The 72,089-nt window shown below is 43.4% G+C and overlaps 2 protein-coding genes across 2 annotated transcripts; both read left to right on the top strand.

The window, feature by feature from the left end:
• Positions 1 to 20,555: 20,555 nt before the first annotated feature.
• On the top strand, positions 20,556 to 33,655 carry LOC147979614 (uncharacterized). The gene is made up of 3 exons (XM_087515283.1): positions 20,556 to 20,677; positions 23,984 to 24,995; positions 33,650 to 33,655. The coding sequence occupies exons 1-3, from the start codon at positions 20,556 to 20,558 to the stop codon at positions 33,653 to 33,655; spliced, it is 1,140 nt and encodes a 379-aa protein (XP_087371409.1).
• Positions 33,656 to 34,558: 903 nt separating this feature from the next.
• On the top strand, positions 34,559 to 39,372 carry MCM4 (Minichromosome maintenance (MCM2/3/5) family protein). Its single transcript, XM_048707454.2, has 18 exons — positions 34,559 to 34,703; positions 34,805 to 35,506; positions 35,601 to 35,729; positions 36,080 to 36,161; positions 36,258 to 36,390; positions 36,480 to 36,551; positions 36,662 to 36,784; positions 36,864 to 36,977; positions 37,055 to 37,267; positions 37,348 to 37,446; positions 37,526 to 37,686; positions 37,802 to 37,898; positions 38,040 to 38,201; positions 38,279 to 38,359; positions 38,524 to 38,602; positions 38,696 to 38,832; positions 38,931 to 38,981; positions 39,075 to 39,372. Exons 1-18 carry the CDS (start codon positions 34,664 to 34,666, stop codon positions 39,147 to 39,149), a joined length of 2,550 nt encoding a protein of 849 aa, XP_048563411.1. The 5' UTR covers positions 34,559 to 34,663; the 3' UTR covers positions 39,150 to 39,372.
• The last annotated feature ends 32,717 nt before the right edge of the window (positions 39,373 to 72,089 follow it).

Below are 72,089 nucleotides of genomic sequence, written 5' to 3'. Positions count from 1 at the left end.
TATGAAGATGTCGTTGTGTTGCTGCCGTATTTGAAGACCAAGGAAGAACTTCAGCTCACCCATCATCGACATCTGATATTGCTCTTGCATCATGTAACCAAACTCATCACTGTATTTCTGATTAGTGCAGCCGAAGATAATGTCATCCACATATATTTGGCACACAAATAGTTCACCATCATATGTCTTCGTGAAGAGTGTGGGATCCAGGGAACCAGGTTTGAAGCCTTTGCTCTTCAGGAAGTCCTTGAGTGTGTCATACCAAGCACGAGGGGCTTGTTTGAGGCCATACATTGCCTTGTTGAGCTTGTAAACCATGTCAGGATGTTTTGGATCTTCGAAACCAGGCGGTTGTGCAACATACACTTCTTCTTCAATCTTGCCATTGAGAAAGGTGCTCTTCACATCCATTTGATACAGAAGGATGTAATGATGATTTGCATAGGCTAGCAGTATGCGTATAGCTTCAAGCCTAGCCACAGGAGCAAATGTTTCATCGAAGTCAATTCCTTCAACTTGAGTGTATCCTTGAGCAACGAGACGAGCCTTGTTTCTGACAACTTGACCATGCTCATCTTGCTTGTTGCGATATATCCATTTAGTGCCTATGATATTGTGTTTACGAGAATCAGGACGCTTGACCAGTTCCCATACATTATTCAGCTCGAACTGTTGAAGCTCTTCTTGCATAGCTTGAATCCATTCAGGTTCCATGAAGGCTTCATCAACTTTCTTGGGTTCAGATATTGAGATGAATGCAAAGTGCCCACAGAAATTTGCTAGTTGTGTTGCCCTTGAACGAGTGAGTGGACCAGGTGCATTGATGCTATCAATTATCTTCTCAATCTATACTTCATTTGCAACACGAGGATGAACTGGATGAAGATTTTGCTCTTGCTGATCATTATCATCGTTTGAAGAATTGTCTTCAGGCTGAGCATTGTCTTCAGGTTGATTAGGTGCAGAGATGATAAGTTCCTCTTCAGGCTGTACTTCAGACGGTATGATTTCTCCAGTTCCCATAAGCTTCATGGATTCACTGGGTGGAATTTCATCTAGCACATTTGGCAGGTGCTCTCTTTGTGAGCCATTAGTCTCATCGAACCGCACATCCATAGTTTCAACCACTTTATAGTGAAATAGGTTGAAGACTCTGTAGGAGTGTGAATCCTTTCCGTAACCAAGCATAAAAGCTTCATGTGCTTTTGGTGCAAATTTTGAAGTGTGATGTGGATCCTTGATCCAGCACCTAGCACCAAATACTCTGAAGTAACTGACATTTGGCTTCTTACCAGTGAGGAGCTCATAGGAGGTTTTCTTCAGAAGCTTGTGAAGATAAACACGGTTGATGACATGGCATGCAGTATCAATAGCTTCAGGCCAGAACTTTCTTGGTGTCTTGTATTCATCGAGCATCGTCCGAGCCATCTCAATGAGTGTTCTATTCTTGCGTTCCACTATGCCATTCTGCTGCGGCGTGTACGGAGCTAAGAACTCATGAGTGATGCCCAATGTATCGAGATAAGTGTCGAGGGCGGTGTTCTTGAATTCAGTGTCATTGTCACTTCTGATGTGCTTGATCTTGACGCCATAGTTGTTCATGGCTTGATTGGCGAAGCGTCTGAAGACATCCTGCACTTCAGTCTTGTAGAGGATTATATGCACCCATGTATACCTTGAATAATCATCAACAATGACGAAGCCATAGAGACAAGCAGTAGTAGTAAGGGTAGAGTAGTGAGTAGGGCCGAAGAGGTCCATGTGTAGCAGTTCGAAGGGTTGAGTCGTTGTCATGATTGTCTTAAAGGGATGATTGGCCCTCATCATCTTTCCGGCTTCGCAGGCACCGCATAAGTGATCCTTCTTGAACTTGACGCCCTCGATGCCTATGACGTGCTTCTTCTTTGCAAGAGTATGCAAGTTCCTCATGCCAGCATGCCCTAGCCTCCGATGCCAGAGCCAGCATTCTGAAGCTTTTGCAAGAAGACATACGGCAAGTTGTGGTCCTGCTGAGAAATCTATCATGTACAAATCATCTTTCCGATACCCTTCAAAGATTAGAGACTTGTCAGATTCCATTAGAACAAGGCAACAATATTTTCCAAATATCACAATCATGCTCAAATCGCAAAGCATTGAGACAGACATTAAGTTGAAACCAAGGGATTCAACAAGCATCACTTTATCCATGTGCTGATACTTTGAGATTGTAACTCTACCCAGACCCAATGCCTTGCTTTTACCAGTATCAGGAAATGTGATGTGACTTTTGTCAGATGGACGTAGGGTTGAGTCCATGAGAATACTTCGTTTGCCAGTCATGTGATTAGTACATCCACTATCAATAATCCATTCTGAAGCAGCTGGTGTCATACCCTACAGTGCAGTTAGGGGGATAGTCTTCACGAAGAGCATTGTGAAGCATAAATATTTGACGAGCAAGAGGATTATTAAAGCTTAGATCGAGGTTAGGACTGATAGGACAAGTAGCAAGCGATTCATGAACAAAATACATAATAAGACCATTTCGGCATTTGATCTTGCGCCCTACAAGATGTTTTAGGTCCCCAGCAATAGCTTCAGACGCATTTGATTTTCGGCTGGAGACCTTTCCCTGCAAAAGAGAGTTAAGCTTTCTTAGCCACCCACATCTTCAAGGGTGGCTTCGAAGCAATGAGTCTAAGTGCAGCATCTGAGAACTTTGGCTTTGGAGCCCTAGCAAATAGTCTTGTAGGTGGAGAATAGTACTCATAAGAATAATCCGAGTAGTTCTGGGTCTTATGAACATGGCAGTTTGATTAAACACGCTCATATTCATAGGCCTGAGTATGGTTTCCCTGCAAAACATTTGTGTTAGTGCGACTCAGGTGAGTCCTCTGTCTGTATGAAGCCTTTGGACCATATGAAGCCTGTGGTCTGGGGTTTGTCTTCTTCCCTTGTGGTGTCATGACGACATTCACAGGAAGATTCTCCAAACACCTTTCCGGCACCCAGACTTTCTTCATAGGTGGCCCATTCCTGCAGTTAATACCAATATACCTGGCAAACACTTCACCATTCTGATTCTTAAACAGTTTATAGTTTGTATCAAAGGATTCATCAATGACGATGGTATTAGCACAAGTGAAGCCAGATAGGGTGGATGGATCCACTGAAGGTTCCTTTGCAGCAACCCATGTGGTTTTGGGGTACTGCTCAGGTTTCCAGTAAGAGCCATCAACATTCATTTTCCTTTCGAACCCAACACCCTCTTTCCTAGGGTTTCGGTTCAGAATCTGCCTTTTGAGGACATCACATAGTGTCTGATGCCCTTTGAGACTTCTGTACATCCCTGTTTCAAGCAATGTCTTCAACCTAGCATTTTCATCAGCAATAGAGGGGTTAGTTACCACATCAACAGTTGAAGATATTGCAACAGTAGCAGCAGTAGAACATTTAGCAACAGAAGTAGCGTTATCACGCTCAAGGCATTTAAGACATGGTGGTTCAAATCCTTCTTGAGCGGGACTGATATGTTGAGCGTGAAGTAACTCATTTTCCTTTTGAAGATCTTCATGAGCCGCTCTCAATTTCTCAAGTTCTTGCTTCCTTTGAAGATAATCATAGGAGAGCTTTTCATGAGTTGTTGAGAGCGTTTCATGACGACTTTCAAGTTCCTCATACTTAATATGAAGATTTTTTATGTCTTCAATTAAGGACTGAGATCGAGTCATTTCAGCGTCCAACGGGTCATCGCTTTTGTCTAACAGTTTTTGAATATGTTCCATAGCTTTCTGTTGTTCAGTTGCAATTTTAGCAAGTGTTTTGTAGCTGGGTTTGGAATCACAATCAGAGTCATCTTCACTGGATGTTTGATAGTGAGTATTGCGTGAGTTTACCTTGGCACCGCGTGCCATGAAGCAATAGGTGGGAGCGGAGTTGTCCTTGTCATTAGCATCGGCGTCGGTGACGAAGTTATTGTCTTCAGTGTTGAAGATGGACTTGGCAACGTAGGCTGTAGCCAGACTTGCAACGCCAGAATCGGACTCCTCCTCAGACTCCACCTCCACCTCTTCAGAAGCAGACTCCTCCTCTGAATCCATTTCCTTGCCAACAAATGCACGAGCCTTCCCAGATGAGCTCTTCTTGTGTGATGAAGACTTTGAGGAAGACTTGGAAGAAGACTTTGAGTATTTCTTCTTCTTCTTGTCGTCAGAATCATATTCCTTGCGCTTCTTCTTCTTCTTGTTCTCATTGTACCACTGCGGACACTCAGAGATGTAGTGACCAGGTTTCTTGCACTTGTGGCATGTTCTCTTCTTGTAGTCATGAGCAGAAGCTTCATCATTCCTTGAGCTGGATCGTGAAGACTTTCTAAAGCCTTTCTTATTGGTGAATTTTTGGAACTTCTTCATAAGCATAGCAAGCTCCTTTGCAATGTCTTCGGAATCATCAGAACTGTAGTCAGATTCTTCTTCAGATGAGGAAATAGCTTTTGCCTTCAAGGCACGAGTTCGGCCATAGTTGGGACCGTAGATATCTCTTTTCTCAGAAAGCTGAAACGCATGTGTGTTGAGCCTTTCAAGTATGTCAGACGGATCGAGTGTCTTGAAGTCAAGGCGTTCTTGAATCATCAGGGCTAGGGTGTCAAACAAGCTGTCAAGTGATCTTAGGAGTGTCTTGACGATTTCACGCTTGGTGATCTCAGTAGCGCCGAGAGCTTGAAGCTCATTTGTGATGTCAGTGAGGCGATCAAACGTGAGCTGAACATTCTCATTGTCGTTTCTCTTGAAGCGATTGAAGAGGTTGCGAAGGACACTGATCCTTTGATCTCTCTGGGTTGAGACGCCTTCGTTGACCTTGGAGAGCCAGTCCCAGACTAGCTTAGATGTTTCTAGAGCACTCACACGGCCATACTTCCCTTTGGTCAGATGACCACAGATGATGTTCTTGGCAGTGGAATCCAGTTGAACAAACTTCTTGACATCAGCAGCGGTGACACCTCCACTAGCCTTAGGAACGCCATTCTTGACGACATACCAGAGGTCGACATCAATGGCTTCAAGATGCATGCGCATCTTATTCTTCCAGTAGGGATATTCAGTTCCATCGAAGACGGGGCATGCAGCAGAGACATTGATTATCCCTACAGTCGACATAGCTAAAACTCCAGGTGGTTAAACCGAATCACATAGAACAAGGGAGTACCTTGCTCTGATACCAATTGAAAGTGCTAGTTATCGACTAGAGGGGGGTGAATAGGCGATTTTTATGAAAGTCTTCAAAACATGAAAGTTTCGAAGATAGTCGATAGAAATGAACCTATTAACATGCAGCGGAAGGTAGACTACACTAGACAAGCCATAGTCAAGTATTCAATGAAGTGAAAGCACAAAGACTAATAGCAGCTAGACAGTATGGATCAGGATGGAAGACAGTATGAAGCCAATCAAAACAAGCAGTCACACAGTAAAGACAAATGGATAATGCAAACATGCAATGACTTCACAAGGACCAACTATAAATAAAGAGATGGGAAGGATAGAACCAGTTGCTCATTGAAGACAATGATTTGCTGGACCAGTTCCAGTTGTTGTGACAACTGTACATCTGGTTAGGGAGGCTGAGATTTAACTCAGAAGACCGTGTCTTCACCTTATTCCCCTTCAGCTAAGGACACCCAGTCCTCGCCCAATCACTCTGGTAAGTCTTCAAGGTAGACTTCTAAACTTTCACAGACTTCGTTCACCGGCGATCCACAATGACTCTTGGATGCTCAAAACGCGACGCCTAACCGGCTGGAGGATTCACAGTCCTCAAGTGTAACAAGTCTTCAGATCACACAGACAGGAAAACTTCAGTGATGCCTAACACTCTTTGGCTCTGGTTGTTTAGGGCTTTGTCCTCGCAAGGATTTCTCTCTCAAAGGCTTCGAGGTGGGTTGCTCTCAAATGACAAAAGCCGTGCACTAACTCTGAGCAGCCAACCAATTTATGGTGTAGGGGGTGGGCTATTTATAGCCACTAGGCAACCCGACCTGATTTGTCCGGAATGACCCTGGGTCACTAAGGAACTGACACGTGTTCCAACGGTCAGATTTCAAACACACGCGTCAACTTTACTTGGGCTACAAGTAAAGCTGACTCATCCAACTCTGGATAAGATTTGCTCTCATTGCCTTCGCTCGAAGACATAGGATTTTGGTTAAGCATCACTTCAGTCACTCTGACTTTGTTCACTCGGACCCCACTTAACAGTACGGTGGTTCCTATGACTCAACAAAGAAGAAAAAGAAACAATGAAACAACTAAGTTTGCGTGCTCCATAGTCTTCACGCGATGTCTTCTCTTGTCATAGTCTTCAATGTGAATATCTTCACATACCACCTTTGTCTTCAATGTCTTCATACATTTTTAGGGGTCATCTCCGGTAGGAAAATCGAATCAATGAGGGACTACTACCTGTGTTATCCTGCAATTCTCACAAACACATTAGTCCCTCAACCAGGTTTGTCATCAATACTCCAAAACCAACTAGGGGTGGCACTAGATGCACTTACAGAGCTGAAGTTCTTCCTTGGTATTCAAATCCGTCAGCAAAGCAACGGCATCTTCATATCTCAAGAGAAATACCTCAAAGATTGCCTGAAGAAGTTTGGAATGCAAGACTGCAAGGGATACACGACGCCAATGACAACCAAAAGTCATCTGGGCCCCGACGACAATGGTAAAGAGTTCGATCAAAAGGTATACCGCTCCATGATTGGTTCTTTACTCTATTTATGTGCATCTAGGCCAGATATCATGCTTACCGTTTGCATGTGTGCCCGATTCCAAGAGGCACCAAAGGAATCGCGTCACTTAGCTGTGAAGCAAATTCTTCAATATTTGGCTTACACCCCAACACTAGGATTATGGTATCGAAAGGGCTCAGAGTTTGATCTAGTTGGATTCTCAGATGCTGATTATGTTGGTGACAAGGTTGATCACAAATCTACATCAGGCACATGTCACTTTCTTGGACGATCTCTTGTCTGTTGGTCTTCAAAGAAGCAGAACTGTGTGTCTCTCTCCACTTCTGAATCTAAATACACTGCTACTGGATCTTGCTGTGCTCAGCTTCTATGGATTAAGCAAACTCTCAGGGACTATAGCATCCATCTGAAGCAAGTGCCACTCTACTGCGACAATGAAAGCGCCATCAAGATTTCCAACAACCAAGTTCAGCATTCGAAGACAAAGCACATTCAAATCCGTCATCACTTTCTCAGAGATCATGTCATGAAGGAAGATATCGATATCATTCACGTCAACACGGAAGAGCAATTGGCAGATATCTTCACAAAGCCCTTGGATTAGAAAAGGTTCTGCAAGTTGCGGTGTGAGCTAAATATCTTAGAATCCTCAAATGTCCTATGATTGGACACACATCCTAACGCTTATGCATGTTGATGACTAAGATGTGCAACACACGAAGTAACGTATATCTTCAATCAATGAAAACATACACTCTAAGTGTGAATACACTAATGCGGAATTTGACTTCGGAGCGCCACGATAATTGTGTCTGGGTCTAATACTTCCTATACGGTGGGTAACGCCACCACCAAACTCTTGTTTGAAGTGTTTTTATTGGCGTCACATTTGCATAGTCTTCGCATTTGGTTTGTCTTCAACACTGATTTGGTGTCATGTTTATCTTCACATGGTTGAGTTGGTCTGGTATATATATACATATATACGTGTTCTGTCCTCTACAGCATTCACTTATAGCTATGTCTTCATGATTGAATTTTTTCCTGAACTAAGTGAATGTGATTGGACCCTAACCTCTTATATGCTTCTACCTCAAACACTATCTGTCCAAATCATATGCATTCTATAGAAACCTGTCATTTGTCTTCTCTGAGTCCTTGTCAGCTGAAGACAAAGAGACAAACGTTTAAATCTGTTTTTAATGCCATATCCTTTCTGCCTGAATACCGGAGAAGCCGGAACGACCACCCGACAATCTAGGCATGCGTGGGAACATGGAACAACTTCCAATGAGTTGCATGCATGCCATGTGTCCTTCAGATGTGAACCGCTAGGGGCACCTGCGTAATAACGTTGTGCCATCCCTGTCCTTATAAATACACACCTCACCGCGGTCATTATCTCTTCTTCCACCTCTTCTCCCCGCACCAAAACCCTAGCGCCTCCGCTAGCTTGCGTTGACGCCGGAGACAAAGCGCTTAGCTGTCGCGACATCTTTGACGTCGTCCTCACACCAGCCGTGGACCTCGTCCTCTCCGCCGCCGCCTTAGGTGTCTCCCATTGCCAAGTTAGGGTGCGGGAGATTGAACTGCTCGGCCTCTCTCTCCATCTCGTCTAGTAGTTTGTCAAGCGGTAAGTAAAACTTACTTTTTACTGCCTTTTTGATCCGTCAGATCCATCCACTTCAACCAAAAGTGGTTTCTAATCTTCCAAATTTGGATCTATCTTGTTCTTACTTTTTACTGCCTTTTTGATCTGTCAGATCCATCCACTTCAACCAAAAGTGGTTTCTAATCTTCCAAATCTGGATCTATCTTGTTCTGCATCTCATATCATGCCAAGTATATTCACTTATGCTTCACAACTAGTTAGATTCCTCACTAGTACTTATTCATGGATTTGTACAAATCTGGAACCGACTCTCTTCAAATAAGTGAATGTCTTTGCACTATGAGGTCAATGTCTTCAAACCGATTTATCTTCGAAATCTTCTGAGAATGCATATGACCTCTTCCCCTTCCCTCGCACCTTAATGCTGTCACAGGTACATGTCTGTGGGAGAATCCCTTGGTTCTCATAGTCTGCATTCATTTGCAGAGTTTTTGCGGTGTCACATCAACTCTCCTAAAGCCAGTTCCTATCTGACCAGCAAGAGGAAGCCATTTACAGTCTTGAAGCCGTTCAGCCTAAATCCAATGGCCACTGACAAGTCTGTAAGGAAGGGCGGCAGGCAGCGCCATGGGAATACAGCTAAGGATCTACCTCCGGATCTCTTTGAAATGTACAAGTCAGATCCTGAAGAAACCTATGGCGAGCGCAAGACCCGAATCCAAGGGATTCGAAGATACTGGGCTGAAGAATGGTTCAAGTATAGATTTGTGACTATTGAATATGCTGAAAAGAATTCTATCAAGCATCCATGGGGAGATATTTTGTACCAAAATCTGCAGCCCAAGTCCAAGCCCGAAGCCATTTCTCAAGGTTTCTATCCGTGCATGGTCCAAGGGCCACAGCCAGAAAACGCCGACCCACATCTTTGTTATGGTGTCGTGACGACAATCTCTTCAAGCGCAACTATCAGTTTGCAAAAGAATCAGCTAAGAAGAACAAGAAGGAGCTTGGACTCAATTTCAACCCTGGTCCGTCAGCTCCAAGGGCTGATGGCACCCGCGATGCCAATCCCAATGAAATCGGCCCCTTCTACAACCTCGAAGGCCTCATCACTCACATTGTTGTACAGGGGGCTACGGTGGATCACTCAGCTGACGATGCATATTCTGATGAAGCGCCAACTCCACCTCAGTCGCAGAAGCAGCAGAAATCAAAGGCTTCAAAGCCCTCTGCCGCACCGAAAGTTTCGCGTGCGAAGCCATTGGCAACTGCACCTCCTGAAATTAGTGTGCAATCTAAAGATCTTTCTCGTGTCTCCAAGAAGACAGAGAAGCCCAAGAAGAAGAAGCCCATGAAGATTTTTGGGCATGAACTTACACCTGCTGCCGTTCTACAGAACGAAGATGAAACCATTGATATGTCCAGCGATGGCGATCTTGGTGATGATGCCCTTGAGCTTCTGATCAAGAGCAAGAAAGAGGCGGAGATCTTCAACGATTTGCCCCTCTTTGATGTGAATATTCTGAACCACTTCATCAACGAATGGTTTGATGACCCGAGCCTCAGCATTGATGATCTTCAGCTACCAGTTGACATCAGCGTCACCTTCCATGGAGCCATTGCTAATGAGTTGGCCTTGGCTCAGAAGATTGTCGAGCTGAAGAACAAAATTGATTTTGAGAAGGCACAGTTCAAGAAGAACATGGCAAAGCTTAGCGTGGCAGAGGTTCAAAACTTCAAGAAAATGTTGCATGAGCTTAAAGAACTATTTCACAAGAAATGTGAAGAAGCAAAAGGTTCAAGAGAGTGGATGAAATACTTCGCCGAGAAATGTGTTCAAGCACACAATGAGGCAGAGAAGCGCAAGGCATTGGGGCGTCCTGGTATTGACCCCAGAATGGCTGCCAAACAGAAGAAGAAGCATGTTGTGGCCCAAGGTGAAGCATCAAGGCAGGAGGCACCTCGCATTGTTTTCCCTGCCAGCATGACATGCGCGAAGCCTAAGGTCCCCACAGCAGCTTCAGAACTCAAGAAGACAAGGGCAGCTGGAGCCGAAGCCAGGAAGCGCAAGCACAAGGATGCTTCTGATGATGCCCCATCCAAGAAGAAGCAGAAGACTAAGTCTTCAAATAAAGAGCGTATTGTTGCTGCCTCTGAGCCTCTTGTTGTCGAGCCAATTTCTGTTGCCCGTCCTGCCTCCACGAGCCAAGAGCGTCGTCTAGTGATTCACGAGCCTGCTACCACAGAGGCCCCTGAAGATGAATAAGTACAAGATGTTGACCCCACCACGGCTAAAGACATTGGTCATGAAGACAATGTAGAAGATGATGAAGTCCTTCCTCAAATGAGCACCAACCGGTATCATCGCATGTTCTCACGAACAGCGAACTCATCATCATTGGTCATCCTTTGACGCCAAATGCTCAGGATGATTCGTGGGTTGATCGCCCCTCAAGTCGATAACTAGCACTTTCAATATGGGACCTTTTCCTTCCTCTAATGGGTATACACATATTCTGGTTGTTGTTGATTATGTCACTAAGTGGGTAGTAGCTATTCCAACTAGTAGTGTTGATCATAACACCTCCATTAAAATGCTTAAAGAAGTTATTTTCCCAATGTTTGGAGTCCCTAGATATATAATGACTGATGGTGGTTCACACTTTATTCATGGTGCTTTCCGTAAAATGCTTGCTAAATATGATGTTAACCATAGAATTGCATCACCCTATCATCCTCAATCTAGTGGTCAAGTTAAACTTAGTAATAGAGAAATAAAATTAATATTATGAAATACTGTCAATAGGCCCCGAAAGAATTGGTCTAAGAAATTAGATGACGCACTTTGGGCCTACAGAACAGCTTATAAAAATCCTATGGGTATGTCTCCATACAAAATGGTTTATGGAAAAGCTTGTCATTTGCCTCTTGAGTTAGAACATAAAGCATATTGGGCAATCAAAGAACTCAATTATAACTTCAAACTTGCCGGTGAAAAGAGGTTATTTGATATTAGCTCACTGGATGAATGGAGAACCCAAGCTTATGAAAATGCCCAACTATTTAAAGAAAAAGTTAAAAGATGGCATGATAAAAAATCCAAAAGCGGGAATTCAAAGTTGGTGAACATGTTCTATTGTTCAACTCTCATTTTAGATTTTTTGCAAGAAACCTTCTTTCCAAATGGGAAGGACCATATATCATCAAAGAAGTTTATTGTTCTGGAGCTATCAAGATTAATAATGCCGAAGGTACTAACCCGAAGGTGATCAATGGACAAAGAATTAAACACTATATCTCAGGTACGCCTATTAATGTTGAAACCAATATTATCCAAACCATGACACCGGAGGAACACATAAAAGAAACCTTCTAGAACACTCCAGAACCCTGAAAAGGAAGAGGTAGGTGATACGATAAGTAAACGTACTCCAAAAAATCCGCAAAAATATTTTCTGTCGGTTTTGGAATATTAGAAAAAATAGGAAAATAAGAAAAAACCAGGAAGGCAACCAAGGTGACCATGATACACCAGGGCGCGCCTGCCCTCACTGGTGCGCCCTAATGGGTGGTGGGCCCCTCGGGCACCTTCCCGACTCCGTTTTCCTTCCGTTTGCTTGTTTCCCATGATAAAAAATATTTATATACTCCCTAGACGTATTGCCATGTTGTTGTTTCTTGCTATTTTTTTTGACAGATTTAGATCACCATGGCCGCACCAAGCTCCTCCAAGGACAAGTTCTTCAAGAGGGTAATCAACCCTTGATACGTCTCCAATGTATCTATAATTTTTTAATGTTCCATGCTATTATATTATCAATCTTGGATGTTTTATATACATTTGTATGCTATTTTATATGATTTTTGGGACTAACCTATTAACCAAGAACCTAGTGCCAGTTTCTATTTTTCCTTGTTTTTGAGTTTTACAGAAAAGGAATACCAAAAGGAGTCCAATTGACGTGCCAATTTTTGATGATTTTTTATGGACCAAAAGAAGCCTTGAGAGTAAATGAGTTGGGCCAGAAGAGTCCCGGGCCATCCACGAGGGTGGAGGGCGCGCCCTACCCCCTGGGCGCGTCCCCCTATCTCGTGGATGACTCGGAGACCCCCCTGACATGAGACCGATGCCAAAAATTCCTATAAATACATAAACTCCCAAAAAGAAACCTAGATCGGGAGTTCCGCCGCCGCAAGCCTCTGTAGCCACCAAAAACCAATCGGGACCCTGTTTCGGCACCCTGCCGGAGGGGGGATCCATCAGCGGTGGCCATCTTCATCATCCTGGCGCTCTCCATGACGAGGAGGGAGTAGTTCACCCTCGGGGCTTGCTACCTCTTGAGCACTACGTTGGTTTTCCCTTGAAGAGGAAAGGGTGATGCAGCAAAGTAGCATAAGTATTTCCCTCGGTTTTTGAGAACCAAGGTATCAATCCAGTAGGAGGCCACACGCAAGTCCCTCGTACCTACACAAACAAATAAGAACCTCGCAACCAATGCGATAAAGGGGTTGTCAATCCCTTCACGGTCACTTACGAGAGTGAGATCTGATAGAGATGATAAGATAATATTTTTGATATTTTTATGATAAAGAGTAAAAGTAAAGATTGCAAAATAAAAGGTAATAGAAATAGCTTGTTGATGGAAGATTAATATAATGGAGAATAGACCCGGGGGCCATAGGTTTCACTAGTGGCTTCTCTCAAGATAGCATAAGTATTACGGTGGGTGAACGAATTACTGTCGAGCAATTGATAGAAAAGCGAATAATCATGAGAATATCTAGGCATGATCATGTATATAGGCATCACGTCCGTGACAAGTAGACCGACTCCTGCCTGCATCTACTACTATTACTCCACACATCGACCGCTATCCAGCATGCATCTAGAGTATTAAGTTCATAAGAACAGAGTGACGCATTAGGCAAGATGACATGATGTGGAGGGATAAACTCAAGCAATATGATATAAACCCCATCTTTTTATCCTCGATGGCAACAATACAATACGTGTTGTTTCCCTTTCTGTCACCGGGATCGAGCATCGCAAGTTTAACCCAAAGCTAAGCACTTCTCCCATTGCAAGAAAGATCAATCTAGTAGGCTAAACCAAACTGATAATTTGAAGAGACTTGCAAAGATAAACCAATCATACATAAAAGATTTCAGAGAAGAATCAAATATTGTTCATAGATAGACTTTATCATAAACCCACAATTCATCGGATCTCGACAAACACACCGCAAAAAGAGTTACATCGAATAGATCTCCAAGAAGATCGAGGAGAACTTTGTATTGAGATCCAAAGAGAGAAAAGAAGCCATCTAGCTAATAACTATGGACTCGATGGTCTGAAGTAAACTACTCACACATCACTGGAGAGGCCATGGATTTGATGTAGAGGCCCTCCGTGATCGATGCCCCCTCCGGTGGAGCTCCAGATAAGGCCCCAAGATGGGATCTCTCGGGTGCAGAAGGTTGCGGCGGTGGAAATAGGGTTTCGTGGTGCTCCTCGATGTTTTGGGGGTATATATATATATAGGAGGAAGAAGTAGGTCGGTTGAGCCACGAGGGGGGAGGGCGCGCCCAGAGGGGTAGGCGCGCCCCCTGCCTCGTGGACTCCTCGTTTGTTTCTTGACGTCCACTCCAAGTCCTTTGGATCACGTTTGTTCCAAAAATAACTCTCCCGATGGTTTCATTCTGTTTGGGTTCCGTTTGATATTATTAGTTACCTTGCTGTTTTTGCTCACTTTTATTATTAGTTACCGTGTTGTTTTTATATTTTCAGATTACAAAAACCTATATCTACCATCCATATTGCACTTGTATCACCATCTCTTCGCCGAACTAGTGCACCTATAAAATTTACCATCGTATTGGGTGTGTTGGGGACACAAGAGACTCTTTGTTATTTGGTTGTAGGGTTGTTTGAGAGAGACCATCTTCATCCTACACCTCCCACAGATTGATAAACCTTAGGTCATCCACTTGAGGGAAATTTGCTACTGTCCTACAAACCTCTGCACTTGGAGGCCCAACAACATCTACAAGAAGAAGGTTGTGTAGTAGACATCAAGCTCTTTTCTGGCGTCGTTGCCGAGGAGGTTATCGCTTGAAGGTATATCTTTAGATCTTGCAATCGAATCTTTTAGTTTCTTGTTTTATCACTAGTTTAGTTTATAAAAGAAAACTACCAAAAATGGAATTAAGGTTTCCTCATATGCTTCATCTTTTTGATGTCTTTCGTGAAAATAAGGATTCCGATAATTGTGCCAAAGTGTTAGAAGAAGAATGTATTAAAATGTTTGGCACTAAATCTTTTGATGATGAGCATGATTGCAATGTTGTTAGTATGAGTTCCTTGAATATCCATGATGCTAATGATATGCAAAGCCACAAGTTTGGGGATACTATGTTTGAAGAAGATGATATTTTTTGTCCCCCAAGTTTTGATGAGCAAATTTATTATGATGAAAGCATCCCTCCTATCTATGATGATTATTGTGATGACATGTATGCTATAAAGAATAATGATATCCATGAAACTTGTCAGCATGATTTTAACTTTCAATTGGATTATGCCTCACATGATAGTTATTTTGTTGAGTTTGCTCCCACTATTATGAATGAGAAGAATTTTGCTTATGTGGAGAGTAGTAAATTTTCTATGCTTGTGGATCATGAAAAGAATGCTTTATGTGATGGTTATATTGTTGAATTCATTCATGATGCTACTGAAAATTATTATGAGGGAGTAATATATGCTTGTAGGAGTTGCAATAATATCAAGTTTCCTCTCTACATGTTGAAAATCTTGAAGTGTTGCTTGCTTTAACTTCCTATCCAAGTTGATTCTTGTTCCCATAAATTGTTTTCTCACAAAATCCCTATGCATAGGAAGTGGGTTAGACTTAAATGTGCTTGCCATATGCTTCATGATGCTCCCATTATGTTTCAATTCTTATCTTCTATATGAGCATCATTGAAATTATCATGCCTAGCTAGAAAGGCATTAAAGAAAAATGCTTGTTGGGAAACAACCCAACATTTATACCTAGTGTTTTTGTGTGTTCACATGATTATGCTAGTGTAGTAATCATGTTTTATAGCTTTTATTCCAATAAAGTGCCAAGTAAGACCTTTGAGATGGCTTACGGTGATAGTTGATTTGATCTTGCTGAAAAATAGAAACTTTTGTGCCCAGGAGATTAGTTTTCATTTTTAAAAGTAGCACAATAAAATACTGATTATTTTTGCAGAGTATTAATAAACAAATTGCCTAGGACTTCCTAATTTCTCAGGATTTTTGGAGTTACAGAAGTATTTAGCAGTTACAGATTACTACAAACTGTTCTGTTTTTGACAGATTCTGTTTTTGATGCATAGTTTGCTTGTTTTCTAGTTTCTATGGCTTATATTGCTTAATATAAATTGTAGAAATGATATGGTACAATAGGCATCATGTGAGAAAAATTATGAATCTTGTCTTGACAGTACCTAAGTGGTGATTTGCTTTCTTATACTAACGGAGCTTACGTGTTTTCTGTTGAGTTTTGTGTTGTGAAGTTTTCAAGTTTTGGGTAAAGTTTTGATGGACTACGGAATAAGGAGTGGAAAGAGCCTAAGCTTGGGGATGCACAAGGCACCCCAAGGTAATATTCAAGGACAACCAAGAGCCTAAGATTGGGGATGCCCCGGATGGCATCCCCCCTTTCGTCTTCGTTCATCGGCAACTTTACTTGAGGCTATATTTTTATTCACCACATGATATGAGTTTTGCTTGGAGCATCATTTTGTTTTATTAGGATTTGATTGCTGTTATTTAGAGTAATGTTTTTAATCTTTTAGTTCAATAAAAGGGTCAAGTATAGCCTTTGCCATGCTTATTTTGCAAGTCCATGTGTTGTTGTTTTAAAACAGAAAGTTTGCTATTATGTTTTGAATATTTGTGAATAGTCAAAACATGATAAAATCTTGAAATTTTTACACAAAGAGTAAAAACAAATTATCTACAGTGTGGTATTTTTTAGAATTTTTGGAGTTAGAGAAGTATGATTCCTCTTGCATTCTTTACATACTATCCTGTTTAGAAAGATTGTTGTTATGATTGCATTGTTTGCATATGTTTGCTTGTTTAATGATTCTATTTGAGGATAAGAGTGTTAAATATGTAGAGGCAATTATTAGGCAATGTTAAATAATAATTTTAGTGATTTGCTACAGTACAGAATGATAAGGTTTAGCATGGATTTATACTAACTTATCTCACGAGTTCTTGTTGAGTTTTGTGTGGATGGAGTTTTTAAGAACTAGGGAGACCATGATATGAGAGGAATTAAGGAGACACAAAAGCTCAAGCTTGGGGATGCCCAAGGCATCCCTAATTAATATTTCAAGAAGTCTCAAGCATCTAATCTTGGGGATGCCCCGGTTGGCATCCCACCTTTCTTCATCAACAATTATCGGTTAGCCTCGGTTGAGCCTAAGTTTTTGCTTCTTCACATGATATGTGCATCCTTGCAATGTCATTTTATTTTTTTGCTTGCTGTTTGAATAAAATACCAAGATCTGAAATTCTTAAATGTTAAAGAGTCTTCACATAGTTGCATAATTATTCGACTACTCATTGATCTTCACTTATATCTTTTGGAGTAGTTTATCATTTGCTCTAGTGCTTCACTTATATCTTTTTAGAGCATGGCGGTAGTTTTTTTTTGAAGAAATTGTTGAACTCTCATGCTTCACTTATATAATTTTGAGAGTCTCTAAACAGCATGGTAATTTGCTTTGGTTATGAATTTAGTCCTAATATGATGGGCATCGAAGATGGATATAATAAAAACTTTCATATAAAGTGCATTGAATACTATGAGAAGTTTGATTTATTATGATTATTTTGAGATATGAAGATGGTGATATTAGAGTCATGCTAGTGAGTAGTTGTGAATTCGAAAAATACTTGTGTTAAGGTTTGTGAGTCCTGTAGCATGCACGTATGGTGAACTGTTATGTAACAAAGTTGGAGCATGAGATATTTTTTGATTGTCTTCCTTATGAGTGGCGGTCGGGAACGATCGATGGTCTTTTCCTACCAATCTATCCCCCTAGGAGCATGCACATAGTACTTTGTTTCGATAGCTAATAGACTTTTGCAATAAGTATGTGAGTTCTTTATGACTAATATTGAGTCCATGGATTATACGCACTCTCATCCTTCCACCATTGCTAGCCTCTCTAGTACCGCGCAACTTTCGCCAGTACCATAAACCCACCATATACCTTCCTCAAAACAGCCACCATACCTACCTATTATGGCATTTCCATAGCCATTCCGAGATATATTGCCATGCAACTTTCCACCATTTCGTTTATTATGACACGCTTCATCATTGTCATATTGCTTTGCATGATCATGTAGTTGACATTGTATTTGTGGCAAAGACAATGATCATAATTCTTTCATACATGTCACTCTTGATTCATTGCACATCCCGGTACACCGCCGGAGGCATTCACATAGAGTCATATTTTGTTCTAAGTATCGAGTTGTAATTCTTGAGTTGTAAGTAAATAAAAGTGTGATGATCATCATTATTAGAGCACTTGTCCCTGTGAGGAAAGGATGATGAAGACTATGATTCCCCCACAAGTCGGGATGAGACTCCGGACGAAAAATTAAAAAATTAAAAAAAGAGGCCAAAAAAAGAGGAAAGGCCCAAATAAAAAATGAGAGGAAAAGAGAGAAGGGACAATGCTACTATCCTTTTACCACACTTGTGCTTCAAAGTAGCACCATGATCTTCATGATAGAGAGTCTCCTATGTTGTCACTTTCATATACTAGTGGTAATTTTTCATTATAGAACTTGGCGTGTATATTCCAATGATGGGCATCCTCAAAGTGCCCTAGGTCTTCGTGAGCAAGCAAGTTGGATGCACACCCACTTAGTTTCTTTTGTTGAGCTTTCATACACTTATAGCTCTAGTGCATCCGTTGCATGGAAATCCCTACTCACTCACATTGATATCTATTGATGGGCATCTCCATAGCCCATTGATACGCCTAGCTGATGTGAGACTATCTTCTCCTTTTTGTCTTCTCCACAACCACCATTCTATTCCACCTATAGTGCTATGTCCATGGCTCACGCTCATGTATTGCGTGAAGATTGAAAAAGTTTGAGAACATCAAAAGTATGAAACAATTGCTTGGCTTGTCATCGGGGTTGTGCATGATTTAAATATTTTGTGTGATGAAGATAGAGCATAGCCAGACTATATGATTTTGTAGGGATGGCTTTCTTTGGCCATGTTATTTTGAGAAGACATGATTGCTTTGTTGGTATGCTTGAAGTATTATTGTTTTTATGTCAATATTAAACTTTTGTTTTGAATCTTATGGATCTGAATATTCTTGCCACAATAGAGAATATTACATTTATAAATATGTTAGGTAGCCTTCCACATCAAAAATTTTGTTTTTATCATTTACCTACTCGAGGACGAGCAGGAATTAAGCTTGGGGATGCTTGATACGTCTCCAACGTATCTATAATTTTTGATTGTTCCATGCTACTATATTATCAATCTTGGATGTTTTATATGCTATTTTATAGGAATTTTGGGACTAGCCTATTAACCTAGAGCCTAGTGCCAGTTTCTGTTTTTTCCTTGTTTTTGAGTTTTACAGAAAAGGAATACCAAACGGAGTCCAATTGATGTGCCAATTTTTGATGTTTTTTTATGGACCAAAAGAAGCCCCCGGAGTAAAATAGTTGGGCCAGAAGAGTCCCGAGCCATCCACAAGGGTGGAGGGCGCGCCCTATCCCCCTGGGCGCGTCCCCCTATCTCGTGGACGACTCGGAGACCCTCCCTGATGTGCGACCGACGCTAGAAATTCCTATAAATACAGAAACCCCCGAAAAGAAACCTAGATCGGGAGTTCCGCCGCCGCAAGGCTCTATAGCCACCAAGAATCAATCGGGACCCTGTTTCGGCACCCTGCTGGAGGGGGGATCCATCAGCGGTGGCCATCTTCATCATCCCGGTGCTCTCCGTGACGAGGAGGGAGTAGTTCACCCTCGGGGCTAAGGGTATGTACCAGTAGCTATGTGTTTGATCTCTCTCTCTCTCACGTGTTCTTGACATGGCACGATCTTGATGTACCACGAGCTTTGCTATTATAGTTGGATCTTATGATGTTTCTCCCCCTCTATATCCTTGTGATGAATTCAGTTTTCCCTTTGAAGTTATCTTATTGGATTGAGTCTTTAAGGATTTGAGAACACTTGATGTATGTCTTGCATGTGCTTATCTGTGGTGACAATGGGATATTCACGTGATCTACTTGATGTATGTGTTGGTGATCAACTTGCGGGTTCCGTGACCTTGTGAACTTATGCATAGGGGTTGGCACACATTTTCGTCTTGGCTCTCCGGTAGAAACTTTGGGGCACTCTTTGAAGTTCTTTGTGTTGGTTGAATAGATGAATCTGAGATTGTGTGATGCATATCGTATAATCATACCGACGGATACTTGAGGTGACATTGGAATATCTAGGTGACATTAGGGTTTTGGTTGATTTGTGTCTTAAGGTGTTATTTTACTACGAACTCTAGGGCTGTTTGTGACACTTATAGGAATAGCCGAATGGATTGATCGAAAAGAATAACTTTGAGGTGGTTTTGTACCCTACAATAATCTCTTCGATTGTTCTCCGCTATTGGTGACTTTGGAGTGACCCTTTGTTGCATGTTGAGGGATAGTTATATGATCTAATTATGTTATCCTTGTTGAGAGAACTTGCACTAGTGAAAGTATGAACCCTAGGCCTTGTTTCAACGCATTGCAATACCGTTTTTGCTCACTTTTATTATTAGTTACCTTGTTGTTTTTATATTTTCAGATTACAAAAACCTATATCTACCATCCATATTGCACTTGTATCACCATCTCTTCGCCGAACTAGTGCACCTATACAATTTACCATCGTATTGGGTGCGTTGGGGACACAAGACTCCTTGCTATTTGGTTGTAGGGTTGTTTGAGAGAGACCATCTTCACCCTACGCCTCCCACAGATTGATAAACCTTAGGTCATCCACTTGAGGGAAATTTGCTACTGTCCTACAAACCTATGCGCTTGGAGGCCCAACAACGTCTACAAGAAGAAGGTTGTGTAGTAGACATCAACCCTTACTTGTCGGAGGTGATGAAGCACCCTCAAGCCATTGAGATGTGTGACGGGGTGCTCCACATACAGGATGTTCAAGGGCCCAAGAAGACGGGAACCGTGGAGGCCAGGCTCGAGGCTGTGGAACAAGAGATCTTCAAGTGCCAAGGGATGGTTGAGCGTGGACTCAGTGCCAATCACCTCATGATCACATAATTCACCCGTGATCACAAGGTGGATGGCTGGTCTATGAAGGACATTGTATTCACCCTTAACGAGCAAATCAAATTTCTGCAAACCCAAATCTATGATCTTCAAAATCAAGTATTCGAGGCAAGATTTAAAGTTATGAGTTTAGCTGCTAGTTGCAGGACTCGAGAGACTCGTTCTTCCTCTTATGATGGTGAGTCGCTGCCATGGAAGTCGGAGGATATGCTCGCTACTACCTCATCATCACCACCACCATCATCATATTCCCCACCAAAGGAGACTTGAGTACATGGGTATGGGCACTCCCCTTGGCTTTCACCAAGCTTGGGGGAGATGCCCTGGTATCGTATTGAAGGAAATATGTCCTAGAGACAATAATAAAGTTGTAATTTATATTTCCTTATATCATGATAAATGTTTATTATTCATGCCAGAATTGTATTAACCGGAAACTTGATACATGTGTGAATACATAGACAAAACAAAGATGGTTAAGTTTCCTGACAATAGACATGTGTTGTCATTTGATGAACGGGATCACATCATTAGGCGAATGATGTGATAGACAAGACCCATCCGTTAGCTTAGCATAATGATCGTTAAGTTTTATTGCGAATGCTTTCTTCATGACTTATAGATATTCCTTTGACTATGAGATTATGCAACTCCCGAATACCGGAGGAATACCTTGTGTGTTATCAAACGTCTCAATGTAACTGGGTGATTATAAAGATGCTCTACAGGTATCTCCGAAGGTGTTTTGTTGAGTTAGCACAGATCGAGATTAGGATTTATCACTCCGAGTATCGGAGAGGTATCTCTGGGCCCTCTCATTAATGCACATCATGATAAGCCTTGCAAGCAATGTGACTAATGAGTTAGTTGCAGGATGATGCCTTACGGAAAGAGTAAAGAGACTTGTCGGTAATGAGATTGAACTAGGTATGAAGATACCGACGATCGAATCTCGGGCAAGTAACATACCGATGACAAAGGGAATGACGTATGTTGTCATTGCGGTTTGACCGATAAAGATCTTTGTAGAATATGTAGGAACCAATATGAGCATCCAGGTTCCGCTATTAGTTATTGATCGGAGATGTGTCTCGGTCATGTCTACATAGTTCTCGAACCCGTAGGGTCCGCACGCTTAACGTTCGATGACGATTTGTATTATGAGTTATGTGTTTTGGTGACTGAAGATTGTTCGGAGTCCCAGATGACATCATGGACATGATGAGGAGTCTTGAAATGGTCGAGAGGTAAAGATTTATATATTGGACGATAGTATTCGGACACCGGAATGGTTCCGGAGCATTTCGGGAATTTATCGGAGTACCGGGGGGTTACCGGAATCCCCCGGGGAAGTAATGGGCCATATGGGCCATAGGGGAGAGGCAGGGGAGCCCACAAGGAGGTGGCGCCCCCCCATGGGGAGTCCGAATTGGACAAGGGGAGGGGGCGCGGTCCCCCTTTCCTTCTCCCTCCCCCTCTCCTTCCCCCTTTCCCCCTCCGGTAAAAGGAAGGGAGGGTACGAATTGGACTTGGAGTCCTAATAGGACTCCTCCCCCTTGGGGGCACGCCTAGGTCAGACTCCTCCCTCTCTCTCCTTTATATACGGGGGTGGGGGGCACCTCTAGGCACATCAATTGTTTCTTAGCCGTGTGCGGTGCCCCCCTCCACTGTTTACTCCTCCGGTCATATTTTTTGTCGTAGTGCTTAGGCAAAGCCCTGCATGAATCACATCACCATGATCGTCACCACGCCGTCGTGCTGACGAAACTCTCCCTCGACACTTTGCTGGATCAAGAGTTTGAGGGACATCAGCGAGCTGAACGTGTGCAAAACTCGGAGGTGTCGTACGTTCGATGTTTGATCGCTTGAATCGACTACATCAACCGCGTTAAGCTAACGCTTCCGCTTTTAGTCTATGAGGGTACGTGGACACACTCTTGCTCTCTCATTGCTATGCATCTCCTAGATAGATCTCGCATGATTGTAGGAATTTTTTTGAAATTGCATGCTATGTTCCCCAACAGTGGCATCAAAGCCAGGTCTATGCGTAGATGATATGCACGAGTAGAACACAAAGAGTTGTGGGTGATCATAGTCATACTGCTTACCACCAACGTCTTATTTTGATTCAACGGTATTTATGGATAAAGCGGCCCGGACCAACCTTACATGACCACGTTCATGAGACCGGTTCCACCGACAGACATGCAACTTGTTTTACATAAAGGTGGTTGGCGGGTGTCTATTTGTCCAACTTTAGTTGAATCAAATTTGACTACGGCCGGTCCTTGTTGAAGGTTAAAACTACAAACTTGACAAAACATCATTGTGGTTTTGATGCGTAGGTAAGAACGGTTCTTACTAGAAGCCCGTAGCAGCCACGTAAGACTTGCAACAACAAAGTAGATGACGTCTAACTTGTTTTTGCAGGGCATGTTGTGATGTGATATGGTCAAGACATGATGTGATATATGCTATTGTATGAGATGACCATGTTTTGTATAAGTTATCGGCAACTGGCAGGAGCCTTATGGTTGTCACTTTATTGTAAGAAATGCAATCGCCATGTAATTGCTTTGCTTTATCACTATGCGTTAGCGATAGTTGGCGAGACGACAATGACGCTACGATGGAGATCAGGGTGTCAAGCCGGTGACGATGGAGATCATGACGGTGCTTTCGAGATGGAGATCAAAGGCACAAGATGATGATGGCCATATCATGTCACATATTTTGATTGCATGTGATGTTTATCTTTTATGCATCTTATTTGCTTAGTACGCGGTGGCATTATAAGATGATCCCTCACTAAAATTTCATGGTATAAGTGTTCTCCCTAAGTATGCACCGTTGTGACAGTTCATCGTGCCGAGACACCACGTGATGATCGGGTGTGATAAGCTCTACGTTCACATACAGTGGGTGCAAGATAGTTTTGCACGTGCAGAATACTCGGGTTAAACTTGACGAGCCTAGCATGTACAGACATGGCCTCGGAACACTGAGACCGAAAGGTCGAATGTGAATCATATAGTAGATATGATCAACATAGAGATGTTCACCGTTGAAAACTACTCCATCTCACGTGATGATCGGACACGGTTTAGTTGATATGGATCACGTGATCATTTAGATGACTCAAGGGATGTCTATCTAAGTGGGAGTTCTTAAGTAATATGATTAATTGAACTTAAATTTATCATGAATTTAGTCCTGATAGTTTTTGCATATCTATGTTGTAGATCAATGGCCCGTGCTACTGTTCCCTTGAATTTTAATGTGTTCCTAGAGAAAGCTAAGTTGAAATATGATGGTAGCAACTACACGAACTGGGTCCATAACTTGAGGATTATCCTCATTGCTGCACAGAATAATTACGTCCTTGATGAGCCGCTAGGTGCAAGGCCTGCTGCAGGAGCAACTGCTGACGTTGTGAACGCCTGGCAAGCTAAATCTGATGACTACTCGATAGTTCAGTGTGCCATGCTTTACGGCTTAGAATCGGGACTTCAAAGACATTTTGAACATCATGGAGTATATGAGATATTTCAGAAATTGAAGTTAATATTTCAAGCAAATGCCCGAGTTGAGAGATATGAAGTCTCCAACAAGTTCTATAGCTGCAAGATGGAGGAGAACAGTTCTGTCAGTGAACACATACTCGGAATGTCTGGGTACCATAACCACTTGACTCAGCTGGGAGTTAATCTTTCGGATGATAGTGTTATTGACAGAGTTCTTCAATCACTGCCACCAAGCTATAAAGGTTTCGTGATAAACTATAATATGCAAGGGATGAACAAGACAATTCCCGAGCTCTTCGCAATGCTCAAAGCTGCGGAGGTAGAAATCAAGAAGGAGCATCAAGTGTTGATGGTTAACAAGACCACTAGTTTCAAGAAAAAGGGCAAAGGAAAGAAGGGGAACTTCAAGAAGAATAGCAAGCAAGTTGCTGCTCCCGGGAAGAAGCCCAAGTCTAGACCTAAGCCTGAAACTGAATGCTTCTACTGCAAAGGGACTGGTCACTGGAAGTGGAACTGCCCCAAGTATCTGGCGGATAAGAAGGATGGCAAAGTGAACAAAGATATATCTGATATACATGTTATTGATGTGTACCTTACTAATGCTCATAGTAGCGCCTGGGTATTTGATACTAGTTCTGTTGATCATATTTGCAACTCGAAACAGGGGCTACGGATTAAACGAAGATTGGCTAAGGACGAGGTGACGATGCGCGTCGGAAATGGTTCCAAGGTCGATGTGATCGCCGTCGGCGCGCTACCTCTACATCTACCTTCGGGATTAGTTTTAGACCTGAATAATTGTTATGTGGTGCCAGTGTTGAGCATGAACGTTATATCTGGATCTTGTTTGATGCGAGATGGTTATTCATTTAAATCTGAGAATAATGGTTGTTCTATTTATATGATTAATATCTTTTATGGTCATGCACCCTTGATGAGCGGTCTATTGTTGTTGAATCTTGATCATGGTAATACACATATTCATAATATTGATGCCAAAAGATGCAGAGTTGATAATGATAGTGCAACATATTTGTGGCACTGCCGTTTAGGTCATATTGATGTAAAGCGCATGAAGAAACTCCATGCAGATGGGCTTTTGGAATCACTTGATTATGAATCATTTGATGCTTGCAAACCATGCCTCATGGGAAACAGGACTAAGACTCCGTTCTCCGGAACAATGTAGCGAGCAACTGAATTATTGGAAATAATACATACCGATGTATGTGGTCCGATGAGTGTTGAGGCTTGCGGCGGGTATCATTATTTTCTGACCTTCACAGTTGATTTGAGCAGATGTGGGTATATCTACTTGATGAAACACAAGTCTGAAACATTTGAAAAGTTGAAAGAATTTCAGAGTGAAGTGGAAAATCATCGTAACAAGAAAATAAAGTTTCTACGATCAGATCGGGGGGGGCGAATATTTGAGTTACGAATTTGGTCTTCATTTAAAACAATGTGGAATAGTTTCGCAACTCATGCCACCTGGAACACCACAACATAATGGTGTGTCCGAATGTCGTAACCGTACTTGATTAGATATGGTGCGATCTATGATGTCTCTTACCGATTTACCACTATCATTTTGGGGTTATGCATTAGAGACATCTGCATTCACGTTAAATAGGGCACCATCTAAATCCGTTGAGATGACACCATATGAACTGTGGTTTGACAAGAAACCTAAGCTGTCGTTTCTTAAAGTTTGGGGTTGTGATGCCTATGTGAAAAAGCTTCAGCCTGATAAGCTCGAACCCAAATCGGAGAAGTGCGTCTTCATAGGATACCCCAAAGAAATTGTTGGGTACACCATCTATCACATATCTGAAGACAAAATATTTGTTGCTAAGAATGGATCCTTTCTAGAGAAGGAGTTTATCTCGAAAGAAGTGAGTGGGCGGAAAGTAGAACTTGATGAGGTAATTGTACCTTCTCTTGAATTGGAAAGTAGTTCATCACAGAAACTGTTCCCGTGATGCCTACACCAATTAGTGCGGAAGCTAATGATGTTGATCGTGAAACTTAAGATCAAGTTACTACCGAACCTCGTAGGTCAACCAGAGTACGTTCCGCACCAGAGTGGTACGGAAATCCCATTCTGGAAGTCATGTTACTACCATGATGAACCTACGAACTATGAGGAAGTGATGATGAGCCCAAATTCCATGAAATGTCTTGAGGCCATGAATTCTAAGATGGGATCCATGTATGAGAACAAAGTATGGAATTTGGTTGACTTGCCCGATGATCGGCAAGCCATAGAGAATAAATGGATCTTCAAGAACAAGACTGATTTGATAGTAATGTTATTGTCTACAAAGCTCAACTTGTTGCGAAAGGTTTTCGACAAGTTCAAGGAGTTGACTATGATGAGACTTTCTCACCCATAGCGATGCTTAAGTCTGTCCGGATCATGTTAGCAATTGCCGCATTTTATGATTATTAAATCTGGCAAATGGACGTCAAAACTGCATTCCTTAATGGATTTCTTAAAGAAGAGTTGTATATTATGCAACCAGAAGGTTTTGTCGATCCTAAAGGTGCTAACAAAGTGTGCATGCTCCAGTGATCCATTTATGGACTGGTGCAAGCATCTCGGAGTTGGAATGTATGCTTTGATAGTGTGATCAAAGCATATGGTTTTATACACACTTTCACAAAAGCCTGTATTTACAAGAAAGTGAGTGGGAGCTCTGTAGAATTTATAATATTATATGTGGATGACATATTATTGATTGGAAATGATATATAATTTCTGGATAGCATAAAAGGATACTTGAATAAGAATTTTTCAATCAAAGACCCCGGTGAAGCTGCTTATATATTGGGCATCAAGATCTATAGAGATAGATCAAGACGCTTAATTGGACTTTCACAAAGCACATACCTTGATAAAGTTTTGAATAAATTCAAAATTGATCAATCAAAGAAAGGGTTCTTTCCTGTGTTACAAGGTGTGAAATTGAGTCACACTCAATGCCCGACCACTGCAGAAGATAGAGAGAAAATGAAAGTCATTCCCTATGCCCCAGCCATAGGTTCTATCATGTATGCAATGCGGTGTACCAGACCTGATGTGTGCCTTGCTATAAGTTTAGTAGGGAGGTACCAAAGTAGTCCAGGAGTGGATCACTGGACAACGGTCAAGAACATCCCGAAGTACCTGAAAAGGACTAAGGATATGTTTCTCATTTATGGAGGTGACAAAGAGCTCGTCGTAAATGGTTACGTCGATGCGAGCTTTGATACTAATCCGGATGACTCTAAGTCGCAAACCGGATACATACTTATATTGAATGGCGGAGCTGTCAGTTGGTGCAGTTCCAAGCAAAGCGTCATGGCGGGATCTACATGTGAAGCGGAGTACATAGCTTCTTCGGAAGGAGAAAATGAAGGAGTTCATATCCGATCTAGGTGTAATACCTAGTGCATCGGGTCCAATGAAAATCTTTTGTGACAATACTGGAGCAATTGCCTTAGCGAAGGAATCCGGATTTCACAAGAGAAATAAACACATCAAGAGACGCTTCAACTCCATCAGTGATCAAGTCAAGGAGGGAGACATAGAGATTTGCAAAATACATACAGATTTGAATGTTGCAGACCTGTTGACTAAGCCTCTTCCATGAGCAAAGCATGATCAACACCAAGACTCCATGGGTGTTAGAATCATTCCAATGTAATCTAGATTATTAACTCTAGTGCATGTGGGAGACTGAAGGAAATATGCCATAGAGGCGATAAAAAAGTTGTTATTTATATTTCCTTATATCATGATAAATGTTTATTATTCATGCTAGAATTGTATTAACTAGAAACTTGATACATGTGTGAATACATAGACAAAACAAAGTGTCCCAAGTATGCCTCTACTTGACTAGCTCGTTAATCAAAGATGGTTAAGTTTCCTGACCATAGACATGTGTTGTCATTTGATGAACGGGATCACATCATTAGGAGAATGATGTGATGGACAAGACCCATTCGTTAGCTTAGCATAATGATCGTTAAGTTTTATTGCTAATGCTTTCTTCATGACTTATACATATTCCTTTGACTATGAGATTATGCAACTCCCGAATACTCGAGGAATACCTTGCGTGCTATCAAACGTCACAACGTAACTGGGTTATTATAAAGATGCTCTATAGGTATCTCCGAAGGTGTTTTGTTGGGTTGGCATAGATCGAGATTAGGATTTGTCACTTCGAGTATCGGAGAGGTATCTCAGGGCCCTCTCGGTAATGCACATCATGATAAGCCTTGCAAGCAATGTGACTAATGAGTTAGTTGCGGGATGATGCATTACGGAATGAGTAAAGAGACTTTCCGGTAACGAGATTGAGCTAGGTATGAAGATACCGACGATCGAATATTGGGCAAGTAACATACCGATGACAAAGGGAATGATGTATGTTGTCATTGCGGTTTGACCGATAAAGATCTTCGTAGAATATGTAGGAACCAATATGAGCATCCAGGTTCCGCTATTGGTTATTGATCGGAGATGTGTCTCGATCATGTCTACATAGTTCTCGAACCCGTAGGGTCCGCACGCTTAATGTTCGATGAAGATTTGTATTATGAGTTATGTGTTTTGGTGATCGAATATTGTTTGGAGTCCCGGATGAGATCACGGACATGACAAGGAGTCTCGAAATGGTCAAGAGGTAAATATTGATATATTGGACGATAGTATTCGGACACCGGAATGGTTCCGGAGCGTTTCAGGAATTTATTGGAGTACCGGGGGGTTACCGGAACCCCCCGGGGGAAGTAATGGGCCATATGGGCCATAGGGGAGAGGCAGGGCAGCCCACAAGAAGGTGGCGCCCCTCCTCCCCATGGGGAGTCCGAATTGGACAAGGGGAGGGGGCGCGACCCCCCTTTCCTTCTCCCTCTCCCTCTCCTTCGCCCTTTGCCCCTCCGGTAAAAGGGGGTCTGCATTGGACTTGGAGTCCTAGTAGGACTCCTCCCCCTTGGGGGCGCGCCTAGGCTGGCCTCCTCCCTCTCCCTCCTTTATATACGGGGGCGGGGAGCACCTCTAGGCACATCAATTGTTTCTTAGCCGTGTGCGGTGCCCTACTCCACCGTTTACTCCTCCGGTCATACTGTCGTAGTGCTTAGGCGAAGCCCTACGCGGATCACATCACCATGACCGTCACCACACCGTCATGCTGACGAAACTCTCCATTGACACTTTGCTGGATCAAGAGTTTGAGGGACGTCATCGAGCTGAAAGTGTGCAGAACTCGGAGGTGTCGTACGTTCGGTGCTTGATCGGTTGAATCGAGAAGACGTTCGACTACATCAACCGCGTTAAGCTAATGCTTCCACTTTCGGTCTACGAGGGTACGTGGACACACTCTCCCCCTCTCGTTGCTATGCATTTCCTAGATAGATCTTGCGTGATCGTAGGATTTTTTTGAAATTGCATGCTATGTTCCCCAACACGTATCACCATCACTTTTATCACCTTTACCTATCTTAGTTCGATCTTTAGCTATTTCGTGGTTTAGTTGAATAAAAGTTTTGTATGATCTATTTTTGAGTGCTAGTTTCATGATCTATGTATCTATGTAATTGAGTGAGAGTTATATGATAAAGTTTAGTTGAGATTTTGCTTATTTACTTTTTTGTTTCAATCAAAATGAAAGGAAATAATAAAAAAGGATCATATGCTAATCTTATGGTGAGTAGTGACATCACATAAGGAAAAGTATAAGTGGTAAAATTTGTTGGAAGTTGACAAACATAGCATTGGTCAATGATGCAATTCATGAAAGAATTAATAAGGGAAGAGAAGATTCACATGCAAATACACTATCTTGGACATCTTTTATGATTGTGAGCCCCCACTAAATATCTTATGCCAAAACTATTGACGTTGGACAAGGAATACAACATAATGATTTATGTTTGTTCATATTCACATAGAAGTTATATTGTCATAAATCCTTCAACATGTAGTGCTTGCCCAATATCTTTGCTAGGTAAAAATCCGCACTAAGTATAGATAGTACTTGTGCATCCAAAACCCTTAAACCCAAATCAATGTCTTGAGAGTCCACCGTACCTACCTATGGATTGAGCAAGATCCTTCAAGTAAGTTATCATCAGTGCAATAAGGCAATAAAAATTGCTTCTAAATGTGTTTAATCATTTAGTGTAAGATAAATTAAGCGTTGTATGGACTTGTGATGGCAAAGTAATAAAAGCGACAGACAGCATAATAAAGGTTGCTATCATAAGGGGCAATATAATATGACGTTCTTTTACATTCAGAGATTGTGCATACAAACCAAAAAGCGCATGACAACCTCTACTTCCCTCTGCCAAGGGCATATCTTTACTTTTATGTATTTACTTTTAATGCAAGAGTCAAAGTTTTTCCTCTATTCCTTTTTATTTTCTCTTTGGCAAGCATCAAGTGGTGGAGAAAGATCTAGGCACATATATCCAGTTGGATATGAGTGAGTATGAGTTATTATTGTTGACATCACCCTTGAGGTGAATAAGTTGGGAGGCGAAACAATAAGTCCCAATCTTTCTATGTGTCGAGTTGAAACTTATTGCTCATATATATATTTTGTGAGTGTTAGCAATCATAGAAGATTAGATGATGGTTGAGTATGTGGACTTGCCAAAAGGCTCCGGTACGTAACCCTTCCTGAAAATATAATGAATTGTAGTTGCAAAGTTGATTGAGAACATAATTTGTTGGTTTTCAATAGAGTTTATGCTTTTTTACTTCGATGTTGTGATGGATTGTTACTTGTTCATGAGAAGTTATATGATAGAGCTTTATGATAAAGTTTGTTGTTATTATAATAAGATGCATGATGCTACTATGTTCGTTTTTTTCGACACCTCTCTCTCTAAACATGTGGACATGATTTTCGATGTCGGCTTTCACTTGAGAATAAGCAAGGTCTAAGCTTGGGCGAGTTGACACGTCCATTTTGCATCATGTTTTACTACTGTTATTTATAATGTTTTTATGCATAATAATGCTTTATGGAGTAATTCAGATGCCTTTTCTCCCATAATATGCAAGGTTTACACAAAGGGAGAGAATGCCGGCAGCTGGAATTCTGAACCTAAAAAAGCTATGTTAGAGTTACCTATTCTGCACATATCCAAATGAGCTGAGCCCATTATTTTTAGTATGTTATATATTATATCTAAGATACTCTAAATTGAATTATATGAAAAAATTGCAAATGAGCCCATAGTTTTATTGTATTTGTGAAATACGTACATATTTGTAGGAGAAATGGAGTACGCACAAAATATGGTACATACTACCAAAAAAGTAGTATGTATACTACGTAAACATTCTTAATACTACATACTCTTCAATGTGATAGATACTACCTAGAACGTATGAAGGAAAAAGTGGGAGTAACTACAACTGGTAGTAGAAAAAAAATTTGTGCCACACACACACACACACATATACGAAACTTAACTTAATTATTATTTTTATATAAATTCATTAATTTGGAAAATATATTTGTTGCTTAATTCTAAAAACGCATTGATAGCTTTCAACTAAAATGTTTTTGACATTTAAAAAATGTTCACGCATTTAAAAGAAGTCTACATGGCATTTAAAAAAGTATTAATACAATGTACCCTATCCATTTCTTTCTTTGCGTATTTTATTTGTTTGAAGTCAAATTTTCTAAAGTTTGCCCAAGTTTATATTAGAAAATATCAATATCTACAATACCTAATAAATAACAATATCTAATGATGTTCATGTCAATATTTTTTGTTTGACTTCAAACGAACACGGAGTAAAAAGAAATGGGGGGAGTAAAGCATGTCGGAATAATTCACAAAACAAATGTTTCATGCCATACAAATAAAATGTATGCCACACTTTAGAAAAACATTTATGCATTTCAGAAAATATGTTCTTGACATTTAAAAAAAATCTTTGTACAATCTAAAAATGTCCGCGTAGTTTTTTTTGTATCATAAAAAATGTTTCAATGTATGCTTCAAAATTTTTTTAACACGTATTCAAAAAAGTGTTCAAAGCATGTGTTTGAAAAATATTAATCATGTACTTGAAAAATATTAAACTGTTTTAAATTTATAAAAAAGTTACAATGTGTATGCAATAGTAGATATCAAAACATATATTTGAAATAATGTTGATCATGTATTTGAACAATGTTAAATATATATAAAAGAACTGTTCATGTTGCATAAGAAAAAAAATGTACAATATGTATGAAGAATTAGACATGTATCGATAAAAAATAAAAAAGGTAGAAAAGAAAAAAAAGAAAGAATAAATAAAGATTTTTAAAAAAATAGAAAGTAAAACCCAAAGAAAACCGATGCAAAACAGTAAAAAAACAGATGAGGGAAAACAAACTCGCGTGCAACTATAGTTTTGGGCGTTCCTAATAGGCGAGACGTATTAAGAAAGAGTAAGGGCGATAGATAGCCGTGACGTGTTTAATTCTCGTCCATTAGAAAAGTATTCTTAGATATATATGATGGGCTCCCGAGACGCGGGAGACCGAGCGGGATTCAATCCTATGACCTCGCACAGTGCTGCTGGCCACTAAGTAGTCATCGAATTCATGTTGCGCTACTAGGGTGCGATCAACTTGAACAAAACAATCCGGGGTATCCATAGTCTTTCATTTTTTTCTTGTTTTCTCCGGTTTTTGTTTGCTTTTCCTTCTTTTTTTCTTTATTTCTTTCACAGTTTCCAATAGCTTCTTTTCCTTTTTGCTACTTTCTTCATTTTTCTTTGGTTTTGGTTGTTTCTTTCTCTTTTTCATCTATTTTTCTTGTGTTCTCCCTTGGGGTTTCATTGTTTTTCTACACATTTTTTGTATATATCTAATGCATTTTTCTAATACACGTTAAACATTTTTCAAATACTTGTTCAAACTTTTTTGAATACATGGTTACCATTTTTTCTATACACATCTAACATTTTTCAAATACTTGTTCAACATTTTTGTCAAATGCTTGATTAATATTTTTTATGTACATGATCAAAATTTTCTCTGTTTTTTCTCGGTTTCCACTAGCTTTTTTATTTTCTTTCTCTTTCATCATTTTTTCTCGCTTTTGTTTGCTTCTTTTTCTCATTTTTCATTGAGTTTCTTTTGTTTTCTCTATGGGTTTCACTGTATTCTATAAACAGTAAGGAGTATATGACTAATATATGAGTATATGCCTAATACATTTATTGAATACATGGGTTTTTACATACATATTTCAACATTTTTTGAATGATTGATTAACATTTTCCAAATAGCAAAATGACATATTTTTGAATACATGGTCAATTTTTTTCTATATACATTTTTTTCCAAATGTTTGATTAACATTTCTCGAATACAGGTTTAACATTTTTAGTACATGGTCAACATTTTTTTATACACATTTAACATTTCCAAAGACAAGTTTAACATTTTTTAATACATGTGAACATTTTTTTATACACATTTAAAAGTTTTTAAATACAAGTTTAACATTTTTTCGAACACTTGCTCAACATTTTTTTCAATTGCTTGGATTAATATTTTTTGAATATAAGAGCCTGTTGGGACTCTCTCCTCTCTCCAAGTCCGCTCCGGAGCGGAGCAACATTTAGTTCAAATTTGGAGAGTCGCTGAAAGGGCACTCCGCGCACTCCGCTCCGTGCTGATGGAGCGGAGGGTTGCCGAACAGGGCCTAAGTTTAATATTATTTGAATACATGGTCAATATTGTTTCTATACACAGTTAACATTTTTCAAAGACAAGTTTAATATTTTTTGATTTCATGGTCTATATTTTTTCTATACACTTTTAACATTTTTCAAATACAAGTTTAGTATTTTTGAACACTTGCTCAATATTTTTAAAAAATTATTGGATTAACATCTTTTAAAGATATGGTCTATATTTTTTCTCTCTCATTTCACGTTGTATATTTTTTGTATACATGAGAAACAATTTTTCTATTCACATTAAACATATTTTAAATGCTTGATTAGCATTTGTTGAAATACTTTCTGTAAAGTATTTTTTAATATAGAATACATGAAAATATAAATAAAGTAAAACAAAACAAAAAACTTAAAAAAACAAGAATATGGCCTGAGGCCTGTTGTCAGCGGCGCGATGGGCCAGCCCAATGTGGAGCTCGCCTTTATCGTCGGTCCAGTTGACATTCCCCATTTTGTAACACAGGGGCAGCCCATAAACTGCCACCCCATCACTTGGCGGGAAACGCCGCATCTGTTCCCGCCATTCCCCTCTTCCCGCCGCCGCCTCCCGCCATTTACCCCAGCCCCCTGCCCCTCCCCCTCCCGCTCATCTCCACCCCAACCCTCGTCTCTCTCCCTCTCTCGCCTCTCTCTGCGCGCAAGCCATGGCGTCCAACGGCGGCGGAAACAGCAACTCTCCCTACTGTAAGATCCAATCGCCAGCTCTCTTCTCAAGATCGCGTTATTTCTCCACTGACCTAACGATGCGCGCGGCGAAAATCTTATCGTATTTGCTGACTTTGCAGCTGCGTCGTCGCCGGATGTCCGCCCGTCGAGCCCGCTCCCGGCCACCAACTCATCCCCTCCCCAGTCCGCTCGCCGCGCCGGCGGCCGCCTCCGCCGCGGCCCCACCTCGTCTCCCTCCCTCGGCGGGTTCGAGACGCCGCCGCCACCGGGCCGCCGCACTCCGTCCGGTGCTGGCGCAGCCCGGCAGCGCCAAAACTGGACCGGACGGTTTCCGCCAACTCCGTCCACTCCCATGTCCACCGACGACGTCCCGCTGTCCTCCGAAGCCGGGGAGGAGGACACGCCCGAGACCGACGGCGGCGGCGTCGGCGCCGATGCCACCCCGGTCTTTGTCTGGGGCACCAATATCAGCGTGCAGGACGTGAACGCTGCCATTCTGCGGTTTCTGCGCCACTTCCGGGACCCCCGCGACGCCGGCCGCGTTGACCCTGTCATGGACGAGGGCAAGTACATGCGCGCCATCCACCGCATCTTCGAGCTCGAGGGTGGCGAGTCGCTCGATGTGGACGCACACGACGTCTTCGACCACGATCCCGACCTATACGGCAAGATGGTACGCTACCCGCTCGAAGTGCTTGCCATCTTCGACATCGTCCTTATGGACCTGGTGGCGCGTATGGAGCCGCTGTTTGAGAAGCACATTCAGACCAGGATCTACAACCTCAAGTCATCCATTTGCTTGAGGAATCTGAATCCGTCAGGTGATTACCTGTGCCTAGTGCCCAGACCGTTGATGTTCCAACATTATGTGCCCGCCCATTGTTTAACCGGATGTGCTATTTGTTTTCGTTGCAGATATTGAGAAGATGGTGTCAATCAAGGGTATGATAATTCGATGCAGCTCAGTCATACCAGAGCTCAAGGAGGCTGTGTTCCGCTGCCTTGTTTGTGGCTTCTACTCAGAACCTGTCATGGTTGACAGAGGTATGACAGTTGTTTCACACAATCCTGATTTGTGTTCAATTTTTTCTTGTGATTTCGATTACTGTTCATCAGACGCTGACATATTGTTGTGTACATACAAAGTATGTACTACCTGTCATGATTATGATTGTCCCTTGTCTTAATCTGTTGTTGATCAGACTCCAATTTAACTGTCAGCTAATTTCCATTTTCTCTTGAAATACTTGGTAAAATAGCTCCTCATGTCCCTGCCCTAACCTTTTCAGAGTTAGGGAAAGTACTAGTTACAAATCAAATCATATGGTGATTGATGTTTCATCTATTTATGTTCTTATATCATGAAACTAATGTTCAATATTCTACCTTTTTAGGGAGAGTAACTGAGCCACACATATGTCAGAAAGAACAATGTAAAGCGTCAAATTCTATGACTCTAGTGCATAACCGATGCAGGTAGCTATATTCTCCATTCAGTCTCTTTTGTCTTGTTACCATGCTTTACTGATTCAGTATCCTGACTATTTGATGGAATATATTGTTCATAACTAGATTTGCGGACAAGCAAATCATAAAGTTGCAGGAAACACCAGATGAGATACCAGAAGGTGGCACTCCTCATACAGTCAGTGTTTTGATGCATGATAAGCTTGTTGATGCTGGAAAGCCTGGAGATAGGGTTGAGGTTAGGAGTATAACTTTGTTTGCATTGAATAATATCTTTGCTTGTGGGTTTGTTTGGAAGTGTTAATTTTGCCTTTGCACCTTTGATAGATCACTGGGATATATAGGGCCATGAGTATCAGGATCGGGCCAAGTCAGAGGACAGTGAAGTCAATATTCAAGGTAGATGATATGAGATTTGAGTGTTATCCTATTTGTTATATATGATTTTCTCTTCTGAAAACGCTTTAAATTGTGCTGACATATTGTCAATAATTTCCTTCTTTGATCAGACATACATTGATTGCCTTCACATAAAGAAGACAGACAAGTCCAGGCTTCATATTGAGGACTCTATGGATACTGATAACACCAATGCTAGCAAGTCTTCTGAAGATGGCCATGTCACAGATAAGGTCTGTCCCAATGTCCTTGTATATTTTGGATTGGACTTTATGGAAATCTTATTAATACTCTCTTCTTTTCTGATCGCAGATAGATAAATTAAAAGAGCTTTCAAAGTTGCCTGACATCTATGATAGATTGACTAGATCACTGGCTCCAAACATATGGGAACTGGATGATGTTAAGAGGGGCCTGCTTTGCCAGGTATGTTCATGCAATGTTATCTTTTCCTTCAGAAGTTTATCTCGCAAGCTAATAGTTAAATACTATGTACTGCTTAGCTTTTTGGTGGCAATGCTTTGAGGCTTCCTTCTGGAGCTAACTTCAGAGGTGACATCAATATTTTGCTTGTTGGTGATCCTGGAACGAGCAAATCCCAGCTTCTCCAGTACATGCATAAACTGTCTCCTCGTGGTATTTACACAAGTGGAAGAGGCAGTTCGGCAGTTGGCCTTACTGCTTATGTTGCTAAGGACCCTGAAACTGGTGAAACTGTAAGTTGACCATGATTCCTTTCATTTCATAATAAATCTTATGTACTTGCATCTTTAATAACCAGCATGGTGCATCTTAGGTTCTTGAGAGTGGAGCACTTGTTTTGAGTGACAAAGGTGTTTGCTGTATTGATGAGTTTGATAAGATGTCTGATAATGCCCGAAGCATGCTGCATGAGGTTTGCCCTTTCGCTGAACTGTCCTCTCCAAATTTGCATTGAATATATGTTTACCGAAATATGTTTCTTAAATATGCAGGTGATGGAGCAGCAGACTGTATCCATTGCAAAGGCTGGAATTATTGCATCTTTGAATGCTAGGACATCTGTCCTAGCCTGTGCAAATCCATCTGAATCACGTTACAATCCAAGGCTTTCTGTGATCGACAATATCCACCTTCCTCCAACACTGCTGTCAAGGTAAGTTGTATGGCTTCATGCAATGTAAAGTGGACAAACAATTAGAACTTTAAGTACTGTAACATGGACAAATAATTAGAAGTACTGTAACCGTAGTCATGTATTTCTTATGCAGGTTTGACCTGATTTACCTGATCTTGGACAAGGCAGACGAACAAACTGATAGACGCCTGGCTAAGCATATTGTTTCATTGCATTTTGAGAATCCAGAAGTAAGTCCCAGATTTTATATGCGAAGCTTTCACCAAACTGCTCCGTTTGACAAAGATTGATAGAAGTACAAGAATTTAACAAATTATAACACTGTCCTAGGATCATCCAGTTCCTTATTAGTTATTCATGCTGCTGTGCAGGTAGTTGAGCACCAGGTCTTGGATTTGCCCACGTTAGTTGCGTACATCAGCTATGCAAGGAAGTACATTCAGCCAAAGTTATCTGATGAAGCTGCAGAAGAATTGACCCGTGGCTATGTTGCAATGAGGCAAAGGGGGAACAATCCTGGTAGCAGAAAGAAGGTAGTCTAGTTGTATTGCCTTGCTCATATGATTTTTAATTATAATAAGCCATTGCTGATTTTCCAATTGCTGGGCAGGTCATCACAGCAACAGCTAGGCAAATTGAGAGCTTGATTCGTCTTAGTGAAGCACTGGCGCGAATGCGTTTTTCGGAAGTGGTAATAAATTATTTACTGACTTTGTATACTTACTAATGATCAGCTTGTTCGGGGCTTGAAAGCCTCTGTTGTTGTTTGTGTTTGTTTACTGATGTTCAGCTTCATACTATCTTCATTATGTTTTGTCTTGGGAGGCTGAAATTTTTGACCTTGTGGATGGGTAGGTTGGAGTGCTAGATGTAACAGAAGCCTTCAGGCTTCTTGAAGTCGCCATGCAGCAATCTGCAACCGATCATGCAACAGGTCAGTTAGACCTGCTTTACCTGGTCATACATCTGTTCTTCTTATTTCACTAATTTGCAGTCCTGATATATATATATCTTTTGATCACAAAAGGGACGATTGATATGGATCTAATCATGACTGGGGTATCCGCAAGTGAAAGGCAGAGACGTGACAATCTTGTTGCGGCTATCCGAGACCTTGTCATGGAGAAAATGCAGCTTGGAGGGCCCTCGATGCGTATGGCTGAGGTAAAGAAGCCTTACCTTTCAGTTCATGTTGTGTGCCCTGATACCATAGCTATTTGCCCCTAGTCCTGATCCAAGTGTTGTTCCTGATCACCGCACAGTTGCTGGAAGAAGTGAGGAAACAGAGCTCCATGGAAGTTCATCAGCATGATGTAAGTGACAAGTCAAGTTTCCTTTCTACTCGCCTGATTTGGTGGCCTGACATATATACATGCTAATACATTCCTGGATTTTGTTTTACGCAGCTCCGTGTTGCTCTTGGCACACTGCAGAGTGAGGGCTCCGTATTTGTCCATGGAGACAGTTTCAAGAGGACCTGATGGCAGCGACGTTGTAGCCAGCATCAACTGAATCTACCATGCTCCCCTCTCCAAGAATGTTGAAGATCTGATGTCTTTGTAGAGCTGGGTGCTAACCTGTTTGGTCTTTTCATGGCCTGTGCCGTAGATTTCTTAATGTTGCTCTTGGGATTGTTATGTTTACATGAAGGCATATTTTTATTTGTGTTTGCCAGCAATGGATCAATGATGCTGCTACCATTGAGTCTTGGTGCATAAATCCATTTTTCTTGTCTGGTGGGATCCTGCTCATTTGCAAGCATACAGCACGAGTAGCCCACAAACAAGAAAGCCTTTTTGCCCTGCCGCACGATGCTACCAAAACAAAGTCGACCTGTCAGAGCTTGGAGTGGTCGGTCAAGTAACAAGGAGCCAGTGTTGTTTCAAGGCTGGGATAATTAAACCCATCCTGTTATCTGAAGCAACAATATCGTTTGGACCCTCTTGTACATGTTTTCCTTCCAAAGTAGCGTTGAAGAAGTAGTGCAAGTACTCATATGCAAATCAAGAGAGTTGCTCAGATCAAGGAGTAATACTTTCTTTGCGGAAAACTGGTGAAAGGTGACCAAACCAGGAAGCCGTGATACGTTGAGCGTTAGTGTCTGTTGACAAGACCAATACACAAGCTGTGATACGAACAACCATAAAATAAGCCTTCCTCGTGTTGCCCAGGGCCCCTCAACCCTAGCGCTGCAGGCCACCCCTCGTGCCTTCTCCTGTTGCCGGCGTGGGCCGTAGTGGTGGTGGGCCTGGTGCCGATGGCACCTGGGAGGGCGGAGGCTGTGGGATCCCATCTGAGACGGTAGGGACGGCACCTCTTGTGGGCGGCGGCTAGGGCAGCGACCCTATGCCATGCAGCGGTGGCCGCAGTTCTATGGCTGGCGGAGCGGCGGCACTGGCAACGCCCCATTCGGCAGGGCTGGCTGATCTGTGCGGAGTTGGTGACGGCGAACGGCGGTGGCTGCGGATCCAACGTCCCGACCGGATCTGCTGCCACTATTAGGGAAAAACCACAGAACTTTAGCAGTAGCGCGGGTCAAAGAAGTGCTAAGTAGCAATAGCGCGCCTATGCAAACCGCGCTGTAGATAAAGTTTTAGCAGTAGCGCATCTTGTTTTAAACACGTTACTACTAAAATTCCCACGGCTTAGCCGATAGGCTACACATAGTAGTAGCGACCCATATCGAACCGCGCTACCGCTACTTTCTTTGTAGCAGCGCGTTTTAATCTAAACTCGCTACTGCTAAAGGATATAAAATTAAATGGAAAGCACATAGAAAGGTAATTGAAAATGAAAGAAATAGAATAAGGTGAAAAGAAAAAAAATAAAATGTGAAGAAAACTAAATGAAAAAAGGGGAAAAAGAGAAAGAAGTAGCAGTAGCGTGTATCCCAGAACGCGCTGTAGCTAACGTAGCGGTAGCGCGCTTTCTGGAACGCGCTACTGCTACTTCTGACTTAACCACAGGGTTCGTCCTTCCCCACGGCCACTTCCCCCAAATCCAGCTCTCCACTCTTGCCGCCGTTGTCGCCCGTCGGCCCCCGCGCGCTCTCCGCACACCCTCTACGCTGCCCCCGACCCCAGATTCAACGCTGCCCCCGCCCCCGACCTTGACGCCGCCATCCGCCGCGCGCCCGAGCCCCGAGCCCGACCTCGACGCCGCCTGCCCCTCCCTCGTCGCAGGCACCCGAGGTGAGCACGCCTGCTCCTCCCTCTCCCCTACCTCTGCCTAGGGTTTCTTTATATTTTTGTTGCATCAAATTAGTTAGGGTTCATGTAAGGGTGGAAACGAGTCGGATGCGGATGCGGCTCAAATGAGTTAGGGTTCATGTAAGGGTGAAAACGAATCAAATTTCTAAGATGAATCATAAAACGAGTAAAATTTGACCACTTATTTCACTTTATAGTTGGATAATTGGAATATCCACTACCACTTTCCACCCCTAGCTTCATCAAATTAGATGATAATTAGGGTAGTAGTTCCTAGGTACTAATTAGTTAGTAAGAACTAGGTACTAATTAGGTACTAGTTTATTTTTATTTATAGTAAGTTTATTTTTAATAAGAACTAGTTGAATTAATAGAACTAGTTAATAAGAACTTGTTGCTATTTTTTAGTTAAAGCAATTTTTCCCGCATCGACGTGGACGATGCCTATCCCGCATCCTCGTCGTCGAGTCGGCGGAGGACGACACCTGCTTGACCAGATGGGCCATGTCCGGGACTGGGCTCCGCCGGGGTGGTACTGGGAGGCGCTACCTACCGGGGGCGCAGGTTGGTGAGGAGTCAGCCTGTCGTTGACCCGAACCTTCTTTGGTGGTGGTCGCGTGGGCCAATGACGGTCCAGAGGCTCGAGGACCCCGCGGAGGTGGTGCGTCACCGTGTCAGTGAGGAGGACGCGCACGTCCGTCGCTACTTGTTTGCGTTGGAGCACAGGTTCTCCAATACCTGGCAGGTTCTCCAGGGATCTCACTGGAGCTATGATCCCGTGATGGTTCCTTCTCTGTGGGTGTCCATCGCCCGCGCCGATACCCGTCGTGTGCTAGGGTTTTAGTTGTATTAGTGATGTTATATGTATGACACTATTCAGGATGTATTAGTGATAATATCCGACGATGTATGGATGCATGGGATGATTTACTTTTGCTTATTGAATGCATGCTAATTTGAGTCCTATAAGATATTTTGAAATGTATATCTTGTGTTGCTCAAATAGGATATGTGCTTGCCCAAGTGGCCGGTCATGTTTGTAGGTTACACCTCCGAGTGGCCTATGTTTTGCCGGAGTGTTGATTCATTTCCGTTCCGGCAAATTTCAGGCGCTCGATATGTCCTATTTTAGCAAAGTTCATGCTGGATTTTTCCGTGAAGTTTGGCATGACTTGTGCCAGAAGATGTAGGAAATATCGAGTGCCCTGGATTTGTGTGTTGAGTATCTTGGTAGTTGTCTTCGATCGATTTTCATTTATTGTTTTAACTATGAACATAGGAAATGTCTGACGACGAAAAGGATTTCGGTATTTGCAAATACTGCAAAGACGAGCGCGGCATGTGCGACGGAATCTTCCTAGATGATGATAGGCGCTTCCGCATCAAGCTGGACGAGAACTTCGAAGTGGATACAGTAAGTCACAACGACAAGTCTTTTTTCATAATTAAGCATGACATTTGCTTCATTTGCTTCAACTTATAATTTAAGCATGACATTAAGCATGACAAGTCTTTTTTTTACTATTCTACTAGCGTATCCCCTGCCATGCAAGAGTTTTTGTATTGGATAAGATAGGTTTCAGTCGTACTATGAAGGAAAAGAAAGTTTACTTGAAGACCGAGCATGGTTATATTTTCCACGAAAAATTATACAATTCAGACGACTACACATATTTTGGATGCAAAACATGACGAGCACTATGCAAGACTTATGCATTTGAGCCTGATATGGTTATCATCTTTGATATTCGTCCGGAAGATGATATTGAAGGTAATACCGACATCTGGGTCGATGTGCAGACGCCTCCAGTTATACCATTATGTAAGTTTCTCAACCATATTTATGTCTTTGATATTGTTTATTCAAAAATAGTTGACAACTAATTTGTATTGTTAGCTTATTTCGATGCAATCAAACATGTCCAGCGCTTGGTAGACATGACCTACTACTGTCCCGAGGCTGAACTAAACTGCGAGGAGCTAAGTCATTATGTTTCATGGCTTGAGGATCTTGATACTGTCGAGATAAATTTTCTTCCTGCATTTAAAAATGTTAGTACTGAAAACGTGCGATCAATAGTGTTCGTAATGAACTACAGTCACATCTATTTAGGAAGGATGGTAAGATTTTTACTATTTGTCCTCAGTGCATCTTTTCCATACATTATTTTTGAAGCTAAACTTCATTGCTAAGTATTTTACCATACGATGTTCTTCAACAGGGACTCCCGATGAATGTTGTGCCTTATGGAATCGAGACTAAAGGTACCATGAGTATTATTAGCTTACGACCAAGATATCCTACAGATTACTTTAGTGCATTCAAGATTAGCGACGGATGCTTAATAGTGCAAGACTGGACCAAATGTGTGATGGAGAAGCGCAAAGAAGTACTAGGGGCAGCAAACAGATGTGCTACCCACGATTAGGAGACAGGTTCATCTGCATGCTCCAACTTGATCAAGGAGGAGAGCTACACATGTTTTATGTTATTTTACCTAAGATAGAGCAGCAGGAGTGATTAGCTAGCTAGAAATGAGTTTGAGGATGATGATGTGCTACACTATTACTATGATGATAAAATAGCTAGTGTTGGTGGTAATGACTATGATGATTATTATTAGCTAGTGTTAGTGGTGATTAAATAAATACTGTTGGTGGTAATGACTATGATGATGATTAAATAGCTTGTGCTGGCGCATTAGATTCAAGTGGAGACAACATGTGGTACACATCGAAAGTACTACTAGTCCAAACTGATCAAGTTTGGATTAGTAGTATACTTTTGACATGCACCACATATTGCCTCCACTTGAACCTAATCCACCTTCATTTGACACACTGTTATGGACATAATGATGTAAACCTCATAACTGGTATTGTACCAATATTTGTACGATAGCGCATAAATACACTAAAAATAAAAAATAAAAAAAGAATACTAGTAGCGACGGAGAGAAAACACGCCGCCAGTAGTTACATTAGCAGTAGCATGGGAGTGAACAAACGCTGCAGCTATTTGTCCTAGCAGTAGCGCGTGCGGGCACACGTTACTGCTAAGCAATAGTTGTAGTGCCTTATTAGTAGCGCGCCTACCCGCGCTACTAGTGAGCACAAAACCAGCGCTACTGCTAGGGTTTTCCCTAGTAGTGGCGAGGTGGCCGTGCGCCGACCGAAGGCGCGTGGAGGGACCGGTGAGGAGATGACAGATCTCTGCCGGAGTACCGACGACGGCGTACGTCTTCGTGGCGAGGCTCCATTCGGTTCCAGCCAGCCGAGAAAGATCGGGACGACGTGGCTTCCGGTGAAAATCGCGCCTGACTGCGGTCTTGGCGGACGACGGCGGCGTCTTGAACGTCGTTCCCTTCTTGAGGCATCGTCGTTGCAGGGCACGTCAACCTGATCCGGATGTTCCGGGGAAAACCCTAAATCTGGGTCTACCGGATCGGACGATGACGACGCTTTCGGTGTCGTTCTCCCTCCTGGGGGCATAGTTTTGGAGCAAGTGCTGGCGGGGAGGGGGGGGAGGGGTGTTGGGACAAGAGGAAGAGCGTGCCGGCAGATCTCGGCGGCGTGGCGCAATGGAGACTCGGTATCCTATGTGCGGAGATGGACTCACGCAGGATGGTGACGTTGTCTGGCGTCGTGGTGGCGTCGTCGACAGCTAGGCCAGGCAAGGTAGATGCAACAGTACAACACTGATGATGGATTGGTGGCAGGTGGCTGCGGCGGTCTCATACTCGGTAGGCGTTCTGGTTGAGGAGTGCGCCAGACCGGTAGGTGCCGCATACCGGCAGGCGTCCTGGTTGGGACCTCAGGTCTTAGATTTTAGGTTTGACTACGAGATCTGTTTGATACTAGGCCCAGATTATCAGCATCCCTTCCTCAATTGGATAGGAGTAGCGACACTTTTGTTGCTTAGACGATGGCTTCAGTTTTACTGTTGTATGACTTTATAAGGTCTTATGTGAATAATTAATAAAATAGCTGTATGCATCGTCCAGATGCAGAAGCGGGGGTCCTCCTCCATTTAAAATAAACAAAATCTTGAACAAAACGAATGACACAAACACATCGACCGACAGATCGCTGCTTGGCGAAGCGGCTGGCATGGTAGGTATGCAACACACGCCGGTGCTAGCTATCCTTCAACGACTTGTGGCAGTGATAGCCCGTACAAATCACCGAGATTTTTTCCTCAAAAATGGTGTAAATTCATGCCTTCTACATGAAGAATACCACCGAGCCAACTCACTACCATTCAACTATGGATGTCCCTTCAAAGACTAACTCACTACCATTCAACTATGGATGTCCCTCAAACACTTGGAACTTGAGGGCATCTCCGACTCCGACGCCAACCTCGAAATCAGACACCGCATCCGTCCACGAACCGGTGGGATCAGTCCACAGGCACTAATGCGGGAGCCGGCCATCCAACTGTAGCAATAAATGCCCGAAGACATTTCAAACGAAATTTAATAAAAATAAACAAATTTGATGTAAATTTAAACAAACCAGACGAATTTCATTGAAACTTGGATAATTTTTTTACATCAAACAAGATGATTTTGATCTAAACCGGACACATGCATTACATTGTCGACTAAACCTTATAATAACTAGTCTAATGATTGCCTGCGCCCGTTCCCCATGTTCGGCAGCTCACGGGCCGGCCATGAGCCTGGGGAATTGAAGCTATCCACCTCCGCGAAGCCGGCAAGTGGCTAATCAGCTGATGATGATGAGCATGCCAAGCTTAGCTTCAACGGGAGGGGGAGCAGTGGTGGCCTTCGTGGGACCCATGCACCGACGGCCTCCCATACTCTACTCTTTCTCGCTGCCGGCGGTGCCCGCGGACGTGCATGCTTCGTCGTCGTCGCGGCGGGGCACGACTGACCCGGAGCTGGCGACGTCGTCCTCGTCCTTGCTGTAAACTTTATCCGTCGCCTCGCCGATCTCCTTGAAGGCGGCTTCTATTTTCGCCGTGTCAACCCTTATCTCACTCCTCGTGCTGCTAGTTGGACTAATCCTGAGTTTTGGTCGGAGATTCAGGAGAGGATCTTCTCTGAGATCTATGGCACACACAAGAACAGGTTTGCCAAGCAGTTCTCCACTGACGTTGAGCACATGAGGAGGCCAGGCCTTCAAGATTACTTTGCTGAGGCTCGTGTCCTATGTGAAGAGTTTGACTTGATGAAGCTTATGCAGTTTCAGCGTGACCTTGATCCGTCTCTGGTTGCTCAGTTTTTGGCCAAAGTTGACTTCGGCATTGATGATGCATGCACACTTACCTGGATGACCAGGTATCAGCTCTTCAAGGATCCTTGGAAGGATTTTTGTTTTGTGCTGGGATATTGTTGTTGGAAATATGCCCTTAGAGGTAATAATATTTCATTATTATATTTAATTAATATTTTATATTCTATGCTATAATTGCCATGATCTTGGAAGGTGCGATTCAGTGGAAAATTCATATGCAAGTGTAGAATGATAAACAGTAAAACCTGATTCCTAGTCTTGTCTCTAAAACTAGCTCAAGTGTTGTTTCTGATCATATTTTTGGATCTTGAGATATAGTTAAGTGCAACAATAGTTTCAAAGTAACATTGAGATTATGACATTAGAAGAACGATCATATTAAATTGACCCAACTTGATTGTTATACTTTGAGATACTATCGTCACAAGTCAATCATTATAACACGGAGAGTTAACGTATGCTTAGTTTCTTGCACCACGAGAATATCGTAGTCGCTTCTCACCGTACGATGAACTTTGGGGTTGCTCAAACGTCATCTGTAACACGGTGATCATAACGACAACTTATAGATTTATCAAAAAGTTTGACAAGGGGCTAGATAGCTCAAGAGTAGAATTTGCTTCTCCGACGATGGAGAAATATTCTTGGAGCCCTCTCGATGTGATGACATGCATCATCGTCTGACCAGATACAGGTGACTAGGTCACGGGGATGCCGGAACATGTCAACGAGAAAGAAGAACAAACCAGTAATGAGGAGACTGGTATAGTGAGCATGAGAATGACTCAAGAGGATACCGATACATCTCACCTCGGGTTTTGTTAGGTATCGGAAGCAAAGGGAATATCACATGATAACAAAAGGTTCACTTGGATGTCATTCGTGTATTCATAGGGATCGATATGGATGTCGATGATTCCACTATCGGTCATTAAACGAAAGGGGTTTTGTTCATGTCTATTTTTTACCGAACCTACATGGTCACAAGCTTAAGGGGATCATGATCTGTTGAGTGTTAGTAGGATGGGATTAACAAGGAAATATTTATGAAATGGTTTCATTAATATTCAAAATAGTTTTGAAAGGAACCAGAGGCATTTCTGGGTTACCGGAAGGGTTTCGGGGGTTACCGCGTAATACCAGGAATTGATATATAGGTGGAAAATATTTTCGGTGATGTTAAATTAATATTAAAATGATCTAATAATGATTAGGAAGCTTTTATAATTATTTAAATATCAACAGACCTAAGAAAATACAATAAGGGGGCCCAATAACAAAAAGGTGGCTGAAAGCACAAGTGCTCCCTCGGTGATTTTGGTAGTTAATGTCAACATATCTCTTATTTGACTAATATTTTCATCTAGTATATTTCAGAAAGTTCAACAATGACATGTCATGGACAAGAGGATGTGAAACCCCTTCAAAATGCTAAGGACAAATATTGGCAAAAGCTCAAGACTCTTCATTTCTATTTTAGTGATCCAAGATCACATTGAGTCCATAGGAAAAGCCAATACTATTAAAAGGGGATGATGTGTTGCTTCATGGTCTACTTGCTCAAAATTCTTACTGATATGATCCAAAAGACCTCAACCACTTTCTCATATCCAAATATGTGCTAAACTTAAAGTCAAACTCGGCCCCACCGATTTGATCTATCCGGCGCCACCGAGTTCACTTGACATAGCCACTGCCCGAAATCCTAATCAATTTGGTCTCACCGACTGGGATCTCGGTCTCACTGAGACGGCCTTGCAAACTCTGTGTTGTCTGTTGCAATTATTTCATTCTCGCCGAAATAAACAATCGGTCCCATCGAGTTTGCCTGACCAACTCCCTGGTTTGCTCATTGCTGAAATCGGTCCCACCGAGTTCATGCATCGGTCACACCGAGATGAGGTTTTGCCCTAACCCTAGTACATCGGTCCCACTGAGTTGATCATGTCGGTCCCACCGAGAATCCTAACGTTCACATTTTGAACTAAATCGGTCTGACCAAGTTCATCTATTCGGTCTGACCGAGTTTGGTCAAATGTGTGTAATGGTTATATTTTGTGTGGAGGCTATATATACCCCTTCACCCCTTCTTTATTCAAGAGAGAGCCATTAGAACGTGCCTACACTTCCACTACTCATTTTCTGAGAGAGAACCACCTACTCATGTGTTGAGACCAAGACATTCCAATCCAACCACAAGAATCATGATCTCTAGCCTTCCCCAAGTTGCTTTCCACTCGAATCATCTTTCCACCATAGTCAAATCTGTGTGAGAGAGTTGAGTGTTGGGGAGACTATCATTTGAAGCACAAGAGCAAGGAGTTCATCATCATCACACCATCTATTACCTTTTGGAGAGTGGTGTCTCCTAGATTGGTTAGGTGTCACTTGGGAGCCTCCGAAAAGATTGTAGAGTTGAACGAAGGAGTTTGTAAGGGCAAGGAGATCGCCTACCTCGTGAAGATCTACCCAAGTGAGGCAAGTCCTTCGTGGGCGATGGCCATGGTGGGATAGACAAGGTTGCTTCCTCGTGGACACTTCGTGGGTGGAGCCCTCCGTGGACTCGCGCAACCGTTACCCTTCATTGGTTGAAGTCTCCACCAACGTGGACGTACAATAGCACCACCTATCGGAACCACGCCAAAAATCACCGTATCTCCAATTGCGTTTGCACACTCCAATCCCATCCCTTTACTTTCTTGCAACTTACATGCTTTACTTTCCGCTGCTTATATACTCTTGCCATGCTTGCTTGAAATGTATTGTGAATGCTTAAACTTGTGCAAAAACTCCACCTCAACTTTAAGAATTTAAAAACTGCTACTTTTGCTTGTTGAGGGTCTAATCACCCCCTCTAAACACCTCTTCTTGATTCTTTCAATTGGTGTAGCGACCAGACCTCAAACGGCCCAATCTCTGTGCTCCGGTGTCATCCCTGGATCAGTAATGACACCACACAGTACTTGAAGGATTTATAATAGAGTAGAAATCACACACTTAATACATCGAGTGTCTCAATAGAGATCTTATTATAATAAATGTGGCTTAAGGCCATCTAATAATGATAACAACGGAAGGCTTGGAAGATAAGTGAGTCCATCAACTCCAACGGCATCACTGAGTATATAACCATGACCTAAAACTCCTTAATCGTCGTCTGAAAAGTCTGCAACATTAACGTTGCAGCCCGAAAACGGGTCAGCACATGGAATATGCTGGCAATGTAACACATAGAGAATAATGGAATGAAACAGCTATACTATATGCACATTTGGCTGGTGGTAAGCTCTATGGTTACAGTTTTGCGTAAAGCCAATTTTTCCCTACTGCAAAGGAATAAATTTATTTAACTATTATGGTGGTTGTTGAACATTGAGAATGGTTGACAGCATTCTCAATCCCAATTAAGTAACATCATTAAACAAACCCATCAAATTAAATTTTATAGTAACATGCTGAGATTCACATGATAATCCAGGTACTAGATACTCAAGATGTCCATAACCGGGGACATGGCTAACCATGATTAGTTTATACACTCTGCAGAGGTTTGTGCACTTTTCCCCACAAGACTCGATCTCCTCCGTTGGATTTCTCGCACTACATGGTGTTTGAGAAACGGATGACCGAGACATAGTCTTTCAGAAGCGCTAGCACCTTACGATGGGTAGACCGTACCACCTACATCCCCTACATCTGCTAGTCTACCACTGTAAGAGTTCGCACGACTTAGTCAACTATGCTAGAGCCCATAATAGCTTGTGGCTGCACACGGAAGTTTCTAGCATGAATAATCTCATGATCCCTTTGAGCCTGGGTGGCGGTCCAAAAGAAAACAGGCAATCCTGGAATACCCAGGTACCTCAATCCACCCAGATGTGTATTTAAGTTGCCACCTTAGATAAACCATTGATTTAAAAATCTCACATCTGTCATGGATATCACTCACCCAATCCACGTCTACTAGCATAGCATAACAATAATAAGCAAATGTAGAAGTAACTCCCAAAGGTTTGATAATAAAAAGGTAATAGGTACTACCTCAACTACTTCCCAAACCCACAATTTAATTAGATCCTAATCATGCAGTGTGTAAGGATTGATCTAATGCAATAAAACTGGGTAGTAGAAGGTATGATCAAAGTGTTACTTGCCTTGCTGATGATCTGGGAAACCTAACGATTCGAAGTAGCAAGCGGCGCACTCCGGGTACTCTATCGCAAACAAACAAGCATACAATAAGTACTCAACTAATGCACAGGTAAAACTCAAATAAGAGATCTAACCAGAAAGTTCAACTTAAGAACTCCGGTTGACAAAAAGAATCAAATCGAACGAAGCAACAAAAGACAAACAACAAAAGAAACAAGCTTTGTTTACTATTTTGGATCTGAGGCAATTTTTACAGAAGCAAAAACTTGTTTAAGTTGTTTAAACGGAAAGAGGGCTTCAAGACGAAACTCCAGGCGCTTGAATCGCCTGATTCCGATAAACGAGCGGGAAGTTATACTAAAACGAAAATCGGATCAGAAATCGCGATCAGAAAATCGCGGATTTAATCCGAGAAAAAGAAAAACGACGAACAGTTTAACGAACGAACGTTCGTTAACTGGATCTAAACGACGAACACGTTCGTTAATAACGAACGAACGAGCGAACGCTCGCTAATTAGTCTAAATCGTAAAAAAAACGTTCTAATAAAAAAAACGGACCTAAAAAAACCGACGAAAACCAAACGGTTTTTCCGGGAAAACCGGCGGCGGGATCGAGGTAAACCTCGGGCGGCGGGACGTCGACGGCGGGGTCCGGCGGGGCGGCGGCGGGTGGCGCGGGCGGCGGCGGGGTCGGGCGCGGGGGCGGGGTCGGGCGCTGGCGGCTAGGGTTTCGGCCCGGGTGGGTCGGCGGTTTATAAAGGCTGGGTCCGGGGAGTCCGGGCCTAGCACGGCCCGTAGGTCGGTTCGAACGTTTTTTTTAATAATTCCGCGCAGAAAAAACTAACGAAAGAAATACTAAACGGACTCCAAAAATCCCAAAATAAATTTTCCCCGGCTTCTAAAATCAAGCCGCACAGGATGAACATTTATTTGGGGCCTAAATGCAATTTTGAAAAATGCGCATTTTTTCTAAATTCAAATAAAATAGCAAATAAAACCAAATAAAATCTTATTTGATTTTTTTATTAAATCCTCAATATTTCTTTATTTTGGTAAAGTCATTTTATTCCCTCTCTCATATTTTTGCAATAGAAATTATTGAAGATAAAATAAATAAAATCAAATGATCCTATTTTCAAAATTTGAGACAACTCAAATATGAAAATAACGAAATCCCCAACTCTCTCCGAGGGTCCTTGAGTTGCGAAAAATTTCTAGGATCAACCAAAATGCAATAAATATGATATGCAACAATGATCTAGTGTATAACATTCCAAATTGAAAATTTGGGATGTTACAAACCTACCCCCCTTAAGATGAATCTCGCCCTCGAGATTCGGGTTGGCTAGAAAATAGGTGAGGGTGGTCCTTCAGTAAATCTTCCTCTCGTTCCCAGGTGGCTTCATCCTCCGTGTGGTGGCTCCACTGAACCTTGCAAAACTTGATAACCTTGCTGCGGGTGACTCGACTGGCATACTCTAGAATCTTAACTGGTTTCTCCTCATTGGTCAAATCACTGTCCAACTGAATTGCTTCCAGTGGTACCGTATCTCTCAGCGGTATGTCAGCCATCTCTGTGTGGCACTTCTTCAACTGGGATACCTGGAACACGTTGTGAACTCCTGACAATCCTTTGGGAAATTCCAACTTGTAGGCAACTTCTCCCATATGTTCCAACTTTGTATGGGCCTACAAAACATGGTGCTAACTTTCCCTTAACTCCAAAGCGCTTAACTCCTCGAAGTGGTGATACTCGAAGATAGACTCGGTCTCCGACTTTGTAAACTGTCTCCTTGCGTTTAAAATCTGCATAACACTTCTACCTGGATTGAGCTACCTTCAGCCTGTCGCGAATAATTTCACTTTCTGTTCAGATTCCTTTATCAGATCCGGTCCAAACAACTGGCGATCTCCAACTTCATCCCAGGACAATGGGGTCCTGCACCTCCTTCCATACAAGGCTTTGAAAGGGGCTATCTTCAAACTGGACTGATAGCTGTTTGTTGTAAGAGAACTCTGCATACGGCAAATTCTCGTCCCAACTAGATCCGTAATCTAGCGCACAAGCTCTTAGCATATCCTCCAAGATCTGGTTGACTCTCTCAGTCTGTCCATCTGTCTGCGGGTGGAAAGCTGTGCTAAACTCTAGTCTGGTTCCCAAAGTCTCATGCAACTGATTCTAGAACTTTGAAGTAAACTGGGTTCCTCTATCCGATACAATGCTCCTTGGAACTCCATGCAGACATACGATCCTGGTCATGTATATCTTTGCCAACTTTGCACTGGTATAGGTAGTCTTCACTGGAATGAAATGAGCTACCTTTGTCAAACGATCGACTACAACCCATATCGAGTCATAGCCCGAACGTGTTCTGGGCAATCCTGTAATAAAATCCATGCCTAGCTTATCCCACTTCCATTCAGGTATCGGCAATGGTTGTAGCAATCCTGCTGGCTTCTGATGCTCCGCCTTCACTCTCTGACATACATCACAAACTGCTACGTACTCCGCAATATCCTTCTTTATTCCGGTCCACCAGAAAATATCCTTCAAATCCAAATACATCTTGGTATTTCCTGGGTGAATCGAATATGGTGAATCATGGGCCTCTTGCAGAATTAGCTTCCTAATCTCCGGATCATTTGGCACATAAACACGGTCTTCAAACCATAGGGTATCGTGCTCATCCTCACGAAATCCCTTAGCTTTTCCTTTGCTAATTTTCTCCTTAATAGAAGCAATCTCCTTGTCAGTCCTTTGGGCTTCTCTGATTTTATCCATCAATGTAGACTGAATCTCCAATGCTGCTACATAGCCTCTCGGGACTATTTCTAAACATAACTCTCGAAGATTTTCAGCTAACTCCCTTGGTAAATCTCCCGTCATTAAGGTGTTGACGTGGCTCTTACGGCTTAGTGCGTCAGCTACTACGTTAGCCTTTCCAGGGTGATAATGCAATTTCATATCATAATCCTTGATGAGCTCCAACCATCTCCTTTGTCTGAGATTCAACTCATTCTGTGTGAAAATATACTTCAAACTCTTATGATCCGTATACACTTCGCAATGGTTTCCAATCAGAAAATGTCTCCAAGTCTTCAGTGCATGCACTACGGTTGCTAACTCCAAATCATGCGTAGCATAATTCAACTCATGAGGCTTAAGCTATCGTGAGGCATATGAAACAACTCTCCCTTCCTGCATAAGCACTGCTCCAAGTCCTCGACGTGAAGCGTCGCAATACACCTCATAATCCTTGGTCTGGTCTGGCAAAATCAACACTGGTGAAGTAACCAAACGTTTCTTCAACTCCTGAAAACTAGCCTCGCATTCCTCCGTCCATATGAACTTGGTATCCTTCTTCAACAACTCTGTCATAGGCTTCGCAATCTTTGAGAAATTCTCAATAAACCTCCAGTAGTATCCCGCGAGTCCAAGAAAACTCCGGATCTCTCCCACAGTGGTTGGTGCTTCCCACTTGGTCACGGTATCAACTTTAGTGGGATCTACTGCTATACCTTCTCCGGATATAACGTGTCCGAGAAATCCAACTTCCTTCAACCAAAACTCACATTTGCTAAACTTGGCATATAATTGATGTTCTCTGAGCTTTCCAAGAACCGAACGCAAATGTTCCTTATGATCCTCTTCATTCTTTGAGTAAACCAGGATATCATCAATGAACACTACGACGAACTTATCCAAGAACTCCATAAACACTTTGTTCATCATGTTCATAAAATATGCCGGTGCGTTAGTCAGACCAAATGACATAACGGTATACTCGTACAGCCCATACCTGGTGGTAAAAGCCGTCTTGGGTATATCCAGTTCCCGAATCTTCAACTGGTGGTATCCTGATCGCAGATCGATCTTGGAAAATACCTTAGCTCCTTGCAATCGATCAAACAGATCATTGATCATCGGTAGTGGGTACTTGTTCTTGATGGTTACTTCATTCAATCCTCGATAATCGACAACCATCCTTAACGATCCATCCTTCTTTTCTACTAGAAGTACTGACGATCCCCAAGGTGAAGAACTTGGGCGAATATATCCTTTATCCAGTAACTCCTTAATTTGCTTCTTAATTTCCACCAAATCCTTTGCAGGCATCCTATATAGTCTCTTTGATATTGGCCCTGTGCCTGGCAATAGCTCAATCAAAAACTCAATATCTCTATCCGGTGGCATGCCTGGCAACTCTTCTGGAAATACTTCGGGGAAATCCTTCACTACTGGTACTTCCTCCTGCACAACTCCGGTTAAACAATTTATTTGAGTCCTCTTTGGCACATGTCGGGATACATACTTGATCCTTCTCCCTTCTGGGGTGGTAAGCAAAATTGACTTACTAGCACATTCAATATTCCCTTCACACTTTGATAACCAATCCATGCCTAATATCACATCCAATCCTTGAGATTCCAATACTATTAGGTCCGAGGGAAAAACATAGTTACCAATCCTTAATGGTAACCGATCACACCATAGACTAGCCATATATTCTGCTCCAGGCGAGGTTACTAACATGGGTGACCTAAGGGCTTGGGTTGGCAGTTTATAATTATCCACAAATCCCCTTGATATGTATGAATGCGATGCACCAGTATCGAAAAGAACGAGTGTAGTAAATGACTTAACCAAAAACTTACCGATTACTGCATCCGGCTGCTCCTCAACCTCCTCCACACTAACGTGGTTCACCTGTCCCCTGTTGAAAGGGTTCGGCTTCTTCCCAGAGCTTCCATTGCCATTTCCATTCCGTGATTCAGGACATTCATTGGCATAATGTCCAGTCTTCTGGCACTTAAAGCAAGTGACTTGGCTCAGGTCTTTCTTGGCTGGGGTTGATGGGTTGGTGCGGTTCTGGCCGTTGCTTCCTCCATTCCCATTACCATTCCCGGGGCCATTGTGATTGTGCGAGCTACCTCCTCCATGGGTATGCTGAAAATGTCCTCCCGGTCTAGGGGTAAATCGTGGCTTCTGCTGAGCTCCTGAATTACACTTTCCTTGTGTATACTTCCTATTTCGATTTTCAATTTGCTGCTGCTTCCCTTCAATCATAAGAGCACGATCTACTAACTCCTGGTAGTTGTTGAAGGTTGCTACCATCAACTGCATGCTCAACTCATCATTCAGTCCTTCCAGAAACTTCTCCTGCTTAGCGGCATCCGTAGCAACGTCATCCGGGGCATAACGTGCTAACGTACTAAAGTCCTCCACATACTGGCCAACTGTCCGTCCTCCTTGGCGCAAGTTGCGAAACTCTCGCTTCTTTATGGCCATAGCTCCTGCTGAAACATGGGCAGTACGAAAAGCCTGCTGGAACTGGTCCCATGTGACAGTATCGACAGGGAAAGTGGCTGTGAAATTCTCCCACCATGATGCTGCGAGTCCTTCAAGCTGATGTGCGGCAAACTTCACCTTCTCCGCATCAGTGCATCCTGCTGTGGTCAACTCTCTAGCTGTCTTGCGGAGCCAATCATCTGCTACTATCGGCTCGGTGCTACTGGAAAACACCGGCGGATTTAGCCTAAGAAAACGGGCTAAGTGATCAACAGGTGGTGATGGTGGTGGTGGTGGGTTTTTGTTGTTATTCCCCCGATTCTGATTCTGGACTAGCAACTGCATCAATGTGTTCTGCTGCTGGATCAACTAGGTGAGCTCCGGTGGAAAGGTAAATCCAGGGTCACGTCTCGGAGGCATCTGAGGGTTTAGAAAAGATGAGATTTAAGAATAGAGGGGGTCTAAAGAGAAAACACTACCCATATGCACATGAGGCTAAAGCAAAAAATTCACTCATTTAATCAAACAAGGGCATACAATCGATCTAACTATCGCAAAAGTGCTCGGACTACTATATTTACATGGTGAACTACTACTACTGATGAGGTGGTCTGCTAGAAATATTTTTCGGTTGCAGACTCCATGATATCTGCTCCAGCTTCATCAACATAGTCATCATCGCTATTATCTGGATCCGAGTCAGTGTCATCGATGATGATGTAGTCTTCCGGGGGAATCTCCTTGGGTTCTTCGTCTTCTTCTACCGGTGTAGGGCCTTCCATAAATATTCCAATCTTCTTGATCAGATCATCATTCTTCCCTACTAATACTTCAATTTCCTCTTCATAATCTCCATGTGTAGCCTTGAGTTCTTCCTCCAGTTCCTTGATTCTTGTCTTTGCCTTCTTCAGGTCTATTATGTCGGCGCACATCTAGTTCTCCTGACGTCGAATGTGCTGGTTTAACTCCTGGATAAAAGCTGCAATGGATCTATCCTATCTGGTGCTGATCATCTCCCAGTGCTCATCTCGGCGCCCACAAATCTGGTATATAGTATCCTTGAGATCATTTCGGTAGACTTCTCCAATGCGTCCCATGGCGATGTGAGCTGCCATGCTCTTTCCTAAACTCCAAGTTGGTGCATCAAAAAAAACTCTATGGGCTCAGTGACTGGCATGAACGTCCTTCCTGGAACTTGAACTTGAATCATCCAGCGCTCTTCTTCAGGTAAAGTGGCGTTGTAGGTTCCGGTGAAGCTTGGTACTCCTATGTTTAGATATCTAGTGACTTCCTTCAAGTGACGTCCAAAGGGTGTATCTTCATCCGGTTGCGTGAACTTGTTCCTTGCATCCGCCATCCTAAAGAGTAGAAAATATGAGAGGTCAGAAGAGAAGAGAGTGAGTAGTGATCTAGGTCTTTAGCTTAGTGGTTGTCAGGACCCCGATTCCAAGTCACATCGATCTAGCCGGTAACACCTCATATCACATTGCGGCCTCACGCACGGTATCCCCACGGGTGTCGCCTTACCCGGGACCATTTGCGCCTTTTGGCTCACGTATATGATAGTGTCACTAGCATCCATATGACAGAGAACCCGGGCCGACATGGCTAGTCGTGAACCCAAAGCGGCGCAGACCTATGGAGACAGGCATACATGAATCACATCGAGCATGTCGGTCATCAGCGAGTGAATCCGGGCTGTAGCACTGGGCTAACAGGACTCCGGGGAACCCGGGCTGTAGCAGGCTAGGCAGGACTCCGGATGTCACCGCGTGACATTTCCCCGAAGGGACAGACATAGGAACGAAGTGAAACACATGCCGGCTAGTCAAGTGTCCTGAGCAGTAGTGCCGGGCTAGCAGGACTCCGATGAACCGAGCTGTAGCGGACTACTATGGATCGAGGAACACTAGACTACATTTCCCCATAAGAAAGGCTGCCAAGGATAAACAACTAGATTGTTGGATCCCACTCATACCAAGCATTTCAATCATACACACAATATGCCCGATATGAGTACATATAACATGGCATCACAACAAAACTCTACAACTCAAGTACTTTATTTAAAAAGGCTCCGAGGAGCCATACATAACATATTCATACAGGTAGGGGTCACATGACCCGACACTCAAGTCATACAAGCATACAAGCACATGCGAAAGCAAATAGTCTGAGTACAGACACTAGAAAGAAAGAAAGAAGGCTTCTTGAAGCCTGTCTATCTACATAGGCCCCTCCATGGCCAGGATCGCTGTCGGGACCCCGATCCTAAGTCACACCAATCTAGCATGTAACACATCATATCACTTTGCGGCCTCACGCACGGTATTCCCACGGGTGCCACCTTACCTGGACCGGGACCGTTTGCGCCTTTTGGCTCACGTATATGATAGTGTCGCTAGCATCCATATGACAAAGAACCCGGGCCGACATGGCTAGTCGTGAAACCAAAGCGGCACTAACCCATGAGGACAGGCATACATGAACCACATCGAGCATGTCGGTCATCAACGAGTGAATCCGGGCTGTAGCACTGGGCTAACAGGACTCCGGTAACCCGGGCTGTAGCAGGCTTGGCAGGAATCCGGATGTCACCGCGTGACATTTCCCCGAAGGGACAGACACAGGAACGAAGTGAAACACATGCCGGCCAGTCAAGTGTTCCGAACAGTAGTGCTAGGCTAGCAGGACTCCGGACTGTAGCGGACTACTATCGCTCAGAAAGCACTAGACTACATTTCCCCATATGATAGGCTGCCAAGGGTAAACAACTAGATTGTCGGATCCCACACATAGCAATACACGTTACACGTACGCATAACATGCAAGTATGTGCTCTACAACATGGCATCACAACATAACGCAAACTCATATAGATAAAGGCCCAAAAGAGCCACATAGCAATAAATACAAACAGGGGTCACATGACCCAACATTCAAAGCATACAAGCAACGAAAGCATTACATGTCTGGGTACAGACAACTACAAAAGAAAAAGGCCGAGGAGCCTGACTATCCACAAGTCCCTCCCAAGGGACCAAGATCGTAGCTGAGGTAACAAGCTACTCGTCAAAGTCCAAGCGGTACTACTAGTGAGACAGATGTCTCACCTGCAAAACATAAATAAAGCAAACGTGAGTACAAAGGTACTCAGCAAGACTTACATCAGATCTTATCATACATGCATCTGTATCAAGAAGGTAATGTGGGGTTTAGTTGCAGCAAGCCAGCTTTGACTCAGTGGCTATCCTGTTCTACGACAATGAGAAACTTCTTTGAGGGGAGGCAGTGCACACGAGTCCACTAATCACCCACATCAATACACTACTATGGATTCATCCCCGTCTCTCCTACGAGAAGGCCATCCATAGCACTCACACTTATCTTGAGCATTTTAGAGTATCCACTTTAAGTTGTCTATGTACCACGTAAGCATCCAAGAAGTCCATAACCGAGGACACAGCTATTCGAATAGATCATGATAACCCTGCAGGGGTGTACTTCATCACACACGCTCTCACCACTTATCACCATTGCTTCGCCTTTGCATGCTTTGAGCAAGAAGAATGTGTCTTTTGTTTGGGGACCATCCCAAGATACCACTTTTAATGAGCTTAAGAATTTGCTTACTCATGCTCCAGTGCTTGCATTACCCAACTTTGACAAACCCTTTGAGATTCATTGCGATGCTAGCGGTAATGGCATAGGAGGTGTGTTAACGCAAGAGAAGCACCCCATAGCATACTTTAGTGAGAAACTCTCCAGCGCGCAACTCAATTACCCCATCTATGACAAAGAGCTCTATGCTTTAGTCCGCATTTTGCATGAATGGGAACACTATCTTCGACCTCATGAGTTTATCATTCATACCGATCATGAAATGCTCAAGTACCTTAAGGGCCAAACCAAGTTGAACAAGCGTCATGCTAAATGAAGTGAATTTATTGAGTCTTTTCCTTATGTCATCAAGTACATTAAGGGTAAGGAAAACATTGTGGCGGACGCCCTTTCCTGCATATGCATGCTTGTTACTCAACTTGAATTGGATGTCATTGGTTTTGAGCATATAAAAGACTTGTATGAGCATGACCCTACTTTTGCTACTCCTTATGCTAAGTGTTTGACGCACACCTCTTGGGAACGCTATTACATCAAAGATGGTTATCTTATGAGAGATAACAAACTTTGCATCCCCGAGTCTTCTCTTCGTTTGTTGCTTTTGCAGGAATCTCATGGAGGAGGCTTAATGGGACATTTTGGATGCGGCAAGACGTTCGCTACGCTCTCCAAGAACTACTATTGGCCCAAGATGCTTCGTGACGTCAACCGATTCACCAACCGATGCTCCACATGTCGCAAAGCTAAGTCTAAAGCTCAATCCCATGGTCTCTATATGCCTCTACCAATTCCATATCAACCATGGGAAGACATTAGCATGGACTTTGTACTTGGTTTGCCTAGGACTAGAAATGGGAAGGATTCGGTATTTGTCGTTGTGGACCGTTTCTCAAAAATGTCACATTTCATTCCTTGCAACAAGATAGACGATGCTTCACATATTGCTACTCTCTTTTGTAGGGAAATATTGTGTCTACATGGAGTGCCAGAGACTATCGTCTCGGACCGCGACGTCAAGTTCCTTAGCTACTTTTGGAAGACCCTATGCGCCAAGCTCGGAATCAAGCTAATCTTCTCCACGGCTTACCGTCCTCAAACCGATGGCCAAACGGAGGTGACCAACCGCACACTCTCCGCTCTACTTCTAGTAATCATCAAGAAGAACATCAAGGAGTGGCAGGAGTGTCTACCTATCACCGAGTTTGCCTACAACCGGGCAAGACACTCAACAACTGGCAAGTCCCCCTTCGAGGTCGTCTATGGATTCAACCCTTTGTCCCCATTGGACATTCTCCCTCCACCACTCCAAGTGCGCATCAATTTGGACGCAAGTGCATGTGTGAATCATCTCAAGAAGGTGCATGAAGATACAAGACATACTATCGAGCGCCAAGTACAACGACTTGCGACCAAGCGCAACATCAACAAGCACCCCATGGTCTTCAACATTGGAGATCTCGTGTGGATACATCTTCGCAAGGACCGCTTTCCACAAGAACGCAAGTCCAAGCTTCGACCATGAGCGGATGGACCCTTCAAGGTGCTTGCACGCTACAACGACAACGCCTACAAGATCGACATTCCACGGGACAAGTACTCCGTGAGCGACATCTTCAACGTCAAAGATCTCTGTCCCTACCATGGTGATGAAGAATTTGATCCGAGGACGGATCTTCCCCAAGGGAGGGGAGATGATGCGGAGCATCCCAAGGCCATCCCCATGGAACCAACTACATCTCCTACGACACCTCTTGGACCCATGACACGAGCACGTGCAAGAGCTCTTGAAACCGAGGTGACATCTCTCCTCTCACATGTCCACTTTGATGCACATGAGACATGGCTACTACCTCATACGGACACTTTGTGCATGCTCAGGTATCATGGAGAAGCTAAGGAGCAAGGAGAAGAGGAAGAGGAAGATGGACGTGAAGACGGAGAAGAAGAAGTGATGAAGAGGAAGCTACAGGCTCTGGACGACCGGCCAGGACCGGACGTCCGACGACCTCCAGGCTCCGGACGTCCGACCCAGGCCGGACGTCCGACACTTCCACACCTGAGCCAAAACTACGGACTTCCGACGCTCCACGGACGATCGACGCTCCTCGGACGACCGACCCCGACCGGACGTCCGACCAAAGACCACCTGAGCCGAATCTACGGACGTCCGACAGGCACCGGACGTCCGGACCCTCGCGAGCCTCCGGACGACCGGTGACCCCCGGACGTCCGACGCCTGTGTGCTGTTTCGTGTTGGGCCGCAGCCCATGTACCCCTTCGTCCCCCTCTTTGCACTAAGACTATATAAATACTTCCTATTCCTTCTAGCTAGGGTTAGCAAAGGATTAGCTCATATTTTGTGTGAGAGCTTTGCTCATCCACTTGGTTACCTTCTCCTCGGAGATTCGAGCCTCCACCGGAGAAGATCCCCCAAGTGGATTCAAGACCCCTCTTTAGGGAAGAACTCAAGACCTCCTCACGGAGAAGACCGGTTACCGTGTATCGTCCGTTGTTGACTTTGGATCGTGTATCTTCCCATTTGTACTCGAGGATCTAGCACATGTGTGACTTGTTCTTGTTCGTTTGAGTGTTCCTCTTGTGTTTCCCCTTGTGTTTTCCCTCGCTTCCCTCCTCGTGTTCTTCGTGTTCATCACGGGATCCACTCCTTTCGTGAAAGATCGGCCGATTAGGGTTCCACCCTACATCAAAGTGTTTCGACGAGATAATCATAATATGATCTTTACCGATATACGTAGAGGTGATCTATACATTGCTGATTTCACTAAAAAGGTTCAACCTAGAACTTGCTTAATTGCTAAATCTTCTAAAGGTTGGTTGTGGCATAGACGGTTAGGTCATGTGGGCATGCAAAATCTTGATAAGCTTATTAAAGGTGATCATATCCTTGGAATGAAAGATGTTATATTTGACAAGGATAGATTGTGCAGTGCTTGTCAAGCAGGAAAACAAGTTGGAGGAAGTCACCCCGTGAATAACATCATGACCACGAGAAGACCGCTCGAGCTACTTCATATGGATCTTTTTGGTCCCAACGCTTACAAAAGTCTTAGTGGTAACTCGTTCGGTTTAGTCATTGTCGATGAATTTTCAAGATTTACGTGAGTGTTCTTTCTTTATGATAAATCACAGGTCCAAAAGATCTTCAAGAACTTCGCTAGGAAGGCCCAAAATCAATTTGAAGTGAAGATCAAGAAGGTTCGCAGCGACAACGTAATGGAGTTCAAGAACGCCAATGTGGATACCTTTCTTGATGAAGAAGGGATTTCACATGAGTTCTCGGCTACATACACACCTCAACAAAGTGGAGTAGTTGAGAGGAAGAACCTGATGTGGAGCATCCCACGGTCATCCCCATGGACGTATCGACATCTCCCACAACACCACTTGGACCAATGATAAGAGCTCAAGCAAAGGCTATCGAAGATAAGGTGAACTCGCTCCTCTACGAACTACCACTTTCTACACATGCGACATGGCTACTACCTCAAGCGGAGACACGTGTGATCAGGTACTTGGAGGAAGGCCACGGAGCAGCTACATCCAACGGACAAGACGACGAGGACACCAAGTATGAGGGACAAGAAGAAGAGCTGCAAGAAGAGCTACAACCACCGGACGACCACTCCAGACCGGTCGTACGGTCCCTGAAGGCCACACCAGCCAGAAGAAGCCAGGCTAGTGAACGCTACAGCGGTCGGGCATCCGTCCAGGACCGGACGACCGACAACTCCCAGCGACCGTAAGTCCGGGCTCCACCGAAAATCCGGTAGGTCCCCAACATAATGAAATTAGCGGAAGTCCGAAGCGACCGGACGAACGACGACTGGCCGTCTACGGAAATCCGGTGCCACTTCAACCGAGCCAAAATAACGGAAGTTCGGCGACTTCCGGACGTCCGGACGCCCGCGAGCCACCGGACGACCGGAACCCACCGGATGTCTGGTACGTGTCTGCGCACAGTTTCGGGCCCGAGGCCCATGTACCCCTTCACTTCGCCCCCATTTGCACTAAGACTATAAATAGACCTCCTCCTCCTAGTTAGGGTTAGCATTGTGATAGCTCATATGTGAGATAGAGCCTCGCTCATCCATCCGGATCTACTCCACCGAGAGAGACCGTCACCTCTTTGGAGAAGATCCATATTCAATTCAAGACCCCTAACGGGAAGACCTTCAAGACCTCCTCACGAAGAATAATGTGCTACTGGTATTGTCCCTTGTGGATCGTGGATCGTGTATCTCTTTTGTGTTTTGAGGATCTAGCATATGTGTGACCGAATCTTGTTGGCTGAGTGATTTCCCTCATGTTTTTCTCCTCGTGTTCTTTGTGTTCTTCATAGGACCCCCTCCATTTCGTGAAAGATCGGCCATCTAGGGTTCTACCCTACATCCTCTTGGTATCATGAGCCATGTTGATCATGGATTTGGAGCCCCAACCCTTTGTTTTCTAGCTTGATTTTGTTGTGTTCTTCCCCAACTTCGAAAATCCCCACCAAGAATAGCCCCAATTTTTTTGTGATTTGTTGGTGTGATGAAGTTTTGTTGGATTTGATCCATGGATTTGCTTTGCCACGAGTGGATCTAGCTTTCCCCCATCATCTCCACCATTTCCATCCACAAAATTGCTCGGATTTGACCAATTTTTCCACCTCCACCACGAACCCTAGCCGTTCATCCCGTGCCCGAAATTGCCCAGGCACCGGACGTCCGCCAGCTATCGGACGCCCGACCACCGGTTGTCCGACATCCACCGGACGTCCGACCTTACCTGACGAAACTGAAAAATTTCAGTTCGACCTCCAACACCTCTCCACCTCCACCTCCGCATACGCACTCCGATCCCTTTCCCACTTCCGCATACGCACTCCAAAACCACAAATCATTTCCCGCCCCACCATTGCTTACTCGTTTCGCACTCCGACAAAATTTTGACACATTTTGCTTTGAGAATTTGAGTCGCGGTTTCCATTTCGTAACGTGTTTCAGCTACTTAGGGATGGTTCGACATCAACATCACCACCGCTCATCTTTGCCACGGACTTGTCATCGACAACAACCGCTCAACAATTTTGGCACCCTCAATGGTAAGCAAGGATGGTAATCTCGACGACATCTTGGTCTACTCCTTGCCATTACATTGATAACCACCATAGCCCAATTTTGCGTATCTTACCCATGGAGACTAGCCTTTGAGTATTGCCGGCAACATTACTTGTGCACATTAGTGATCATACTTCCTATAGCATACATACCATATCATCGTGGTGCATATCTTGGTATCATCTTTTGTGTCACAAAGTTGTCATCGCATACACAATTGCTATCTTGGTTCGTGAAGTTTTGCATGAGAAAGATATCAAAAGAGAAAGAGCCAAACAAGATTTTAATCAAAAGGGAAAGATAAGCAAAGAGAGTTTAAGAAAGAACCATAGCATCATATTACATTAAGATTGTCATACTCGATCATCTTGGATCATATCATCGGAATACCATACATAGAGCATACTTGTGATAGAAGTCGTTGCATTTTTGCTTAGTAGGTTGTGCACAAGTCTTCGTATCTGCCTATTGTGCAATCGCGCTAGCATCTCTCTAGTGTTGTGCAACAAGAGCATTTTCCGTGGATTCCACATTTTGGCTCATTCCTTGGTTGCACGACCCCATTTATCTTTCCGTGTGTGCGTTTCTGTGTACCATATCTTGCTATTGGTCTACTTGTTGCATTTGAAAATTTGCTAATATTTTCCAACATTATTGAGGCTCACTAACAATTGCATCAAATTTTATGCCACCATCCTAACCGAGCTCCACTATAAGCTTTTACTTGTGTAGGTGTGAGAAACCGATAAGAATTGGTACCAATTGTGCTATTTCCTTGTTCCATATTTGAGTGATCATTGATCCATCTTCAACATCGGTCAAGGTACATTTGGTATAAGTTCTTCTCTTTCTCCCACTCACATATTTGCTTGGAATGATGGATAGGCAAAGTACTTCTACCAACCCACTCTTCATCGAGCAAGACGATGACATGTCCTCCTACGTCACAAAGAGCCATCTCTTTGGTGCACAACGAGCTTTGCATCAAGAACAACAAGCAATGAGAGAATGCATCAACAACCTCGCCACTGACTTGTGACTCTCCGAGCAACGTACAAGAGACTACTTCGACAACAAACTCGATGAACACAAACAAGAGAATGACGCAAGAATGGACAAGATTCATGCTTTGTTGGTCAACCGCTCTTCTACCACTTCGTCCTACTCAAGACGGAGCTGCTCAAGTCGACACTCCGACGACACCATCTCCGGCTCAAGTACTCCAACATCAAATACTCTTCGACGTGCCACGCGCCAAGACCGTCAAGCAAACCACAATCCTCTACATGTAACCGATGCTCAAGAGCAACTTTGAGCGCAAGAGCATCGACATCGTGAAAACCAAGCTACTTTTGCGCAAGCACAAGAACGGAAACGCCAATGCCAACAAGAAGAGAAAGAGCGAGCGCGACAACACCAAGATGCACAAGATGCCGTGGCACAATGTCAAGAACAACAACGCCGAGCAGCTCAAGCACTTGAGGCGCAACGTGCCCTTCGAGATTCAAGTCAAGCCGTCGCCACACACAACCGGCAAACTTGTGAGCACCAAGACGCGCTTCGCGAGGAAGTTCAAGAAAGAATATATCAAGCTCGCGTGCATCGTCAAGTTCCTCAAGCTCCTCCACAATATCAACAAGAACCTCAAGTTCACCTAGAGCAAGAAGACAATGGAAATCCTCCAAGACAAGAGAAAGTTGAGGGAGACAATCCTCCTCGTCAAGGACGTCATCATCCCTGACCCCAACATAATGAAGAGCAACGCTACGGCAAGCTAAAGTTCACCATGCCCAAGTTACCGGAAGCAATGATCCCGAAGAGTACCTTTCATGGGCATTGAAGGTTGACAAAATCTTCCGCTTGCACAACTATGCGGAAGAGAATAATATTGCGAGGGCATCCCTTGAGTTCCAAGACTACGTCCTCATTTGGTGGGAACAAGTCATTGAGCGCCGAGAGGCAAGAGGTGAACCACCCATCACAACTTGGGCGCAAATGAAGGATGTCATGAGAGCACATTTCGTGCTAACCTGCTAAAACCGTGGCCTCTTCAAGAAACTCCAACTTCTCAAACAAGGAACCAAGAGCGTTGAAGAGTACTACAAGGAAATGGAGATTGCCATGATACGAGCCAATTTAACGGAAGATGATGAGAAAACTATGGCATGTTTCTTGAATGGACTCAATCATCCTATCAAGAAGATCGTCGACTTCCAACCATACTCGAACCTCATCAAGCTAGTGCACCAAGATACCAAGGCGGAACGTCAAGTGCAAGATGACTTCAAGTATGCCAAGTTCTCATCCAAGTCCTATGATTTCTCCAGCACCCAAGCTTCAACGAATCTAACACCTTCTACCTCAACGAAGCCTTCTACAAGCAATGACGACAAGTCAAATTACAAGAAAACTTCGACAACCTCAAGTCGTCCTCCTACAACAAGCAACTTCAAGCCGAGAGCTTCATCATCCTCTACCCCAACCGATGAGACCATCAAGACAAGCTCCTTCAAATGCTTCACATGCGGCGGCCGAGGCCACAAGTCCTTCGAGTGTACCAACAAACGAACCATGATCTTCAAAGATGATGGTACATACGACTCCATGAGTGAAGGAGAAATGGAAGCACTTGAGGAAGTGGCCATGCACTAGCAAGTGAACGAGGATGAAGATGATCAAGTCTTTTGTGACGAAGATCCGAGCCCCGCTCTTGTTGTCTCCAAGGTCTTGACACTTCAACATCAACAAGAAGAAGACCAAAGATGCCATATCTTCCATACCAACGCCGGTATCAATGGAAGGTCCGTCAAGGTCATCATCAATGGAGGGAGTTGCCATAACTTGTCAAGTGAAGAACTTTGCTCCAAACTTCAATTGGTCAAGATGAAGCACCCACATCCCTACAAAGTTCAATGGCTAAGCGACTCCGACACTATCCAAGTCGAGCATATGGTACAAGTTTCCTTCAAGATCGGAGCTTACAAAGACACTTTGGAGTGTGATGTCGTTCCGATGTCCGTTTGCCACCTACTTCTTGGACGAACATGGCTATTTGACCGAGGTGTCATCCATGGGCGAACGAATCACTATAGCTTCAAGCTGAAAGGAAATGAATATGTGTTACGACCAATGTCCTCATGCCAAGTGATCGCCGACAAGCAAGCCACCCATCGTGGAGAAAATAGTGAGAGAGCGAACCACCAAAAAGAGAGTGAGCGCCACAAGCCCAAATTGAGTGCCTCCACGATGAGCGACAAGAAAAACATAGTCCTATTTGCCACCAAAAGTGAGATGAGAGAAGTGTGCGCGAACCCATCAAGTGTCATGCACTATGTCCTTTTGTGCAAGGATGAGGCACCAAAAACTAACACCTCTCACAATCCACCTTTAGTGTTACTTTGCTTTGCAGGAATTCCAAGATGTATTCCCCGACGAGCTACCTCCGGGTCTACCTCCACTATGAGGCATCAAACACCAAATCGACCTCATCCCCGAAGCACCACTTCCAAACAAGGCTCCCTACCGCGTCAACCCCGATGAAACAAAGGAGATCCAATGGCAAGTACAACAACTCGGCCATGTACGAGAAAGTTTGATCCCTTGTGCCATACCGGTAATCCTTGTTCCTAAGAAAGATGGTACATATCGCATGTGTTCCGATCGTTGTCCTATCAATGCTATTGTCGTGCATTATCGTTACCCCATTCCATGCCTAGATGATATGCTAGATGAGCTTAGCGGAGCCACCATTTTCTCTAAGATTAACCTTAAAAGTGGCTACTATCAAATACGCATCCAAGAAGGTGATGAATGGAAAACCACATTTAAGACCAAATTTGGCTTATATGAATGGCTTGTTATGCCAATGGGTTTATCTGAAGCACCCAGTACTTCATGCGAGTCATGCATTTTGTTCTTCGACCCTATATTGGTGTATTTGTTGTGGTCTACTTTGACGATATTCTTGTTTTTAGCAAATCTCTTAAAGATCATGTCACCCATCTTAGAACCATGTTGCAAACTCTTAGAAAAGAGCGCCTTTATGCTAATATGGACAAATGCCTTTTTGGTGTTGATAAGCTTGTTTTATTGGGTTTCGTTGTGTCTTGTAAGGGTGTGCATGTAGATGAATCTAAGATCAATTCTATTAAAACTTGGCCACAACCAACCAACTTTCAACAAGTGCGTAGTTTTCTTGGTTTAGTAGGTTTCTATCGTACATTCGTTAAGGATTTTAGCACCATTGCTTCACCTTTGCATGCTTTGAGTAAGAAAAATGTGCCTTTTGTTTGGGGACTATCCCAAGATACCGCATTCAATGAGCTGAAGAATTTGCTTACACACGCTCCTTTGCTTGCTTTACCCAAATTCAATAAAACATTTGAGATTCATTACGATGCTAGAGGTTATGGCGTAGGAGGTGTGTTAATGCAAGAGAAGCGCCCTATAGCTTTCTTTAGTGAAAAACTTTCCGGAGCGCAACTCAATTATCCCATCTATGACAAAGAGCTATATGCTTTAGTGAGAGTCTTGCATGTTTGGGAGCATTATCTCCATTCTCATGAGTTCATTCTTCACACCAATCATGAAACACTTAAGTATCTTAAGGGTCAAAGTAAGTTTAACAAGCGTCATGCTAAATGGAGTGAATTCATTGAGTCATTTCCTTATGTCATCAAGTATATTAAAGGTAAGGAAAATGTTGTGGCGGATTCTCTTTCCTGTAGATGCATGCTTGTTATCCAACTTGAATTGAATGTCATAGGCTTTGAGCACATAAAAGACTTGTATGCGCATGGTCCTACTTTTGCTACTCCTTATGCTAAATGTTTGACGCATACGTCTTGGGAACGCTATTACATCAAAGATGATTATCTTATGAGAGATAACAAACTTTGCATCCCCGAGTCTTCTCTTCATTTGTTACTTTTGAAAGAATCTCATGGAGGAGGACTAATGGGACACTTCGGACGCGACAAGACATTTGCTACGCTCTCCCAGAACTATTTTTGGCCCAAGGTGTTCCGCGACGTCTCATGCTTCACCAACCGATGTTCTACATGTCGCAAAGCTAAGTCTAAATCTCAATCTCATGGCCTTTATGTGCCCCTTCCAATTCCATATCACCCACGGCAGGATATTTTGTGCTTGGTTTACCCAAAACTAGAAATGGAAAGGATTCCATGTTTGTTGTTGTGGACCGATTCTATAAAATGGCACATTTCATACAATGAAACAAGATAGACGATGCTTCACATGTTGCAAATCTTTTTTGTAGGGAAATCTTGCGCCTACATGGAGTGCTAAAGACGATTGTCTCGGACCGCGACTTCAAGTTCTTGAGTTACTTTTGGAAGACCTTATGCGCCAAGCTTGAAATCAAGCTCTTGTTCTCTTCGGCATACCATCCCCAAACCGACGGCCAAACAGAGGTGACAAACCGAACGCTCTCCACTCTAATATGCGTATTGATCAAGAGGAACATCAAGGAGTGGGGAGTGGGAAGAGTGCCTACCCATCTCCGAGTATGCCTACAACCGCGCAAGACATTCGACTACCGGCAAGTCCCCCTTCGAGGTTGTCTACGGTTTCAACCCGTTGTCTCCATTGGACATTCTTCCTCTACCACTTCAAGAGCGCATCAACATGGACGTGAGTGCACGAGTGAACTATCTCAAGAAGATGCATGAAGATACAAGGCAGACCATCGAGCGCCAAGTACAATGACTCGCGACCAAGCTCAACTTCAACAAGATACCCATGATATTCAACATTGGAGATCTCGTGTGGCTACGCCTTCAAAAGGACCGCTTCCCCAACGAACGCAAGTCCAAACTTCTACCACGAGCCGATGGACCCTTCAAGGTGCTAGCACGCTACAACAACAACGCTTACAAGATCGACCTCCCGCGCGACAAGTACAACGTGAGCGACGTCTTCAACATCAAGGATCTCTCGCCCTACCATGGTGATGAAGATTTCGATCCGAGGTCAGATCTCTCCCAAGGGGGGGGGGAGATGATGCGGAGTATCCCACGGTCATCACCATGGATGTATCGACATCACAACACCACTTGGACTAATGACAAGAGCTCGAGCAAAGGCTATCGAAGATAATGTGAACTCGCTCCTCCCCGAACAACCACTTTCTACACATGCGACATGGCTACTACCTCAAGCAGAGACACTATGTGTGATCAAGTACTTGGAGGAAGGCCATGAAGCAGCTACATCCAACGGACAAGACGGTGAGGACACCAAGCATGAGGGACAAGAAGAAGAGCTGCAAGAAGAGCTACAACCACCGGACGACCGCTCCAGACCAGATGTCCGGTCCCTGAAGGCCTCACCAGCCAGAAGAAGCCAGGCCAGTGAATGCTACAGCGGCTGGATGTCCGTCCAGGACCGGACAACCGATAACTCCCAGCGACCAGATGTCCGGGCTCCACCGGAAATCCGACAGGTCCCCAATAGAATGAAATCAATGGAAGTCCAAAGCGACCGGATGACCGGCCGTCTCCGGAAATCCGGTGCCACTTCAACCAAGCCGAAATGATGGAAGTCCGGTGACTTCCGGACGTCCGGACGCCCGCGAGCTACCGGACGACTAGAACCCACCGGATGTCCGGTACCTGTCTGTGCACAGTTTCGGGCCCGAGGCCCATGTACCCCTTCACTTCGCCCCTGTTGTCGGTGTCAAAACCGGAAGATCTCATGTAGGGGGTCCCGAACTGTGTGTCTAAGGATCAAAGGTAACAGGAGGCAGGGGACACAATGTTTACCCAGGTTCGGGCCCTCTTAATGGAGGTAATACCCTACTTCCTACTTGATTGACTTTGATGAGTATAGGGGTTAAGAGAGTTGACCTACCTCGAGATCGTAATGGCTAAACCCTAGGTGTCTAGCCTGTATGATTATGATTGCCTCTATGGACTAAACCCTCCGGTTTATATAGACACCAGAGGGGGCTAGGATTGTACAGAGTCGGTTTACAGAGAAAGGAATCTTCATATCCAAACGCCAAGCTTGCCTTCCACGCCAAAGAGAGTCCCATCCGGACTCGGGGGAAACCTTCTATCTTGTATCTTCACGGCCCACCAGTCCGGTCCATGTCACATAGCCCGGACGCCCGAGGACCCCCTAATCCAGGACTCCCTTAGTAGCCCCTAAACCAGGCTTCAATGACGATGTGTCCAACGCACAGATTGTCTTCGGCATTGCAAGGCAGGTTCCTCCTTCGAATAGTTACAACCCTGAATGCGAGGGCAAAATACTTAAACAAAAATAGGTTATGTCTTCTGACAACTTTTTCAGTGAGGTATTGTGTAACGGCCTTTTTATTATTTCGAACCATTTTTCAGACCCCCCTCCCCGTTTCACGTTTCGAGCCGCAACTCCTAGTGACACGTCTTGTCAAAGCAGAGATCGTGTCCCCTTTTTGCGGGATATTCATCAATGAGGGTTTGGGTAATTGAACCGTGCCACCCTCCCGACCCCTTGGGAATAGGCAAATTTTAAGGCTTGTGCGAGGTCGTTTGATATTCGTTGCCTTTATAAAGGGATAAGGACCCCTCTTTTACCCCATGTCTTCTCCTTCCTTAGCCCTCCCATCTCTGAGCTCCAGCACCCAAATCTCAATCCTTCTCCATTGATACAACGTTCTTCGACCATGTCCGGATCCGGTTCTCAAGGCAAATGGGTGGCCTCTTCTGTGACGAAGAAGGATATCCAAGGACTACGGGAGGCGAGGTACTTAACCGCGGAA

Source organism: Triticum urartu, chromosome 3A, assembly GCF_056163025.1.
Source record: "Triticum urartu cultivar PI428250 chromosome 3A, HENAU_Tu73, whole genome shotgun sequence".
Lineage (NCBI taxonomy): Eukaryota > Viridiplantae > Streptophyta > Magnoliopsida > Poales > Poaceae > Triticum > Triticum urartu.
Note: the sequence above shows the minus strand (reverse complement) of the source record. Positions and strands in the feature narration are given on the sequence as shown.

Bases quoted from the DNA above. Each gene is read 5' to 3' on its own strand.
- LOC147979614 (XM_087515283.1), top strand. From the start codon at position 20,556: ATGAAGCACCCTCAAGCCATTGAGATGTGTGACGGGGTGCTCCACATA. The intron at 20,678-23,983 runs GTGCCAAGGGAT...TCTATGTTGTAG, and splicing joins GTGGAACAAGAGATCTTCAA to ATCAATGGCCCGTGCTACTG.
- MCM4 (XM_048707454.2), top strand. From the start codon at position 34,664: ATGGCGTCCAACGGCGGCGGAAACAGCAACTCTCCCTACT. The intron at 36,785-36,863 runs GTCTGTCCCAAT...TTCTGATCGCAG, and splicing joins ATGGCCATGTCACAGATAAG to ATAGATAAATTAAAAGAGCT. The intron at 38,603-38,695 runs GTCAGTTAGACC...TGATCACAAAAG, and splicing joins TGCAACCGATCATGCAACAG to GGACGATTGATATGGATCTA.